The sequence below is a fragment of the Prunus mume genome, linkage group LG2 (assembly GCF_029339155.1).
Source record: "Prunus mume cultivar Tortuosa linkage group LG2, ASM2933915v1, whole genome shotgun sequence".
NCBI lineage: Eukaryota > Viridiplantae > Streptophyta > Magnoliopsida > Rosales > Rosaceae > Prunus > Prunus mume.
Window position 1 is genome coordinate 20,275,912 of NC_142699.1, and position 59,997 is coordinate 20,335,908.

Sequence of the window (59,997 nt, forward strand, 5' to 3'; positions counted from 1 at the left end):
ACTGTCTGGGCGGAAATTCATTTGGGCCTAACCATGGATTTTTGGACCTCAACAATACTTACACTGTGTTACAAGTCCATTCAAATGATAACACGTATTTGTATTGTTTATAAAGTTCATTATTAATTTAGAATTTAGAAATTAGATTGTATTTTCCACATTCTTGTACTTTTTTCTGTTGGACCACATTCATGTACTTGTTGGACCACATTCACGGAGGTTAACTTTGCTGTTGATTCTCTGGTCAAGATGGGGCATGAGATGGAAATGGGTATTCATTGCTTTGTTTTGCCTCCTGGTGGTATTACTGGTGTCCTCCTAAGGTCTAGATTGATTTATATTTAGTTGTTGTCTGGGCTTAGCCCCCTTTGTTACCAAAAAAAAAAAAAAAAAAAAAAGAATATATGCAAATCCTGTTAAGTAAGGTAACTTAATAAATATGCAATCCTGCTGCTCTGCCTCTGCTCCTCTGAGTCTGGTTGCATTTGTAGTTTACGTCACACTTTGTCATCATCAACTTTGATTTTCTTTGAGCTGATTTGTGGGCATCTTCTCATTTGTTTCTTTTTGTTTCTGGATCAAGGTCATCATTAACTGTCACTTTTCTTCAATTTTATATGCATAAGTTGCAATCCCATGGCTTTCATCTTACTCAAACATTCTCCAAACCCCACCAAGCACGTCCTTTCTGCACTTTGAAACTTCCTTTTCACTAGCTATGGTAAAACTCAGTTATGCCATGGAAAAGTACCAACTAAGACATGCTGTTTGTGTAGTGGCACATGAACCAAAAATGCGTTATGTCCAGCTTTTACTCATTTTGATCAGCCATTTGTTGTAATGTGATCTATGGATTTGGTCAGACTCAGACCCTTGATATTGATATAAAACTTTGTTTTTATGCAAAACCGATTTTTCTTCTTCTGTTTTCTGTGTATTTTAGATTTAGTGAGATGGGTAGTCTTGGAAATTTGACTTTGATAAGTGGTTTTCGTTCTTTGGAAGAGAAAATAGCGGGTGGCAGAAAATAGTTGAATGCTCCAGTCCAGCTTTCTTTTAATCTATCTGACTTTGCTTTGGTGTGTGAAAGTACATAGATAGATGTAGATCTTATAAGTTACAAGTGGCTTTTGGGTAATATTTAAAGAAGGTCTTTGGTTTCTTACTTTCCTGTACTAGTTGTAGTTGTAGTTGTGGTCTCTCTCTCTCCTATTCTCTCTGTAGTTGTGGTGGCCTCTCTGTAGATATGAATAAAGTCCTTCATGCAAGAGACTTCCTACTTAAGCTGTTGACATCAGTTATGTTGTTGCAATTGTTATATACCTGCAGTTCATGAATATAGTCCTTTATGCAAGAGAATGTGGATTTTCCTTGGCAAGTTCCACTTGAAGTAGATGGTGTTGAGATAGAGGTCCCGAGGTGAGTACGTATGAAAAGATTTTAACCATAAAGACACAACACTTCAGTTGCTGATTCAGAAATCATCACCGTATTGCTTGAGCTTTGGCTGTCTGGATATATCATGATTGACTAACTTTGAGATTATCAGTGCTGGACTTTTAGACACATTTTCAGGATGCCGAAGGTGTACTTGTTGCAAATATTGGAAGCTACATGGGCGGTGTAGATTTGTGGCACAATGAAGATGAAACTTACGATAACTTTGATCCACAATCTATGCATGATAAAATACTTGAGGTTGTGAGGGGCGGAGCCACACTGTGTGGTCACATATTTTTATATTTTAAAAGTAATATCTTGTTATGTATTTATGTTTGTATATTATTTCAAATCTTTACGTTTTGATATGTCGCATGTGTTGTAGTGGACCTATTACGGCTGAGTACTTCAAATTGCCATTGTTCGGTTGTTGGTTATGCACTCAGGATATCTGATTACCTTATTTTCATTTTGGCATTTAAGTAAATGTCTTTGTCCTTTTACTTTTATTTATTTTTATTTTACTCCATTTACTTAAGTTTACAATGTAAATAAGGAAGTACCCCCTATTTGGATTCAAATAAAAATACTAAAAAATCAAATTCCCACCAAATCAAAATATGAAAAATCAGTTTTAGGGCAAAATATGATTTAGGCTAAAAATGATGGCTCATTAAGTCAATATATACTTCATACTAAAATCCCATAAAATCAAGTTTTCTTATTTGATGTATAAGGAATAAAAGCCGCCAAAAATTATATTGAGAAAATGATTCTTCCGAAAAACCATTTTTCATACTTAGTCAATATTTTTACATAAAACATTTTTTCATGTAGGATATGAATGCATAAAGGGATCCAAGGTTTTTTTTTAGTTTCTGAAATTTTGATTTTTTCTTTCTATTGTGTTTAATGGGGAAAAAGCTTGAAAGATATTTGCTAAATCGCTACTCTTTGTCTATCTCTTGCAATTTTTCTTGCTTAGAATGTATTTGTCTATCCCTTTGTCGAGGACAATTATGATTGCAACCAATAAGCAATATAATTCTTGACATATGTGATATACTATTTTTCGTATGTATTGTGAGTTTGAATTTTTTATTTTTATAATTTGTAAGATCTTGCTGTAAATCACCTTTCTAGAACATGGCATAAGGAAGCTTGCGATATATCGAAGTATAGCAGCGGCTATACTCTTTAAATATCTGAAATTCTTAAGGCTCATAGCGGTCTTGTGTGCTATTTAAATATTCAAAAATAATTAAAAAGTATAGCCGTCTTTGTTATATCATTTAAATATTGAATATATTTGAGCATATAGACATTAGACTATTTAAATATATGGATATATTTAAATAATTAATAAGTATAGCCGCGCCGTATCATTTAAATATTCTAATATATTTGAGCAGCATAGCCGCACGGCAAGACTATTTAAATATGTGGATATATTTAAGAAGTTTAGTGGGTATACTTTCTAAATATACGCATATATTCAACAAGTATAGCCGCGGGGCTATACTCTTCAAATATATTTACATACTATAATACACTTAGGAAGTAAAACGAGATTTAAATTTTTAATTTTTTAAAAAAAAAATCTAATTTAGGAATTTCAAGAACTCAAAGAACAAGAGTTTCCACTGAAGAAAAAAAAAAACCAGTGCATACCCAAATCCTTAAACTCCCTAATCCGAGGAGCTTATCTGCCTGCCTCAAATAACCCAAAATGCAAAAAAAGTTACACACCAAGAAATTTAATTTATCTAAGAACTTCAAAATGTGCAGTTAATCTGTTCACCAAAGATTCGATATAATTTTATATAGCACTGTGCATAAACTGATTGGTTGAAACTAACCTTTGGCCTGTGCACCTTCGGGATGAGAGTCAGGAGTGTGTGGTTCACTTCCTTCACACTGGCTCCCCAATTTAGAATAGTTAGATAGAAAGCCACTACATCATCACCCAATATATCCCAGTAATTATGATAAAACAAAGCATGCATTCCATCTACTCCCGGCGAATTGGTAAGGAACATTTGATTCAAGGCACCTTCAACCTCATCCCTCCCTAGAAAAGGGGCTGTTTAGACTCTTATTATGCTTCAACGTTACAGCTAGCCGTACCACCTCAATGATGTGAGAGTTGTCAGTCGTGCCATTTGTCTGAAATACTGGTACAATCAATATAGATTTGTGTTTCCTCATGATCAGTTCTCCTGTGTACTTTCTTAGGCCATGTAAATCAAGTATGCATCATCTTCTATACATTGGAATCACATGTGGTAATTATTCATTGGTGATGCTTATTTTTCCAAAGTGTTCTTCGGTATCCCCCTCACAAAAGCTAATATTATCACCGGCTTCTTCCATCATTTCACCAAATCAATCAAACGTGTTTTAACGTTTGTCAAACACCATCCCACAATATTTTAGGGGATTCAATCAAATTTCTTGCCTTTTCGAACATCTTTCCTATCCACCAATTCAGATCCAATCTCTATAAATTAGGAAGGTGTGCGAGCAAGTATGACATGAACAACCAACCAGAAGAATATGCTATAAGCTGCTAAAAAAAGGGACTAAAAATTCAACTGCATCTTCATAAGCTACAACTTGATAGAGGACAAGAAGTGTTACCTTGCTGCTGGAAACCTCTATGAAGTTGAAATCGATGCCCCACAACTAGATGTTCTTGATATAGAAGAATCGGTTTTTGCGAAGTTTAAGATTGGAAACTTTAAGCATCTCCGAGAAGTAAGGCTTCAAAGTGGCTTCTACGAAGCGAAGAAGCAACTAGGAGAAGTGGGAGAACCTCTAGTTCTTTTGCGAGAAGTATTTTCTACGATTAACAAAGAGTCAATATCTACTAGCTGCTTGGTTGTCGGAGATGGTGCTTTCGGGGTATGATTTGGTTTTGATTTTGTATTTTCTGTTTTGAATGAAATGTTTGCGTTGTTATTAATTAGTGTTCTGAATGGTAACAACACATTCTTAAACTTCTCGGAAATGCTTGAAGTGTCATTTACCATTCAGCACACTAATTAATAACAACGCATACATTTCATTCAAAATAGAAAATACAAAATAGAAACTAAATCATACCCCGAAAGCACCATCTTCGACAACCAAGCAGCTAGTAGATATTGACGCTTTGTTAATTGTAGAAAATACTTCTCGCAAAAGCGAGAGGTTCTCCCACTTCTCATAGTTGCCTCTTCGCGTAGAAGCCACTTTGGCCTTACTTCTCGGAGATGCTTGAAGTTTCAATCTTAAACTTCGCAAAAACCGATTCTTTTATATCAAGAACATCTAGTTGTGGGGCATCATTTCAACTTCATAGAAGTTTCCAGCAGTAAGGTAACACTTCTTGTCTCTATCAAGCTGTAGCTTATGAAGATGCAGTTGAATTTTTAGTCACTTTTTTTAGCAGCTTTTAGCATATTCTTCTGGTTGGTTGTTCATGCCATACTTGCTCGCACACCTTCCTAATTTATAGAGATTGGATCTCGAATTGGTAGATAGGGAAGATATTCGAAAGGGCAAGAAATTTGATTGAATCCTAAAATATTATGTGGGATGGTGTTTGACAAGCGTTAAACACGTTTGATTGGATTTGGTGAAATGATGGAAGAAGCCGGTATAATATTAGCTTTTGTGAGGGGGACTGCTACCGAAGAACACTTTGGAAAAATAACCATCACCAATGAATAATTACCACATGCGATTCCAATGTATAGAAGATGATGCAGACTTGATTTACACAGCCTAAGAAAATACACAGGAGAACTGATCATGAGCCTTAGCTGCCTCTTCGCTTCGTAGAAAACGGTGTTAGACCTAGATTTGGAGGACACCAGACACTTGAGGAAAGAGAGCAATCCTTCTGTGCTAAAAATCAAACTCTACATTGTGGATTTATCAAAGGACCCACAGGATTCTCAAGCTTGGACTGGATTTAGATGTGAAAGATAAGGCATACGTAAACGAATTGGCTTGTGGAGGATTTTTGTAATCAAGAAACAGATCAAACAGAAAGAGTGCATACAAACAGAAAGAATGCATACAGATCAAGACCAGGATTTTTGTCCGGATGTCTCATGATACACCTTACAAACAGAAAGAGTGCATACAGATCAAGAACCTATACAGATCTCAACTTACAAACAGAAATAGTGCATACAGATCAAGAACCCCGATACAGATTTCAACAGAAAAGAGGGAAGCCCTAAATTCTTCAAATAAGCAAAGAAATAATCTTTTTAAAGAAAACAGAGTCTTTTTCAAGAATCAAATTATATGAAAAAGCAGTCAAATTGGTATCGAGAGATGTGGAAGAATACCTTGGAAGAGATGGCGACCTGGAGGAGATGGTCTTCAGATGATGCTATGGTTTGGGAGGCCTCAGGGTGCGTTTGGGATGGTGGTGATTAAAAAATAAGCAGCGTTAAAAATAACAAGAGCTGCAAAAAAAATTGAATTTGATCGGAAAACCCTAGATTTGGGATCTAAGAAAACTTCAATTCTTCTCTCTTCTTCTTCCTCACTCCACAAATGCATAGAAGAAAACGTGAACAAGGGTGGTGGTTGGGTTGGGTGGGGTTCGTCGTGTGGGCCTGGCGTGGAGGAAGGGGTTGGGTGTGGTGATATCGGGGTAGGGTGGGGTTTTTCTTCCTTTCTCTCTCTGCATATCAATTCTTCTTCTTCCTCACTCCAACCACAAAAAATTCAATCCCCAGCTTCCCCACCTCGTCATCTCCAGCCAATGAAAATCCAACCCCCATCTTCCTCAGCAAAACAAAATCCAATCTTCACATTATTCACATACACAGGGCAAAGAGAGAGTTGATTCATAAACTTCATTAAATTGAATTAAAATAGAAGAAAAACCCCCCAAGATTCGTATTTGTAGTGGGCATGGCTTGGTGGATCTGGGCAGTGCGTATGTCGGATTTGGGCGGCGTGGGGATCAAATAGAGAGACGGCGGCGGCATGGGAGAATGGGAGAGAGAGAGAGAGAGAGAGAGAGAGAGAGAGAGAGAGGAAAGCTACAAAATGAAACCCATCTGCTACCACCAGCAAGCAGACTCCAGAAAAACAAAGGTAAAAACAAAAACAAAGAGTGAAAAAGCAACAAAGACGTATGAATGAGGTCTGAAAAAGGTTAAATTAATTTGAACCCATTTGATGGATACACACCTCAACTTTCTCTCTCTCTAACTTAGATAAGGAGAAATTTTTAATTGAAAACTCCAACTTAGAAAATGAATAAATGAAAATTGGACACTGTCAAAACTGTCAAATGGGTGTTTAATGAAGTGTTAAATGATATTGGTGTTTGGTGATTGGCATCATCCATCCACGTACATACATGTAATTAAAAATAGGATGTGAGATGACGTGCTACAATAGTAATTTATAATTTATGGTAAAATATGTTTGCTAATTGTATATTACAATTTTTTATTTAAAAAAAAGGTGTAAATTAAAAAAAGAAAAAAATTTATGCAGTGAAGTTTGTTTGTTTGTTTTTTTAAAGTAGAAAAAAGAAAAAAAGAAAAAACAAACAGTTTCATCATCATGCCCTTTTCGGTTATTATATATGCTAAAAGCACTTCTGATAAAAATTTACTAAAATACTTTGACTACTCACAGTAGTTTTTCAAATACAATTTACCAAACACCTGCTTTTTTTACAGTGATTATTTTCAATGAAGCAGTTTTTCAAAAGCACAGCGACGCCAAACTAGCCCTCATTAAACTGGACTATGTTTTTTTTTTTTTTTATAAGGATTAAACTGGACTATGTTAAATAACACTTGAAACCTATATTTGGTAAGGGAGGGGTCTAACTTAAATAAGATTACGTAGTCCACCAACAAAAGAAATTGCCTCACTCGCTCTTCTAATTTAGCGAGCTTGAAACAGGGCTCGCAAAATAGTGAGCTCGCAAAACAGAACACTCGAGTCCAACGCGATACCAGTTTCTTCTTCTTCACCTAGACATGAGTCTAGGCAATGGACGTCGAGTCCTTCACTTTCGAGCTCAAGTTCATCGAAAAGGCTTGAAACCCAGTAATCGCCTTGAGATCTTGATGCTGCTGATGGTCGTTGAAATAGTCCGAGGTCTGGTCTTACAAGTGCGTTAGGGATGACGAGTCTTGGGGTCTCTGTTTGGCTATCAAAATAGTGCACGGTGTCGGCCCTGAGCTCAAAAGGCGACGACCATGGGCCTCAACTTTGGGGGCCCTCAAATAGAAGCCATGATTTATTGAATTGGTGCAAGGGTCGAAGCAGCCATGGCAGACTCAGAGAGTGGAGAAGATGATGGTGAGGCGTGAGATTGGATTGAATCGTTCATCGTATGAACAAATTGAGTAAATGAAAAGTGATTAGGAAGAAAATTAGAGAAAGAATTGATGAAATTTGTGAGAGAATCACAACTGAAGAGTGTTTGGCAGGGAAGAAAATTTGAGAAAAAGCTAAAAAGAGGAAGGATCAAAGTCGTGACTTGTTCAATGAGAAGTTTGATCGGAAAGTTTGCACGCCTTTTTTTTTGGAGACTTTGGAAAAATCCAAAGAGAGAGAGAAATTTTTTAAAAGAAGTCAAAATGGACAAAATGCTCTTATTTATTTTTGGATTTCTAAGGAATCTTTTACATTTAATGTCTTTGATTTGAAAGTTAAAAGATTTTTCATCTTTTTGAAAAAACTTTGGCTTTTTCTAAAAGTGAAAGTTTTTTTATGGCTAAAACCTAAATTTACTTCTTTTTTTTTTTTAAGTACAAAGAACATCCGAAGTTAGATCTGAGAAGTTTGCATATCTTGTGTTGGGACTTTGGGTTTGTCAGCCTTTGAGAAATAGGAGAAAAGAAAAAAGAAAGAAATTAAAAACAAAAACTTTGATTATTCGCACATGCAGTTGAGATCAAGCAAAATACCATAATTTTTTATTTAATAAATTATATATTTTTCATTATTTATGATAATTTTAGCCTTTAAAAAATATCAAGTTTTATTTGTTTTAAATCTTTTTTTAGAACAAAATTAGCAAAAATACACTTGAAAAATATGTAAATAATTATTTTTTAGTCTGACATAGCACCAAACATAGGTCTTCACTATTTTTACAATCCAACTTCGTAGTCCGACGTAGCACCAAACGTAGGTCAAGATCTTAATCAAGTATAGGTCAATCCGAGCTAATTCGAGATAGTCCTAGGATTTAGTCTAGTCCATAACAGTCCGCCGTATCAAACGACCCTTAGTGTCCTTAAACTCGAAGCTGCTAAATCCTAAATCCTAGTTGTAACTTTATTTGAGGCTCTTTTGCTTTTATGAACATATTTTTAGTTATTCACTACATTTTTAGTATTCAAACAAACATTGTAAACCGTGTATCCTTAACATTGTAAACCGTGTATCCTTCTCTTATAGTGTACAGCCTGAATCTGGATCAAGGTCAGGGCCTATACCTGGTCTCTAGGTCGTAATGCTTTCTGGAGGAGACATGCACACTTCGAACAATTATCAGAATAGGAACAAATTGGAGTTTTTACCAGTTGAACTCCCTCCGATGTAGCTTTGAGATGGAGAAAATGTATGTAGCGTTTGCAAAGTGGAATATTTATTACCTTCGTCCTGATGTAGGTGAAGGGTATTTATAGAGGGAAGATGAGAGACAGATATCTAAAGGGGAAGATATTTATCTTCCTTCCCCCTAGTGGGACTGGGTTACATTAAATGACATGTTTTGATCACCATACTTTCTGACAAGGATTGTGTGATAAAGCGACATGTGGCTTTGGATGGGAAGCATATTAAATGATTCACTCGGAAATCAAAGGGTAAGACGACACCTGATTTTGGATGGGAAGTACATTAACTGATTTATCTTAATTGCCATGTTGTTTATCAAACGAGTGGAGTGATTGACTTGACAAGGGTCTGATCATGCTTGTTTGGTCATCAATGCGCCTCTGGTCATACACGGCACCATAGTGGTTAGGTCGGTATCTGAATGCCCGAACACTGATTCACCTTTTGTTTTGTCAGGTTTCGACTAGGAGGCCTTTGACTGATAGCCAAGGCATTATGTATGATCAGGTCAGTGTACATTTAATGCAACCATCCATGGCCACGTGGTGATTTGCAATAGGCTCGGCTTACAGTGATGGTATGAGCCATTAACAAACATAAATAATAATAAACAAAAAACAAAAAAACAAAAAAAAGCTTTTCAATCGAGGAAACCTTTTTGCCAACTTATCTTGTATGTATTCTACAAATAAAAGGAGTAATAAAAAATCGTACGTACAACAACCAATAAAGAGCAAGGTTTGATTTTAACTCACTTTGGTTGTTTGAAAGGTTTGATGTTAGCAAGCAGTTGAGATGAGAACCACATGAGTTTTCATAGATATTTGGATGAATGTCACATATTAATGAATTTCTACGAAGCACAGAATGGCTATCATCCCTTCATGTGTTGGAGGTGAGCTCAATTCTTCTACATTGAAAATGTATAGGACTATATAAACGAATATTACGACCTGTTAGTTTCTAAACTACCCTTCTTTCAGGAAAATCAGAAAGTCGGGTATGGAATTGAATATTACAGTAGAGGAAAATAAGTCCCTTCCCTGCCAATGTCCTCAACAACATTGCTTGGTCTGCCTTTCCCAGTTTGAAACAGCAGTTGAGACTTGTGGCTGTCCGATCTTTGGATCATTTTGTAATGCTAAATTAAATTCCTCTCTGTATCCTATATGGTCAGGTGCAAGTTGCAACAACAACAAAAACCACCAGCTATTCAGGCTCAGCAGCAGCTACAAGCCTACAACGAGTTAACCCATTCAATCTCGCCAGACAAGCAGCTGACATTAGCTTGGTTTTCACTTCAGTCTCCATCCCTGCATAAACCGCATAAGGTCTTTCATAAACTTTGATGAATTTGGTAAATAGAACCAGAGGCTTTTTACCAAACTAATGTCCAGTCAGAAAGTGTTAGGAATCTGAACACTGAACATCAAATCAACCTTACCAGAACAACTGCAAATAATAATTACTGATCAAGTAACAGGTGGAGGTCCTGGAGGAGATGGCTCTTCCCTATGCCGGAATAGCTTTACTAGTGCTCTGCGCTCACAGTCCTGAAAATTTTTAACAAAGATAAATATTTCAATTAATAATTTGTCTCACTAAAAAACATTCAATTGTATGTTCTGCATTATGCAGCCAGGACACCGTTCAACTTGACAAACTCAAAATACATTATTAGAATGCCCAACAAATGCATGCAAATTGCTAAAAAAGAATGAACTTATAAAATAATCTAGTTGTTCCTTGTGCAAGAAAAGTATGCTGAGTTATGCTTTTTATGAATCTACAATCAATATGATGATTGAGAATAAAAGTAGGTCATGGGAAAAATAAGACATCATCTACACAACCTTCAACATCCCAGCAGGTATCTCAGCCATTAATCAGATCATACTTTAAACTCATCCGCAGCCATACAATAGATAGCACCAAAGCTCTCCATGAATAACAACTTCACTTAATTGCTTTTTTATCTCCATACTTCATGAGAAGCCCTCTAATGCCTCGTCATCACACTGCCTTTATGTAAAATTAAACTCATGAAAAGAGCTATCTGAAAGAAAACTTTACATCTTCTGAGGACTTGGTTCGTCATCTTCAACTCTACACCTATTAATTTTCTTCTGACTTGGTTCTTCTCATGTTATCATATTAAATTTAAACAAAAAAATTATAATATGTGCATACCTTTCTTATATGTAATATGAGACTAAAAATTGAAAATTTAATATGGGACAAAAAAAATTGAGGATTTATTTAATATGAAAATTTATGATTTGTTGGAAGAAGAAGCCACCAAATCAAAGTCCTTATATGTAGATATCGAAAGGGGAACAAAGCTAAGAGATGATTTATGTAAAGTGGTCATTGACAAAAATAAATTAATTAAGTGAGGTATGCTTGGAGCAGGTTTAGGCCAAGCACGGGCCATGTTGGGCGCTGGTTCGCCAAGCGCAGCCCATGTCCATGCTTTCATGCTGTGTCTAGCACAGCCCGCCAATAATCGTATTTAGACCATGTCATGCCCCATTTAAATGGGCTCAGCTAGTGTCATTGAACATTATTCAATGTTATCGCCTTTGTGAACATTAAATTTAACCGGTTTGGAACTTTGAATTTTCGTCTCTTCCATTCAACATTATTCAATGTTATCTCCTTTCTTTTCTTTTTTTTCTTGGGAAACTCTTCTCTGAAGAACCACTAGTTAGTAAAATACGGAAATGAAAAAGTATGAATAAAATATGCACGTGTTTTATTCGGCAAAATTTTTACAAAATTCAAACGAAAAGCTTGGCCACTATATAATATTGATTCTTTTTTTCTTTTTTCTTTTTTTGAATTTGTAAAATTTTGTTTATTACAAAAATCATCTAAAATTTTAATTTTTTGAGCTTAAAAATTCACAAATGACCAAATTTCATGCAAATGAGAGATGAAACTTCTGTAAATAAACACGTGTATTAAACGTGAAGAATACGTACGCATGTCTATAATACGTGTATTCGTTGTCTTTAAAATAAATAAAAAATTATTGAGAAAAGAAAATGGTAGACAAGAAAGCCAAAACAAAATAGCTAGAAACATATGGCTAGAGTCTTTGGCCAAGGCATGATAATGCCAAAATACAGTTTGTAGTTTTCCTTCATCGTTACCAAGATACGGCAACGGCCAAAACCATTTATGGCCTTGGTCTATAAACTAAATTTTTTGTTTCAATAGTCCTTCAAACGTCTATTTAGTATCAAATTGGTCCTATCGTCAAAGTCTGTCAATTTTACCGTTAAATATAAGTGTAAAACCGTCCAAATGAATTAAAATATTAATAAATAATAGAAATATCAAATTGGTCACAAACCTAAACCCTAAATTAAAGGAAACTATTATAAAACTTAGAAATTTTTTAAAAAAATTGAAAAAATTGATTCTTACCAGCAACCTACTGTAGTCCACTCACCAGCCACAGCCCCCACCCCATAACAACTTACATCATCTGATACCAGATCCAAACCCATATGGCCAAACTACCCACACCTTTGAATCAACACACATCTCCCAAATATCCAATCCACATACCCATCAATCTCTCCGTCTCTTTCTTTGAGATTTGGGTTTTTTTTTCAATTTTTTGATTGATTTTGATTAGTTATCACAGTGGGGGTTTGGGTGGGGAGATTAATCTTGGGTGGATTTGGGGTGATTTGGATTGGGGATTAATCTTGGGTGGATTTAGGGTGATGGGGTGGCTTCGATGGTGGTTGGGAAGGATGTTGCGGTTGAACTGGGGGTGGGTGGGGGCTACGGTGAAGCTGATGTTCGGTGTGTAGAGGAAGTTGGGTGGCTGAAGCATGGTTGGGTTTTATTTGGTTTGGTGGTGGGTTGGTTTTTGATGTGATTCTTTTGATTGATTACTTGATTTGGTTTTCTGATTTTATTTCTTGGATGTTGATTTTCTTAATTTGATTTGATCTATTGGGCGAAGAACCAGAAGAAGGCAGGGAGTGAGGTGGTTTTGGGGGTGATGAGGTGAGGGATTATATGGACAGTTTTACCCTTCAATTTAACAACAAAATGAACAAAATTGATAGACTTCGACGGTATGACCAATTTGATACTAAATGGAGAATTGAAGGACGATTGAAATGAAATTTTAGTTCATGGATCAAAATGAGATTTGAGTAAAAGTTGGGAACCATTTCGGTCAATAACCCTTTTCTATGCCAAAGGGAGCCAACTTGTGGCATATACATGGTTAAGAGAATTAGAACATTCCAGATTTATCGAGGGCTATAATTTTCACAAATTTTGCCCAAATTCATGAAAACTGGGGGGCTTATGTTTGGACCAAAAACCGCATTTTTGCCCTAGAATTGGAGATATTGCTCTTTGAACAAGAATATGGCCAAAACCATGGCCAAGCATGATCAAGTATAAACTGCAGGCAGTTGCAGGACTTACAGACGCTTGTAACTTCTAGGGACCCCTTAGAAAATACTCTCTATCATCAATGAAAAAGAAACTCAACTCCTATCAGGTTGTCTGCAGCAATTCCTTGATATCATACCCTTGTAGCTGTCACACAAACAAGCAAGATCGGTTTTAGTAATCCACATTGAAAATAAATCATTGTTGAGAAAGATTATACAGGGTCATAACTTCAAAACTTGGTAATCATCATGTTTACCTGAAGGAAGGTCAAAAGCAATATCACTCCTGAGTTCCAGAGAGCATGTATTGTGATGGGGGTTAAAAGGTTGCGAGTTTGAGCATATGACAATCCCAGAGCAGAGCCTATATAGATCACACAGTACATGAGATAAATTGTGCTCGGGGATACCTAAACCACATTAATGTATGTTGAAGGTGATGTAGAATTTTGTTTTTAAATTTTTTTAAGTAAACATGTTACCTAGCACAAACAGCTGTGGAAACTCTCCAGGAGTGAGATGTGCAAGTGCAAATACAGCTGCACTTATTCCAATAGCAACTGGTGTAGGTACCCTGCAAAAAAGAAATTGTAAGGGCTAGATACTCGAGAATGAACAGTTGACACCAATAACGTATCTAACTATATTAAAACTAGCTAAAACCAAGGAATTTTAATCCCATCCTAAGCCAACTCAACAAAACCTTATATCATATATTTGGATGATTCTGCTATTTTTACTACATAAGTGCTACAAAAGCAGTTTCTTCTACCATATATTTCTCAGCCTTAACACTTCTTCAGGCTTCACTCTTGTTTGTAGAATTTTGTGAATCTGGCTAATTAATTAAGCAAAGCAGTTTTAGGAGTGAACCAAACAATATCGCCTGGATGACAGATTACTAGTTAATCCAGCCTCTACTTTCTTATTTTTTTGGGTCAATCCAGCCTTTACTTTCCAACACACTAGTTTAAACTTCTGAAAATTGATAACAAAATCTATGGACAGAAATTATTGAGAAAACTTTCGAAATAATTGTAAGGAAGTTTAGGGGAGCTACCATGCATGTTTAGAGCAATGTAGAGAGAAATAATCAATCATTGTAGGCATATTATGCAACTCTATAAAAGGGAAAACAAGGAAAAATACCACTTCGTCATGGAAACCATAAAAAAACCTCGAAATACAGTTTCCTCAAGAATTGGAGCCAAAACTCCAGTGATGCCTAGCAAGCAAGCAGTGCTGCAATGAAGATTAACAACAGCTGAATCAACTTGCTGAATCCTCAAGTCCTAGTGCTGAAAATTTTCAACACCTAAGCCTATGAATACTATAATTCCCAGAACATGCACAAAAATGAAAAAACCATGTAAAGTACCTGACACTTGAAGATCCAATCAGTGGAAGCAAGCTAACTAAAGCGTCCTTCTGAAACCAAGTAAAAATTAATAAAAATCACATATATGATTCCTTACATGGTGGAATTGATTCTGAGGAATCATAGAATTTGTGTCCACTGCACTTTATAACAAGAGAGAAATCATAGGGTAGGAATCAATTCAAACCTCTCTCTCTGGGCTCTCCCCTCTGAACAAGGACGCGGCAGCCCCTGTCACTGCGATGGCAGCTATTGCACCAGCAAGACCAATCCCTGCCCACAAAAGCCACCCCTTTTGTAGACTGAAAGGGTCCTTCAAATCTGAAACAGCAATAGCTAATATTAGCTCGATGGGTCACAGTCTAGATATAGGCTTAAACAAACCAGAATCTGGCAATGATGAGCTTTCAAATATAAATGTTGCAACTATATGGTAAAAGTCTGTCTCTACTTAATGACAAAGCATGTATTACAATGACCTACTAGCCAAATTCAAATACCCCTAATTTAGTATTGTGCATCAATCGCAGTCCATACATAAGCTACAACAAGTGTTATCTCATTGAGACAACTACAAGAAAATGGGATAACGTGAACCCTTTCTCACCTCTCTGTGTGTGCGTGTGTTTGTGTCTTTGTTGTCTTACTATAAAGTAAAAAGGAGTTGGAAAAATCAGTACCATAGCGATAAACGTCTTGTGGCAGCGGTTGGAAAGTGCGGGCAACAGTATACAGAACTGCAAGTACAGCTGCAGTTGTAATACTAGCAAAACAATAACTGAACCAATTAGACCCTCATAAAATTCTCAATCCAACACACAACATTACAAGTAAAACTACAATGTAATAATACATACCTTTGATCAAGGAACAGTATCTCTGCCTTTTCATCTATACTCAAATCTTGAACTCGAAGTCCTAAATACGGTATAGCCGCTGTCTCTACCAAACCTGTCAAAACAAAACTGCCTGGGAAAAAAATTAATCCAGCATTAAACATAGTTATATGACCATTGACAGACTAAATACTAAGAACCCACCTCAGTCCACAAGCAAGTGATGTTAAGGAGACTGTTTGCCATTCCCAGGGCACCTCCCATCGCTTCAAAATCTGCCACTGCTTTCCAGTTTCCTGCGAATTTCACCCAAAAAAATGTTTACTTTTGTCCTTTTTTTATCAGAGTCGTTTTGTTTGAGTCAACTGAGAGTTAGTAGCTGAAAAGTGATAACCTTTTCTTGTAAATCGCCTTTGGGCGTTCCTCCGCCATTGAAAAAGCAAATGTAAGGCGACCTTCTGACATTTCTGAGCCTTGTAAGCTGGGTTGATTGGCGTGGAGAAAATTTGGCGTTAAAGCTTTTGTGGGAGTTGACAAAAAGGCCATGGCTTTGGTATTTGGAGGAACTTAGCTTGGGTGAGTCTGAGAAACTTGAAAATGAAGATTGAGCTAGAGATGTGAACAGAGCGTAAACCATTGCTGGTTTTAGTAATGTATTCGAATTTGATGTGTGAAATTTGGGTGCTTTTAATGCTTCTCTTCTCTTTTAGCATGCAGACTATAGATAGAGGGAGATAGAGAGGGATAAGGCTGTACCAGGATGAGGTTTGAGCCCCAGTGAAAAAACTTGTGTCGGGCTTTCTAAGATTTAATATCCCCTTTGCTTCTTCGTATTTTGGGCCTTTAGGCCCCATTATACCAATTACAAACTAAGGCCTGATGTGGTTATATTGCTAAGAAGTTTGTGTGTGTGATTAATTGTTGTTACTTTAGCTGCCTCGGCAGTTTTCCATATAGCCTTTTGTTTTCTTTGTTGTCCTGACCTCAGGGTCGAACTGTAACACATCGCCAAACCAAAGGTACATCCAACTCCAAGGCAACTTCCCCGGGTTGTACTTTTATTAATGCAATTGTTTTGATGAGATTCCTTTGACTTTATCCATATGGGAAGCTGACTTTTTTTGTTGACTATGTTATTTGGAAGGTGCTAAGTAGGATCTTGTGATCATAATTTAAATTGAGTTCATGTGGAAGCAGTCAGCGGCTGGATCAGATCTAAATCCGGCAAACTCTTCTATGCCTAATTACAAAACCACGGGGAACAAACAAAATTCTGCAACCTTAATTTTATAATACAAAGCAGATGCCAATAATAATAATAATAAGTGATGCCAAGTGAGTTGCATTACATTTCAAGTTTGTGTTGACAATACATAATTACATAAAGTCGTATTGCAATTTAAATAATAATAATGAGATTATTCTTTGTATTGTCGTGAGTTGTATGGGACAGCGCGGTCACCCATACAATTTTTTATCTAAGCAGATAGCGAAAGTTGATCCAACATTATCAATTTTTATATTTTAATTTCAAATTTTGAATTTAATTAAAGATCTTGCCTATTGCCGCCCTGTCGGTGTTGAGATCGTTTTGCTTCAACAGCTTTTGCGTTTGTAACCATCCAATTGCCTTGTTGCCCGCCCTCCTCACCCTACTCATCTTAAAACATGCCATTTGTACATACCCTACATCATATGGTCTCGTAAATTAACACCACATAAATATACGAGTGTTGTTATTTGTACTATACTTACTGATTATATTGTTAATTACCTCTTTAATATAAATGAGCTTTATGTTTATTAGAGAGATGACCAGTATATGTGGTACAAATAGTATTATGGTGCGTGTATGTTGTAATTTTATATATGATCCCTTCTATTACTTTTGCATCAAAGAAACACAACATTTGACTTTTTGAAGAAGTGAAAAACTTCGGTGACATGACAAGTTTTAGAAAAATGCCAAAATGCATACATCATGTCGGTGGTCCTCGAATTAAAGGCATACGTTTCTCTCTTGCTTGGCTTGCTTCCTCCCCTTGACAATTCATTGCAAATATCTTTTATTGGGGCCAGTCTAGTTCTTGGCATTAACTCTCGCATCATCCCTATCTATCATTTTGCCAACTAGTCAACCATTATAATTTTTTTTGTATTTTTAAATTCAATAATTCCTAAATTTATATTCAACTAAAATGAAATTCTGGGTATAAATTCATGAGCCACTACGATTCAAATTCTTCTTATGAACATCAAATTTTGAAAATTACAAAAATTATAGTGAAAAACAAATTCATGCTATTTAAAAGTAGTGAAATGACGCATCTTTTTGCGGAAATGAAACTTAGGAATCTTGACCCCTAATTTTCTCAAATGTTTTCGCGCATCATTTTATAATTTCCATGCTTAAGTTGTCAAAACAATTCTCATTTTTTAGCTAAATCTCAAGTTATTTCCCTCATTCAAACGGAAAGTTATTTTTCTCAATAATACTCAAAGCTTATCAAGTTTTATGGGTTGCAAGTCCACTCCATCACATTGTCAATATTGGATCCTAATTAAATCCACTTTTATGATGCGCTTCTGCAAATGGTATTTGATCGAACTTGGAAGGATGTAATAATGTGGTAGAGAATAGTGGACTATGCTAGTTATGCATTTGTTGGGTTTGGAGTAATCATTTTGATTGTTTTTTTAATCGTTTGTAAGTCAAATTTACTATATATAAAAAATGTAAGAAACTGATGGAAGTTGATAATTAAAATTGTTCCCACATATAATTATGAAATTTTCACATCGCCGTACCATAATTTCCACTCCATCAAACGACCAATGTGGATCCTCCAAGATGAACTCCGGGAGATGATTTCTGACCCAACCAAATAAACAAGTGTCCTGATGATCCGGTGATCCACCAATACCCAGTATTGATATATTATGGGCACGGGTCCCACATACCCCGCCAACTGTATTTTTACCATCTCCTATAGGAATCCAACCTTAATTTGCGTGTGGGTCCCGTAAGACATCCGCGTTTGTTTAACAAACCGATAAAGCAAGTGAACACTTGTCAAAGTGTCAAGCTCCAAACACTTACTAATCAAAGTAATAACAAAGGCTTATTCGGTGGAAAAGTATAATTTCTATATAATAAAAAAACCAATCGTTTATTATTATATATATATATATATATATAACAAAAGGGTAAAACATTTAAAATATTAAAAAATATTCTTAATTAATGCAAACATTAAAAATTAAAATTATTAATTAAATAAGAATAATATAGTAAATTTATACTTTTTTATATTAAAAAATTAAAATTAAAAGAAAATCAGATAATGAATTCTATTTTTATAAAACACAACTACCTATTATCTTTTTTAATTATAAAAATAAAATAAAAAATAAAAATAAAACCAATTGGCACATGCGTAAGAACTAGTAAAAAGAAATACAGAAAATATTAAACATTCAAAATAATAAAAAATGTCCTTATAACGACTTAGAACGTTTCTTATTAAAATGACTAATGTGATAATTACATGTAAAAAGTGGTCTCATTGCGGAGGCATAATGGCACGTAACATGATTAGATCTGTTTATCTTCATCACATAGATGCATGACGGTGCATGCACATTTAAAAGTTAATTTTCATTTTTATTTATTTTAAAGAAAAATATTAACTCTATATATTTTTATGAAATATCACCAAAATTGTTATTTTAGATTGTCTGGTTCATGCTGTCCTTGATATATTAATACTTTCAATTAATAGCGAGAGAGACCGTGATCTCATGTCGTACTATATTTTATCATTTTTATTTTCTTTTGTTTGCGCATCAACAGAGTAAAAAAAACCAATTCCCCACAGGAATGTCACAAGTTCACAAAACAACTGATAATCCCATTTAAAGCGTTCTGAGATTTTTTCAGAGACTTATCGACACGTCTCACCGCCATTAGACTGAGCAGTGAATCTACCACCTCCTCTCCACTCTCTCTCTCTCTCTCTCTCTCTCTCACCATCATTTCACACATCAAAAAGAGTTGAGATTTCCCCTTTTTCTTTTGCTTTTTATTGCCTCCTCTGTTTCCTATTTCTCTGCTACGTCTGATAGATAGATCTCGACCCTCTGTGTCCGCTTTTCCTTATGCGATTGGTAAGCGATCCCAGTCATCCCGCCCCATTTCTTTTCTTTTTGTACGCAATTTGCTCTCTCCTTTTTTCTTTTCTTTTCTTAACCAATCTGTGTTTAATCAGCTGCTTCATTTAGTGTCGTCTTTGAGTAATTAGAGTTGGATCCACATACGCCATTTTTGTCCATTTTTGTTAGGGTAGTGCTGAATTGAATCAAAACTCAGCGCAGTGAAGCTCTTTTCTCTGTTGGATCTCATTTGGGAAACAAAAACTATACAGTTTTAATCGAAGCTCCCATCTTTGTTTCACTTACCTACTATTTCTAAACAAGCAGAGCATTACCCAGTATGGATTGCTTATACAAGTTTTCTGCTTTTTATAGTTATTAAACGGTATGCTTGCTTTGAACGGATGCTTAGTTACTTTTTGGACATATCAAGTTTGGTAACAGGAAATATTTATATATCGCACTAGGTTTGATAACTCTAAATGCTCTGTTGGTTTGGTGATTGATTTGTCAATTTATCCATTAGTCATTTATGTTCTGAACCCATCTGAATCCATGCAGTGCTTTTTCTTGTAATTGTAATAGTGTTTATATGATGTTAAGTTAAGCAAATTTAATGCTGATTTTGTGGTTCTTGATACACAGATTTGTGATGAAATGTGTTTGTATGTGAGATTGCTGATTTCGAATTTGCATTTTTCAGATTGCGTTTTCTGTTGTAATAAATTACTTTGGTAATTATTTCAGGCGCTATGGCTCTGAAAACGAACGCAGATGGTCGGACTAGGAGCTCAGTACAAATATTTATTGTAGCTGGTTTGTGCTGTTTTTTCTATATATTGGGTGCTTGGCAGAGAAGTGGGTTTGGGAAGGGAGATAGTATAGCTTTAGAGATTACTAAGAATGGGGCTGACTGCAATATCATTCCAAGTTTAAGTTTTGAATCCCACCATGCTGGTGAAGCTGGGAAAATCGATGAATCTGAATCGAAGCCCAAAGTTTTCAAACCATGTCATCCTCGTTACACTGATTACACCCCATGCCAAGATCAGAAGCGTGCAATGACATTCCCAAGGGACGATATGAATTATCGAGAGAGACATTGCCCTCCGGAGGAAGAGAAGTTACATTGCCTTATTCCAGCACCAAAGGGATATGTAACTCCATTCCCCTGGCCAAAGAGCCGTGACTATGTACCATATGCGAATGCACCCTATAAGAGCTTGACTGTTGAAAAGGCTGTCCAGAACTGGATCCAATATGAGGGTAAAGTGTTTAGGTTCCCTGGTGGAGGAACACAGTTTCCTCAAGGGGCAGATAAGTATATTGATCAGCTTGCTTCTGTGATACCAATAAAGAATGGGACAGTTAGAACTGCACTGGACACTGGTTGTGGGGTATGTTGTGTTCCACCAGTTCACCTGTTTCCATCTGTTTTTATTTTCACTTTCTTTTCTTGAGAGGAAATTTAACACGTTCTTCTATATGTGTGATCCATATGATGTAACAATGGTATATTTTGCTCAGGTTGCCAGTTGGGGTGCGTACTTGTTGAGTAGAAATGTTCTTGCCATGTCGTTTGCACCCAGAGATTCCCATGAGGCACAGGTCCAATTTGCTCTTGAAAGGGGTGTACCTGCAGTTATTGGTGTTCTGGGAACAATAAAGCTGCCATATCCATCCAGAGCGTTTGACATGGCTCACTGTTCTCGTTGTTTGATTCCTTGGGGAGTAAATGGTAAGAATTAGATACACCAAACTCAAAACACTTCTACTTGGTATGAATTGTTGATGTCTAATAAACAGTAGTCATTTGTGACATTAAATTTTTATCTTTTTATGCACAGATGGAAAATATCTCATGGAAGTTGACCGAGTTCTTAGGCCTGGGGGTTATTGGGTGCTTTCGGGTCCTCCAATCAATTGGAGGAATAATTACAAATCATGGCAGCGTCCGAGGGAGGAGCTTGAGGAGGAACAGAGAAAGATCGAAGAAGTTGCTAAACTTCTTTGCTGGGAGAAGAAGTCTGAGAAGGGTGAAACTGCCATTTGGCAGAAGAGGGTAAATACTGATTCATGTGGAGACAGAAAAGATGGCTCCCATGCTACCTTTTGCAAATCTGATGAAGCAGATGCCGTCTGGTATTTTCCTGTACTTTACATTGTGTTTGTCGTTCTTTTTAAATGGCAGGCCTTCATTCAGTTATTTATTGACAAAAGAAATTGATCAATAGTTTCTCCCTTTATAACTTTACAGGCATCCAATTTGTGTTCTCAATTTGCGACCACTTTTGAATCAATGTTAATGGTATTCAGATATTAGTACATTAAAACTTTAGTAGTAGCACAAGGTTCGTTATCATCTGCATTAAAAAAACCTTGCTATATAAATTTTAGTTTTAAATTTTGCATCAAAAGGGCCAGACTCTCAGTTTTGAGCTTTGCTTATCCGCTTAACATAGATATACGTTTATTTTCTTAATTTGTCTTCATTGTGATGGGTATCAGGTATAAGAAAATGGAGGCATGCATAACTCCATATCCTGACAGCAACAATGCAGATGGAGCTGCTGGTGGGGAGCTGGAGCCATTTCCAAAAAGGCTTTATGCTGTACCTCCTAGAATCGCTAGTGGGTCTGTTCCTGGAGTTTCTGTTGAGGCCTACGAGGAGGATAACAACAAATGGAAGAAGCATGTAAATGCATATAGGAGAATCAATAAACTAATTGACTCAGGAAGGTATCGTAACATTATGGATATGAATGCTGGTTTGGGTGGTTTTGCTGCAGCACTTGAATCTCCAAAATTGTGGGTCATGAATGTTGTGCCCACAATAGCTGAGAAAAATACGCTGGGTGTTATATATGAGCGAGGATTGATTGGAATATATCATGACTGGTACCCTATTCTGAACTTCTCCCACCTATCTGATAATTGTTTCTCTAAAGCGTCCTTTTAGCAAATTATGTGGAAATTCCTTCATTTACCATTCAATTATATTACATGCTTTCTGGAGTATGTGCTTTCAAGATACCTATTAGTAATTCCTTTACTGCTAAAAATGTCTTTTGGTAGCTGAAGATTTGTGTTAAACTTCAAAAAAGTGTCACAGAAGTAGTCTGTCTAAATAGGTTGACGTAAAAGAAATGTTGCCTCCATTTTATGTCAGGTTCTGTGTACTATTATGTGCTAAATAAGCCCTGGAGCATTGCCCATCTGTCACTAATGTTGGTCATTTGTAAATCATTTATTCTTTTCTGGTGATGCTATTTCAGGTGTGAAGGTTTCTCTACTTACCCAAGGACATATGACCTCATTCATGCCCATGGTATTTTCAGTTTGTACGATGGCAAGTAAGTAGTATATCTTCATTAATCATTTATTCCTAGGCTTTCTTAAGTGTGCTTTTAATCTTCACGGGAGGGTTCAGATGTTGGTATGAACACAGTTTACAAGAAGAGCGCATTGATCTTTGTACTCTATTGAAGAAAGCCTTGGCTCAATCCACAAATGCCTTTCTGTAATCAGTATCCAATGAGATATTTGGTTACAGTTTCTTATAAATAATATAAAAAGAAAAAAAACAGTACTTGGGCTCAATACATAGACAGAGGTGTTAAGCTGATTATCTGGCTGTTTCAGTAAGCATGGATTGACCTTGATAATGTTAAGCTCATTTAGCTCAATCCCAGTGACATTCTAAACCTGTTTAGCTTCTTTCAATCTTGGGCCTCTAACTTTATGCATTTTTCTGGATCCAATGTGGTCTTCATATGGTACAAAGTTGAGTCGTTCCCCTGAGCGCTTTGCTTAAAGACAAAACTGCATAAAGCCTTTTAGTTTGAGGTGTAATGACTCTTTTGGTTATGATAGTATATGTACATCTAATACCAACTATTTATTAACTAGTCATAATAAGAATCCGACTGCAATGATGAGCAATAGTGTATGTATGTCTAAGATGAGTGGTAGCCGTTAAGTAGTGATTGGGATGGCCATACTTGCAATAGTAGACGTAGAATCACCCACTTCCATTCCAGATTGTTTCTTATGCTAAATCAATTCAATGCTTTGTTTCTTCTTTCCTTCTACTCACAAGCTGTATCTAAATATATTGCAGATGTGATTGGGAAGACATTCTTATTGAGATGGACCGAATTTTGCGGCCAGAAGGTGCCGTCGTATTCCGTGATGAAGTGGATGTGTTGATTAAGGTGAAGAAGATAGTTGGAGGGATGAGATGGGATACTAAAATGGTGGACCACGAGGATGGTCCCCTTGTTCCAGAGAAGGTATTGGTTGCTGTCAAGCAGTACTGGGTTGCAGGTGGGAACTCCACCTCCACACAATGAATGCCGTAAAGAAAAGCTTCGAGGCCTTCGCGTGGATCTAAGCTGGCAATGTTCTCTGTTACAAGTCCTAACACGGATGTGTATTTTTCCAGTGAGCACTTTTGCTGCCCGAGTACTTCATATACTTCATAGGGAGGAGGGCTTACACAACCTATGTTTGCTATCTGTCTTTGGCCATTCTCCTTCGTAGTGATTTACAAGTAGACAGAGCTACAAAGATATGCTTGTATGGTTTACAGTATCATTCATTTTACTAAAATCCCTTTATTGTCTTGTACGCCGCTGAGGCCAAACATTTGAGCAAATACTAGCCTCCTTAGTTGACTCTCAAAATTCTCAGTATGATTTGCAGCCTGCAGAGTTTAATGATAGTTTATTTATTCGTTTCATTCAGTTTCCTTCCTCTCAAAACTCAACACGCTCTTGGGTTTTGTTTTGTTTTGTTTTGTTTTTTAAATTATAGATTAGCTAATACTTTAGTTATAGCATTTCGAAGCCACTAGGATTTAGTTTTCCCGTGGTTTGTATATGATAATGAATGCTTGTCATATCAATATGAAGTGCATGAATGAATCGATGCAAAATCGGCATGGAAGAAAGCTGCTTAAATCTGACCACTTGGTGTCGAGAAGGAGGTCTTGGACTTAAATGGTAAAGTTTTGTGTGGACTTAAAATCAAAGACACAAGCCAACAAGGAGGCAATTTATGGTATAGATTGTGATGGGATGGAACGAATGAGATGTGTTGGTTAGAAATTCAAGCATGAAGGCAATAAATGCGTGTAGTGTTCATATCCTTTCATATGTTCTTCAATTCTTATAAATGATTTAGAAATTCAAGAATTAGGATGCTAGTCTGGTCTGGTTAACTTACCTGAGTCCATAACCATAAATAACCAAACCGGCACTGTTTGCAACTTTTCATTGTATGCCTCAATTATTGATGCATAATTCTCTAACTCATCAGAAAAACTTGACAGATCACTGGTGTTCAGACTTCAGAAGACACTGCAATCTGTCTCTAGATATTGAGACGACAAAGAATTTGTGTCTTAAACTATTATAACAAAGGAAGGAGGATGGGTTCTATTTTCTTTTCTTTTAAATGGCTTTACTTTTTTTTTACTTGTATGACAGATCAATTTTAGGTGCTGTAAAATAATTATTTTTCTCATATTTGGGTCATGGCCCTCCTCATAGGTCAAGTTGGTAGTCATATCTCATCTCTCCTTTTAGAGAGAAAATCAGAAGTTGAAAATTTCTTTGGTATTATTGGATTGGATCCCATCAAGTTGATGTAAACTTGTATCTATATAAGATAATTTTGTTCACACCTAATCTAAGATGTTTAAATGAAATTTAAAGCACCTTGTTATCACATCCACAAATATGAAAACGAACCAACATTTACGTACTATTTGACAGACTTGATGGAAATGTGAGTCGGATAATGTTAAGAAAATCTTATCAATGAAAATTTCCTCGTGATAAAAAATGACAATATGTCAATTAGGCCCAAGGCACATTGGCCCTACCCTCTTAATGAACAACTTTGCACGTTCCATGATGAGCCTGCATATAGAACTAGAATTCTCAACTAGCAAATCAAGCCTTATCTTATCTAAGCCTCTCTGAATTCATCAACCTCATTTTTTTTGCTTCAATCCAATTCCTCTTTTTTTGTAGCAGACAATAATCAAAGCTCCTCCATGTTGAGTTTCTTTCACCTTAGTACCTGAGGGGATCTTAGCAGACTACTTTTTTGAATTTGAATAGTTGTTCTTATCTCTGCAGCTAGAGTCTAGAGATCTTGTTATTCCATATACATCATCAAAACTTGTGTACCATTCTTCTCTTTGATATTTCCAAAATTTTCTATTGTTGGGTCTTTTTCCTTTTCTTTTTGTAGTTTTGTGTGCTTCCTATCTAATTTCTCCCTAGCCTCTAGACACAAATTCATTTTTCTCTTCTTTTTGTTGCATAAAGTTTCTTTGGAAAATTTGAGGTCTCTATGGCTATGGTTACCTTCAAATCAACTAGCAAGGCCAACCTCTCACAAACGTTTCCCTGTGACAATAACAAGAACCGTGATGCCTCCTTTTCTTCATACTTGAGTAGCAATGAGGAAACCCTTGTACGTAAACTTGTTGATCAGTCAAGTGAGGAACATAACAATCACTTGGGAACAAAGAAGGAAGAAGATGAAGAAATTGGAGTATTTGGAGCTGAAAAGTACTTCAATGGAGTAATGGACGAGGAGACTAGCCCAAAAAGCGGCAGCAGCTCAAAGAATTACCATCATAACAAAGAGAAACGAGTTCAACCTGGAACTCCAAGTGTTCGTTCTGAAACAAGTTGGAACAGCCAAACTTCTCTATTGCAAAGCCGGTTGAGAAATCCTTATCAGAGTAATACAAGCAGGGCACAGAGACAGAAGAAGAATTTTTTTGCGAGCCTTGGTTGCAAATGCTCTTGTTCGGATAAGAATTCGGTTGATGTCGATGAACATGTTGGTGAAATCAGTTTCAAGAAGAATAATGGTGCTGCTAACAGTGGAACATTAGTCCATGGCAAAGCAAGCACAACAAGCCCCATTAACAATAAACCTGCAGCTGTAGTAGACCTTGTTGGTGAAGCTCTTGTTGAGATGAACAACAGCCAAAAGCTTGATAAGTTGGGAGTTGGGTTGAGCAGAGAAAACTGTTTTACTTTCCCATCTTCAAAACCTGGGATGGGGAGTTTGCCAGTGAAGATGCCTTTTCAAGAAGAAGAAGAAGCAGAGAAAGTGAGGAAATCTCTGGAGGTGTTTGGTTCTCCTGTGTTTGAGAAAAGGAACAGGTCTCTAGGCCTTGACAAAAGGCTAACAATGTTGCCTTGGGATGAGTTTCCTGCAAACTCTGGTGGAGTGATATACAATAATGAGTCAGATAGTGATGCAAGTTCAGATCTTTTTGAGATAGAGAGCCTCACAGGCAAAGCCAACCCATGCATGACCCCAACAACTTGTTATGCCCCAAGTGAGGCAAGCATAGAGTGGAGTGTGGCCACTGCCAGTGTTGCTGATTTCTCTGTGACGTCAGACTCTGAAGATCTGCAAAGGCTAAGTCCAATGAAAATGGTTCCAAACAACACCAGAAATGCCAAAACAAGAATGAACAAAGAGATTCCAAGGCATCGTCCCGCGGCTCTATTGGGTTGTAAGAGCCAAAAAGCTGTCAAAATTGCAGGAGATGCCCACAAAACATATCATCATGAGAAGACCAACTTTGACCAACAGATGATGCGCCGCAACAGGCCAGAATCATTCGTGCCAGCGACAAGGTTTCAAGCTGAGACGTCCCCTAATAAGTTGACGGGCTTTGACTCAAGAGTACAAGGGCAGCATGTTCTTGCAGCACGGTCTCGTTCGCATTCACCACATGCCTCACATCTTTTGTTCATGTAGTGAATTAAATCTAATAGTTATTAAGGTAGTACATATAGTGTGTGATCATAATATTCTCTAGAATCTCTAGTACCATGTATGATTAAATATTTTTTCCTGATCTGTAGTAGTGATTAATTCCAAAAGTTGATCTAGTTGCTTCTTTAATAGGGTTCATAAGTCAAATCTTTTCATGTGTTTTCAAGTATGATTAAGAGTGAGAGCAGCCTGGCATTAAAACCACCTTCCTGGACAATGTATATACATTCTAACTAGTTTTCATACTAGTTTCTAACAGTATTGTTTTTTTTTTTTGGCAAAAAGTGTAAGTTGCTGGGCTGCTGTTGCAAACAAATTGGTCTGCAGTGTGCAGAGAGGCAGGGGCACCTTTCTTCAGGCGTGCATAGGAAAGTTACTTTTCAGTTTTCAAATGCTTCCTCTGCCATGACATCCTTAGAAGGCTACAAATCTAGCTTTCTTTTTCTTGTATATTTGTGATTTAAACCTGAGGCCCTTAACACTCCACTTTCAATGCGCTTCACAAAGAAGCAACTCAAAACTGGAGCCTAACATGACTGAGTTGTCAAACATCTTGTCCATATTTCCTCTTGAGGACCACATCTGAGGTGATATATACCAAATTTAGAAAGCTCTAGACACTTAATTACCATAATCCTTTTTTATTGTCGGCTGTGTAAGCGGTAAAAAAGGAAAGCCTTCAACTAATTAAACTACCATGTAAGAGTTAAACAGTTAACAACTTTTTTACACCTGTTAAACTACCATAGAAAAAAAATGGAGCAGAGAAATTGTATGAACAGAAAGCTCCCCATCAGGGATGGATTTGGTTTTCCTTTTTGTATTAGAAGAAACAACATTATAATCACACATAAAGTGCGTTACTTTAGGGATCCTCACCCTCAGGGGCTAGAAAGATTCCATAAGTTCCAAAAAAAAAGTTTAACCATGAAGGGGCCAGAAGCCAGAAAGGTTCCCATGTGTCTCTGAGTATAAGGTTCCAAAGTCTTGCTAATAATTCAATCAATTTAGTCATTTATATCTGTAGCTGCATCTTATTCTTTTCCATTATCCAGCTATTTAATGTCTAGCTTTCAATTTTAAAGCAAAGGAATGTCGTCCAAAATTGACACTCTCCCGGTGAAACACTCATTATAATTAGATTAGAACATAATTGGATGTGCAATCAAAATCTGCAACTACCTTACAAATACAGTGGACCATTTTGTTTCAAAACCCTGGACCAGTCTTTTTGGATGTGGAAAAATACCATGCCGACTTGAAGAAGAGTCATTTTTAGCGGGAATGTTTAACCATTTCATTGCTAGAACTAATCCCAAATGAACAATCAGAGAAAGTTTCTAACTTTATGGGTGTGTTGTAGTTGGGCAGAGAGTAGATTTTAGTCTTAGAAACATTCCAATTGTCTTGTCATGATTTAAATAATAAGTTACAAAACACACAACACAATGGCATGAGAAGGCAGAGTAGAGAGGTAAGGAGACCAGCATGTGCAATTGTTCATGTCGATGAGGTGAAGATGTAATTCAAGATCAAGACAGAGAAGGTTGTTGGGCCATAAATGCTTGAGAACACATGCATGACAAATCTTAAACACACAACACAAGTGAGTCGAATTGGGTTCGGTCGAATTTGTAGCTGGAGGAAGCTTTCTGTGGTTAGAATAGCAGATCAAGTGTACGCTTCAAATGGCAAACTCAACTCTCTTGTTAGGTAGGGCATATACACATGCATTATAATTCAAGTATCACACACATGTTGACGATAATGATTGGGAACCACTCAGAAATCGTGCCGAGAGGTGTCGGTTCTTGTAAGAATAATGGTAAAAAAAAGTGAAGTCCCTTTTGGATCCATAATATCAGCAAGAATTTTCAACTAACAATCAAACTTTAAAAGGTATGTATGGTGGTGAAAATTTTCTAGAGAGCGAGCTTTTCACACAAAATCTCTAGTTGATTAAGCTGATAATTCTAGTTTATCCGTAAACAAAATAACCATTTCCCTAGTAAATTATCGAGCTTTAAACCAAAAAACCAGAGAGTTTATTAACAGAGATCGAATAATACGACACCACCAGAATGTTGATCATTGCAGCATGAACAGGAATTGGAAAACAATCTAGTGAAAATGAGACTAAATGAGCAAGCAAGCCCCCATAACAGTTGCTCCATATCAGATGCTCAAACCAAATTGAAGCTGCTGTCAGATTTTATCTCGATACATGAATTCTCAATTCCACAACTAAGTTTTAAAACTCATTCGAAGAAGAAAACAAAAGAATAAGGCACAACAATATATATGTATATACAACAAACTATGCAAGCAGTGAGGTTCCCTAATACTGGTACAATCAATATAGATTCGTGTTTCCTCAAGCAAGAATCAATTCTCCTTGTCTACTTTCTTAGGCTGCACTTCAAATCCCCCACCTGCTCTCTTCTCTAATGAGTAAGGCATATGGGTACCAAGTATCCTATCCCACATAACAAAGAACGGCTGGGAGAAGTTGTACTTGCTTCCATAGAGCTGGTGGTGGACATCATGGTAAGCAGTATTATTACTGAAAAATACATGGAACAGGTTCCCCGGAAGCCATAATCCACAATGGTCGTCTACGGTTTTGATGGTGGCAAAGGAGAAGAAGAATATGGAGGCTCTAGGAGACATGCCAGAGAGGAGAAAAGATAAGGCTCCACCAATTGTGTCAAGAAGAAGTCCCTCCACAGGGTGATTGTACAGAGCTCCAAATGCATAGGGCACAACAAGCCGGTGATGTTGGGAATGGATGTGTTTGTATAAGAACTTGTTGTGATGCATGTATCTGTGCATAAAGTATTGCCAGGTATCCAAAACAATCATTGCAGTAACAAACTGTCTTGCTAGATCAATGAAAGAAGGCTTTACACCTGAATCCCCATCATCATTTCCCGTCACCTATACAATAACAAAGTACATTAAAAAGAAGTCATAAGACACATATGTCAAAACCATCAAGCATGCATAAGCATATCATAGATGATGCATCAGGTCTGAATTTTCTCAACCAATGTAACAATCAGAACACTCGAGTAGGGGGCTGGAAATGAAAAACAGCTGATGGCAGGGTGCGGCGAATGAAAACAAAATTGCCATGACATTATCCCCAAATCAATGAGACAATTACAGTAACGACTCGCCTTCATATATCAATTGGGGCTTAAATAAAATGAAAGTTCACCTAAGCCTTTCTGAACAAAGCTACATCCAAGGTAGAATCAAAAGCAAGTGAAGAAAAAATGCAGAATCCATTGCAAATATTTTCCTTTCATTGCCTGAAGGTGGACACAGCTTGAGTACTTCTGGTTGACCTGTCCTCTAACTGACTTAAGCAGCCCAATTTTCTATAATCATGTAACAGTTTCCTCATATGGAAACAAAAAAATGAAAGAAGCTCAGAATTAACGAGCAAGTCGCTCACTTGAAAATTCAAACGACTTCGACAGTAAAGCTTAGGTATTTAGATAAATTTAGGATCAGGATCACTAAAGGATTAGGATAAATACAATGGACCACTAAAAGCTGAAACTTAGTTAATTAGATAAGTTATGGATCACCCAATAACATATAACAAGAAGAGGATAAGAATTATGAAGGTGATAATATATTAATCACACAACATCCAAAAACCGCAGGAACTCCTGTAATCATCAAATTGCCAACCATTGTTCTAACCATATATGAAAATTCAAGATGTTATACAAGTAGGCAGAAGGTTTAGTAGCCTGCATACTACAATTATCATGCCACAGAAATAACACACTGAAAACACAAATTCATTTCACGGAGAAATTTATATGCAAAATCAACAGAATTTTAGCCCCAATTTTCTTCATCGGAATTCACTACCACAAACAGTAATAATTACCCACAAAACAACTAATCTTGCACAATTCATAAATCAATATGTTAGCTGAAGCTAAGAAGATTCTCGATCATTGACCAAATTTTAATCTTCATGTGAAATGAAAGAGAAAAAAAATGAAGTGATACCGTAAACAGGAGGATAGCAACAATAGCCTGAATGGTTTGCTGAAGAAGAACCCCTTTGACCACCGTTCTCTTGGACACCAAATTCTTCTCATCTTCGTCTTTCCTCGTGTGAAGCCGGTAGTTCTCAAACGAATCCAGAGCCACATAAATCCCCGAGTATGCCCAATATATCAAAACTGGGACGAAAGTTCCCAATAGCTCATCAGAAACCTCAAATCCCATCTTTGAAAAAGGAAAAACGATGATCAAAAAGGGAACCCAAGAATCGAAATTTGCATGAGATAGGATGATTTTCCCCAAGTAACCCAAAATCCTAAATAGGAGAAGAGAAACCTAACCCTAACTAAAATAGGCCTTTCCCACTATTATTGACGTTGGTTGGAATATAGAGTTTTAAAAATGAAATTTTGAGATAATATTTATCAATCGTTGAAGAAGAAGTGGGTCAAGTTTGGATTTTTAAAATGGGAGCAGGCTCGTTATACTCGTTGAAATCAATGTGCGAGAGAGAGAGAGAGAGAGAGAGAATATTCAAACTCTCGTATCGTTTGTGGAGGTTTATTTTGGTGTTTGTGATTTCACATTTGTGGACGTGAACTTGCTACGTGGCCTCTTTGCGGAAAGAACTGGCGTCGGTCCCCTATTTCGTAGGAGTTTTTACAACGTTAAAGCAGCCCATTTGGAAAGGATGCGTGGCAGGTTGTGTCCGCACGGGAATAAAACTGGGGACCTACTTTTTTGTTTCAGGGTTTGCCTTTCTGTGGGACGGACAAAAAAGGACACCGGGTTTGACTGGAAAATTTTTCTACCGTTTCAAAGCCGACAATTCGACCCGAAGCGTAAAAAGTCCAAAGTGCCCTCCGCACGTGTCAATAAGAAGACTTGCGCAATAGCCGGTGAGGACTACAAGTTTTTTATTTAAAAATTCATCTTTTTTTGGGGGTATTTTCATAAAAGAACGTTGCAAACAAGCAATTGAGATCCAGTTAAGAACATATCAGCCCAGCCCAAAACACAGCACCTCATCATATATTCATGGCTGAAGTTTTGGTACTTTTAATACATTTCACTCAAAGTTTGCATATGATTTCTTTGGATATTGATAAGTTTAGTTTCAGATGTCGTCCTATACAGCCTTCAAGTTCTGGGTATCGGGTACGTCCTTGAGAAAGTCTAGCCGAGTTTGTCTGGTGGGCTTGCAAAGAACTGAGAAAAAGCAAACACACATGGTTAGGTTCTTCTATCTCAATGTGCATTGGTGCAGTGTGAAAAAGATAAAGGAATTGCCTTCAAAACCTTTTGCCTTGGTTTGGTTATTTGATGCAATGACACTGGTTTTCCAACCCTCATAGGCGTGCTTTTCCATCTTTTTGTGCTTCTTGTAACTTGAAGGCTGCAAGTGCATCAAACAGTTACAATGTTACATTTCACTATATCCAAATCTTTGAATTTATGTTTTGCCAACAAACGTAATGAGTTTTAAGGAACAAATAGAATCAGAATTAGCTTTTAGTACCTCAGCTCCTTCATCAGATGAATAACCACCATCCTCAAGTTTTCTTTTCTCTGGCAAAACATCTAGAAGTTCTGCACGCAAATAATAAACACATATAACGTTGGAAGTTGTCTGAAAAACCAAAATTCTAAGGGCTGAAAAAATCTCAAAAGTTCTGCTCCATGGCAAAGTTAAAACATAAAATCAGCAGCAGACACCAACCTCGATTTCCCTTGACATCCTTGGGATCTTTCTTTTCCTTTTCAATCCCACAAATATCAAAGCACAAGTCCTTCATGGAAGTAGAAACCTGCGAAAGAAGTTGTCAAATAAGATAGAAATATACAATGAAAGATAGAAAGAAATTATGATTGGCAACAGGAGGGACTATTGCATAGTAAGAAAGTTTGTATCTTACCGAAGAGAATTCAGATTCAGATGCACCACAGAGCTCAATCAACTTAAGTTTGTCTACCTTTAGCTGCAAACATACAGGATATGACAATGTAATTAGTGAAAACTAAGGGATGGAAGCCTCTGTTTTTTTGTCCCTGAATCAAGTGAGAGGGATCAATCATGGGATACCTTGTGTTTTTTGGCACACAAGTAGAATGCCACGGCAATGAAGACAGGTCGAGTGAAGTCAGCACTTGCCCGCCGAGACGCTGGCAGTGATGCAAGAAACCGACTCCTGTAACTGAAATATAAGAGTACAAGAAATTCATACTCAGAATCAAGCCATTTACCAAACAACATCCCTAACCACTAAAATATCAGGCAAAGAAATTTGTCTTGTCCAAAGGGTCTCTACTTAAAATTGTTTAATCCTCTGGGACCAGACAGCATCCATAATAACTAAATTATCCAAAGGCATGCTAAGCCAACAAAACTTGATGTTAAGAAGCATTTTGTCGAACATCTAACATGTAATATGGCAGTCCCATGCAGAAAAACAAAAGAGATTGAATTTGCATCGTGGAAAGGAAATTGAATCTTACAGAGACAAACCCTTCTGCACAAAGGGGATGATCCTAACGCACCCAAACTGAATTGCCAGTTCTCTAACATCCAGCTTGTTCCTACACCACCACAATATACAATCCAATCGAACAATCAGAATCCACTAAACCAAAAATGGCATAAAAATTGGAACAAAGCAAATGAGAAAACGAAAACCCACTTGACCCCAAGACCGTTCTGCATGGAATTGTAGGATCTGGTGTAAGCCTTTTCAGACATCCCACTCAACCTTATCGCTTTTTGCCGATCGAACAGAAGCCCCGATCTATAACCCATTCAACCCAAAAGAATTACAACCACAAAGACCCAATATGAATCTTAAAACGCACGCAAGAGACTATGCAAAAAGAAATTTTTTTTGTTTTCGTTTACCTTGTTGCGGCGATTTCTAAGCAAATCACAGCTTTGCATACCTCACCCTGCAAATCATAAGCAACTTGATAAATACCCAATTCGATAAATCAATCAAACAAGGATTTGGGGTTCGAATGAAACTTACGACGCCGATTATAGAAGAGTCAAACTGGATGTCACAGAGACGGCGGAGCTCGGCGGCTCTGCGGATGACGTGCTTGGAGTCGGAGAGGTCAAGCTTCCTTGCTATGTCTGAGAGATCCATCTTTCTTGAGATGGGCACTCACTGTTTGTCGGGTTTTGGAGGAAAGAGAGAGTGTGAGTGAGAGAGGAGTGGGTTTGGCATTGGCGTTGTCATTTGAGCACTTGAAATGGCGGGAGATGAAATCGGTAGTTTTCGCGCTTAAAAGATTACACTGGATTTCCCGGGTAGTTTTTGGCGCCGCTGCGAAATTAAAGATCACGTGCCCGCTGATTTTGTAAATTGCTAAACGAGATTTCCCGGGTAGGGGTACATTAATATTCGTAAATTTTGTATAAAATGATATTTTGTAGGGTGATCCATAAATAGCAATTTCATTTTAGAGTATAGTTTATATATGTATATATATTCCATTTTTATTAAAGGATTCCTCAAATAATTTTATTTAAAAAACACCCTTTAGATCCTCTACCAAAATAAATAAATAAATAACGATCCAAACAATCTATTTTCACATATTGATTCAAATATCATCCTTGCAAAAAATTGTGCAAATTGAAATTTATTAAGGCATTTAATTGAGACCAACAAAATCAATGAACACAGTGCTTTAAGAAAGTACTTGAATTTCAATAATATAATTGAGTGGTCAAATGATATCGTATTCAAGTGATTTTTTATAGAAATATTTCTGAATGAATATCTACAAAATAGACAGTTTAGATTAGTGAAATACAATGCGAAACAGGCCTTACAAAAGTATCTCTCAAATAAGTTATTTGAAAAATCCCTAAATGAAGTTCTTTATATATATATATATATTATTGCAGGAAGTGATAAATATTTTTTGGTGGCATAATCAGTTGGTGGGTGAAGCTAATCATAGCTGGACCAAATCTTTATGGCGTGTTTGGTCAAATTTATTCAGTGAAAAAAAAAAAATTAATTGATTAAATGCCATTTGATAAGCCTGGCAGGCAGTGGCACGAAACGAATTGTGGATTCAAGATTTAAATTGTTGGCCACCTTGAGCCGGTGACTAATCTATGTAAAAGTAAAAGATTTGATTTGCCAACTTGAGAGATTCGGAAAAAAAGCAGAGGGTTTACATAACAACAAATGAAACTACCATGTAAATCTATTTCAATATCCCTAACCAGTGCCATCTCTTTCCCTCCTCTTTTTCTCCAAGACTAACAACAATTCAGATTTCAATCCCTCAATCACATGCTCCATTCCAAACCAGCTGAAAATTGCTTGTGGAAGATCTGCTTGATCAAATGAATGAACATCGGTGTTGCTAATTCGATGTCTCTGTTGTTGGTTCCTCCGTCCCGCTGCTATTAATCAACTGGTAAAACAGTGATGGCAGTAATATTAGTTGTCACAGGAAAAAGCACATGATATATGATAGAATATGAAGTAGAGGAAGAAGAAGCCGCAATGAGAAAAAAATGTCTATGTCTATGTGTGAGGGTAGAAATTTTAACATACCATGGAGCCAAGTTGCTCATATGCTCCCATTACTTTAGGATCTTCCTCATCTTCATAACCGACTTGTATTATTCTCGGCCCATTGACAGACCAAAAGGCTCTTATACCTGCCTCCTGGAAGGCGATAGAACCATACATGTGGTTAAAGGTTGTGAAGAAACTATAAATATTGCCAATAAGAGAATAAAACTACAACAAAGATAAAGAGAAAGGAGGACAAATAAAATAGTGAACCCATAAAGAAAAAAAGTTACTCATTTGACCTGTAACGAGATTAAGTATATTGCCTCCAGTGCTTGAACACGAATTTCAGGATCATCAACTGGTTCACGCTCAATTGAGAGAGCACTCCCAAGCTCAAGTGGCATTTTAGATCTATCCTGTTCACTATAAATCTGGGCAAAACTTACCAGATCAATACAAAATGAATCCAAAAAAAAAGTGTAGGATAGTAGAGAGACAAACATATGAAAGTCTCAAAAGTCAAGAAGATGCTGAATGTTTACCTTGTTACCAGCAACTGGCAGAAGCAGAGCTGGCCAGAGAAACTCTGAAATCAAAAGCAAATTCTGAAGCTGACTCTCAGCTTCAAAACAACAGTTGCGAATAGTTCCAGAAACCTAAAAGCAAACAAATATCTCATTAACATAAGTAAGCAGTGACTAACTAAGCTTCCCTTGGTTAGATTGGCCCCAGCTTTGCTGCTCAACCTTGACCAGAGTAAGCTGTGCTTGATAGCTGGAAGACTGAAAACTCATCCAGAAAATCTAACTGATAGCTCATAAATGTCCAGATTGTAAAGCTTTTTTTTTAAGGTCCAGACTGTAAAGCATGATTACATAAAATTAGTAAATTAACATTTTGTTTAAGGACCTTCTCAAATAATTATCCTCTAATTTGTATGAGACCTAGTTCATCTTTTGCTTGGCTGCTAACAACTTAAGCCAAAGCATTGGTTACCTACTTTTGTTACTAACTGATGACAATCAAAGGTGAAATATAGAATAAACAACAAAGAAGAGCCCTTATCTTGCTCCTTTGTGGTGATTTATTGTACATACCCCCTTCCTTCTTAAAGGACTAGAAGAGTCGAACTGCCTAATAATCTGCTTTAAAAGCCCTCGCCTAGGGTCCAGTAAAAGCTTCCTGCCTGCTTCCTGCTTTGAGATGTTTACAAGTACGGAACCAACATGTTCAAATGGATCTTCTGATACATGTGCAACAAAAAAATGTAGTGAGCAAAGCATGCTAATATTGGAGACTGCAAACAAGAATCAACATGAAAATTATACGTTTATAGAGCTAGAACTTGTGTATTTCTGAACTCTGTCAAGAACAATCATAGTAATCATGTGATCTTGGATCACCAAAGAGACATTTGGCCAACTAAAGGCACTTATGTCACCAGAAAAAAGAAATAAATGTCACAATCAAGGATTTTACAAGAAACTCAGAGATTAGTTGGCTGAAACCACCCATTGATGGTGACCTCGGGGAACCTAAAATGATCTAGAGGAACAACAATGCAAACTTAACTTTTATGCTTCTCCACCATGTACTGAGTAGAAGAATTACCAGTTTTCAAAATTAGGCATTAAGATTACATCTTTGTGTAAGTCAAAACAAATCAATTTCAAAATTGAAAACACACCTCTAGCTTCATCAGAGGATCTACAAAATGATCTCACAAGCTTCATAACATAGAGCCCTTGCATCTTCTCTTCTCCAGTCTAGCAAATATATATAATTCAAACTGTTACTAACTAATCTTTCAAGGACAAAGCACAAAAAAAGTACAATCGTCATGTGACCAAAACATGAAAAAATATTTTATTTCTTTATTGATGGATGTACATAGATAAATAAACAAAACTCTGCCTTTTTTCAAAAAACCAAAAAAAAAAAAACGAAAATGCTTGTTAAGAGTGCAATTTCTCCAACAATGTTTCCAGGGGATTTGATAATCATAAGATGAAGTAAGAAAAATGTCACACCTGCAGTATAGAAGCAACACCAACATCCAACTGTGTGAGATTAACTAAAAGCATAGCCAACAATCGGCCAATACTAGAATCTGGCTTATATAAAATGTCCATAGCTGCGTTAATCATTCCCATTTCAACCATCTTTGCTGCTAGACCTGAATTTTGTGAAAGATTAACAAGAGCTTCTGCTGCAGGTTCTGAGACCTCCTGAGACATGATGTAAAACCAATTTTTATATTTCCAAATAAATACCCATCAGACCAGAGAATCGTGAGAACCCGTTAGCCTGCTGCACAGTGCTTATAGAATCAAAAACGTAAACTCAGTTGCTCTATTTGCATTACTTTGTAAACATCAAATTGAAGAATTTTATAAACGAGCACAGGAAATAAATAAATAAATAAAAGTTGTCAAGAGGAACTTCCATGCTAATTAAGCACCTTCTTTCCAGCTAAGAGGCGAGCCAATGAAGGCAGCAGAATCTTTGCATAATTGGCAAGAGACTGCAAGCCATCTTCAGACCCGGTTAGTCCCCGAACGATATCAACAGCTGCCTTCGTCACCTTAATTATAATAAATACAAAATAAACAGTTACCATCAAATCAAAGAGACGACAAGTACGTTACATGTAATTCCCTTAAACTAATTAAAATTCTAAAAATAAAAACCAGCTTTTTTTATTTTAATTACTAAGCAAGTAGGATTAGTAAACTGGGTTGGGTTTGATCAAGTGTGAAGATTACTTACTGTTGGAGATGGAGAAGATAGAAATCCCACTAGTTCTTCCAGCTCCGTCGCCATTGTTATTCTTGTCTTTCGCAGCTCGCGCAGCGCAGCCACAAATCACTTTTTCAGAGAGCAGTCTCCGTGCCGAAGAAACTCATTTTGCAGTTACGACGTCGTATCCCCGTCCTACGTTTTGACCAACCAAAACGCAGCGTCTCGATTCTACTATCCGCTCCGCGGAGGGAATAATTTTCACCAACGACCCAGCCACAGTTCGGTTTGGCCCAATCCACAGATGGGTTTTTTTTATACATAATTTATTAATCAAAACGAATTTCACGTCTTTAAATCACATATATATTTTTCACTATTTTTGTTCTCGAAAATTGTTTTCCACTTGAAAATACAAATTAATATATATATTAAATAAATAGGCTAAAATTATTTGTTGTTATTTCACAACTATTTTTTTGGTTGTTGTTCTGGTTTGTCACATGCAAGCAATTACCACATGTCACATACATATATTTTCCATGTTGGGTTGGGTGTTCAACTATTGATAAAATTAACGTTTATAGCATTTTCACTCATTTACTATGGCAAAGGACAAAGTCAAGTAAGAATTGTTACTATTCATGTGAATAGTGTGAATAGTATATGCTCTATTAATTATTTTTGGCTAAACCCATTGCCATATCAACTTAATGGCACTTACTATTCACATAAGATTAATTTTATTTATATGTATGAGATTAATAAATATAAAACTGCTATGTTTTTTTTTTTAAATCTGAATTTTTTTCAATTTTGTTATTCACTAGCGTCATCACCCTCGAGGCAGGAGGTTGAGCTGATCTTGCATTGGACCTTGTCCGGTTGGTGGACCCCATGTGTTGCCATGGTAGGAATTCACCGTTGGAGCTAGTTTTGGAAGCCTAGAGGGCCTTTTGCATGGGTTGAACTCACCGCTGGAAATGCTCTTACAAGATATATTCTTTAATGTTTATGTCATAAAATGTTTTACGCATGCACAACACAATGTATCTTGGTTTTTCTCCCTTCAAATTTTTGTTTTAGCGATTATTTTCTTTTAATATTGTTTAATTAATTGTATCTTAAAGCAAGTGCATAAAAAAAGTACTCAAGTATTTAAATGGATATGAATAGGATATGTTATTTATATTTGCATACATAATTTGTCTTGTATTTGGAGTTACACTTTTTACAATGAGTTAGAGTAGTTACAATGGGCTCCCTAAACCATCTCTTTAGACTAGGAATTGGAAAAATGCAACTCCAACCATGCCTCCTATCCACATCATAAAATAGAGAGAGACCTCTAAAAACTCCTAAATATAAGGAGATAGAAAGGACTCCTAGTGGCTACCTATAATTTAATACTACTTTATTTTATGCATATTTTAAACTTTTAATTAATGCTGACTATTTTTTAATATATATATATATATATTTATAGAGATTGACCAATTATATTGAATTAAAAATAATTATAATATTTATGACTCCCTAAACTATAGAGTATGATTGGAGTTCAAATTTTATGGAGAGCTTCTAAAATAGTTTTGGTGTGTTTTTAGTTAAACTTTAACTAAAAAATATGGAGCATAATTGTAAATGCTTTTAAAATTGGAAAAAGAAAATAAAGTAATAAAGTTGGGTGCAAACAAAAGAAAAACATAATATATATCATCATTTTATATATCATCATTAATATGTGACATTGATCCAAATATCCATGAAAACTCTGCTGCTTGCTAAAATCCAATCTTTCAAGCAGTCAGTGAGTTAAAATAAAACCTTGCTAATTATGCTCTTTATTGGTTGTTGTACGATTTTCATTACTTTTTTATTTGTAGAATACAAAATAATTTGGCGAAAAGGTTTCCTCAATTGAAAAACATTTTTGTTTGTTTATCTATATATATAAAGCAAAAGGCAGAGAATGATGAAACATTCAAAATACCAGAAAATGCACATGGTTAATGCAAACATTAAGAATTGAAATTATTAATTAAATAAAGATAATATGGTAAATTCACAACTACCCATTATTTTTTTTTAAAAATTAATATTAAAAGAAAAATAAGATAATGGATCCTATTTTTATGAAACACAACTACCCATTATCTTTTTTAATTATAAAATAAATATATATTTTTTAAAAACCTCTTATAGGCACGGAAGCGCATGCAGAGAGGCTAGTTATTATTATTTATGTTTGTTTGAATATTTAAAATGTGGTGAATAACTAAAAACATGTCCAGTGAGGAAAAAAAGCCATGCGAACTTTTGACGATAAAGTAGCTTTTAATTATAGAATTGCATATTACGACCCAAAAAAAATTTGAATTGCATATAAATGATTTAAGGTTTTAAAAACATTTTGCAAAACACACCGTGACCCACTTGCCTTTCGTTAACTCCAAATTAGTGGAGTGAAGAAACTCATGATATGTTGATTTTTTTTATTTATGGCATGACTTGAATAACAAATTTCATTTGCAATGGATGACTAACTGACTTTAATTGAGTGGTCAAATAATTTTGGGTCCAAGTGATTTTTTGCATAGATAATATATGAGGGAATATCTAAAAACTAGAAGGTTCGGATCATTTAAATACAATGTGGGGACTTTGAAATGATGATATTTCAAAATAATGGGATTTTGAAGTGAGGGAATTTCAAAGTGATGAGATTTTGAAATGAGAGGTCTTCAAGTGATGGGATTTATAAAGTTATTTGTTTGGCAAAATATTTAGTTTATAATATGTACCATGAGATCTGTTCTTGGTTATTAGACGTTGTTTACATGTGGTCTATATTCTTGATAGACATTGTTTCTGTATGAAGTTTCTTTTATTTATGTTTTTGTTTTTTGAATTTATAAATTTATACATATTAGCAATTCTCCTTAGTTGGCTTCAATTTTTGCACTTTTATTGCATTTTGAACCTAAACCAAGATCTTCAAATAGAATGAAAAATTATGGGACTTCCTGAGAGAGGGCATAATTTCCTAATAAGGTCTTAGAGTCTTGAGAGGCTAAAGTTTAAACTGCAGCTTTATAGCAGATGGGAAGTGTACATTTATGCATAAAATCTCTACAAATTTCAAATTGATGTGCTGCAACTGCAAGTGCTTGATATCAGCAAGTCAATTTTTGCGAAGTTAAATATCGACAGTTTCAATTCTCTTCAAGAAGTAGGTCTGCAAAGTAGTTTTTATGAAGGAATGGGAGATCTAGTAGAAGTTGGAGAACTTTAAGTTCTTTCCCAAGAAGCCTTTTCCACGATTAGTATAGCGAAATTATTTGTTAGCTCGATGCATCTTGGAGATGGTGCTTTTGGGTTAAGAATTCAAAACTAAATCTTACCCCAGAAGCACCATATATGAAAAGCAGCGAACTAGCAGCTGATGCCGCTATGCTAATTGTAGAAAATACTTCTTAAGAAAGAACTTAAAGTTCTCTAACTTCGACTAGCTGTCCCTTTCCTTCGTAGAAGCTGCTTTGCAGCCTTACTTATTAGAGAGAATTGAAATTATAATATTAAACTTCGCAAAATCGATTCGCCAATATCAAGAACTTGCAGTTGTAGCGCATCAATCTGAAATTCGTAGAGTTTTCTAGTGTACACTTCTCATCTTTTATGAGGTTGCAATTTATGAAGCTACAGTTATCTAAGTTTGATGCGAAGAACAAGATTTGAAAATTAAACTGACCCAAAAGGCTTAATTACACTAATACTCCTTGAAACTTTAGTCAAATCTCACTTTACCCCTCCAAAACTCAAAATGACCTACTTTCATATCTTGACCGAAGTTTGTTGACCTACTTTATCCTTCAACTTCATCTAAAAGGTCTGTTAACTTTGATGACGTGACATTAGTGTTTTTGTAATTTATACATATAACTCATTATCCACCAATTGAGTGGGTGATGTGGCAAGTGGTACCCACCTCTACGCAAATAAAATAAAAATATAATTAAATATTACATAAAAAAATAGAAATAAAATTACAATCCTTCGCCACCAGCCCGCCCTTGATTCTCCCATCTCCCCACATCCATATCCAACGCCTCCCCTCCCTCTTTCCCCATCCCGCTGCAAGAGTAGCGGCGACCCGTAATAAACCAAAAAAGAAATCAACTTTATCAATTTTGACGAAAATCCATCTCAAATCCAGTTCTGCTTTCCACTATTTGCACATAATTGAAGCCAAATTTTCACCAATATCCTTTACTCTTAAGTCTTAACCTTCGAGCCACTAATGAAGTGGCTCCATTTCTCAAGGTCGACGCCTGCAACACAGCAATCTCAGCTATCGGGGATTTGGGGCTTCCTCTGATAACGCTCTTTTGTTGAGGCACGTATTGGGGTTGTCTCTGACACCAAATCTTCCACCATATTCACTGTTGACTCGGGGATAAAGGATATCGAGATCGAACCAGTCACCGGCAGCGGAGGAGGTAGATATGATTCTGGCAGTAGAGGCGGAGGTGGCGGAAACGGTGGAGGTGAAAATAGTGACGATAAAGGCGAGGGAGAGGAGGGACCGAAAAAGAAGAGAGAAGAAAGGGATGTCAATGTCTTAGAAACTAACCCTTGGATATGCATATGCTTGCTCTTGTTGGAGGTAATCAAATTACTTTGCGTTTTTTGCTTCTTTTTTTCGGTCTAGCTTGTAAAAATTTCATCTTGTAATTGTATAAGGGAAGGCCATCCAGCTATATTGTTACATTAAAGCTACAATAGTTAGAAATTTGCCTATGGGGTTACAAATTTGTTGTTCTTGTTATTGTGGCTAATTTATGTTTTGGTTCTTTGGATAGGGGTGTTGGCAGCGGTAAAGGGCGCGAGACATGGATGTGGGGAGAGTGGGGAATCGAGGAAGGGCTAGTGGTGGAGGGTTGTAATTTTAGTTTTTTTTTCAAAACGTAATTTTTTCAGTTAGTTTAATTTTTAATTGTTAGAATATTTAATTATACTTTTATCTATGTGAATGTGGGCTCCACTTGCAACTGTCACCCATTCAATTGGTGAATAATGAGTCATGTGTACGAAATTATAAAAACATCCATACCACGTGAGATTGAAAAGTAAAATGAGATTTGATTGAAGTTTCAGAGAACATTGGTGTAATTAAACCTACCAAAAATCACAACCTTAGCTTTGAATTACCACCAACCCATCAGTTTATGTTTGCAACGAAGGATATTATATGATAGATGCACAACAACTATATAATATTCGAGATAGGGTTGGTTGTTGGTTTCAAAATTGTTTGATGAGGAGGAGGTGGAGGAAGCATTGAATGTGTTTGAGTTTGAGAGAGAGCCTTTAGTTTTAAGCAATCTGGGTATCCGTTTGAATATTGGGTATTTGGTTGTTGACCCTAAAATAAATTAAATGACCAATAAAGCCCAAGAGAAGCTCAGACTCAGACAGTGAAAAGAAGCAGACAGTGAAAAGAAGCAGGCTTGACATGATATGGAAATCTTGTACAAAGAAGGCCTAAAGACTACTTAACTACTGAGCCCAATAAGTATCGAAATGGGTTAGCTTTGTCCAGAGCCCAATAAAACTGGAAACTAGAAACTAGACTTTGATACCAACTCACTGAGTCACTGAGACAGAGAGAGAGCTTGAAAATCGGATTTAGAAATGAAACCTGAGATAGTAATTAGAAATCATAATGCAAAACCTGTATTAAAAATCAAATTTCTACCGCCGCCAGAACCCAGCCCTGTTTGATTTGAAGCTCTGCAGGCAGGCAGATGAGGGAGGTTGAGGTTGGGTACGGACGGATCCAATCAGTCTACCGGTAGCGGAGCAACAAGACCCGCTGCTGCTCCATTCGATTTCATGGAGGCTCAGGTAAGGTAAGTTAGTTTTCATTTTCCTCGCTAGCATCTAGTTTAGTGTAGACACTAGAGCAAGGGATTTCCTAATTAAATAAAGGAGATTTGTTGTCAATGCCTTGTCTATTTTCGTAGTAAGTTAAAATTGTATTTTGGGAAAAAAAAAAAAAAAAAAAGAGTATAAAAAGGATAAAATGGGGGGTGAAAAATCACTCCTTATCTTCTTACCATTTGGGTCGGTAAAAATATTGGTAGCTGGTAATTTCCAGACAGCCTGAGATGGGTGAAAATTGCAGGGGACAGAAAAGAAAAATGTTACGCTCATTATTGAACTCCCATGGACACTCGGGGCTCTATCAACGATGATAGATCTTCATCTTCCCATCGCTTTCCCACTTCACCACTCCCTTACCGTTAGATCTTCGATCAGGTAAACCCGCCACGCCATGGAAGCAGTTCTCTTATGTTGTTAGTTTCCTGTTTGAGAAAATGCATGTAAGATTATGATGATGGGTCTCTACAGACGACGGTAGAGATAGAATTGTGGTTACCGGAGATGGGGACTAGAGGTATAATAGGGGCGTTGTTGAAATCTTTTGGTCCAAGTGAGCATGGCACTCGCCTTGTTCGTAAAGGAAGAAGGTTGGGTCGATTTGTCAGACACAAATTCTGGCTCTGGATGTTTCTCTTTGCAACCATCTTTTTGATTTACTTGCTACTCTTCGGCCTCAATATGCATTTTCCTGGTATGTTCAAAACTTGAACTTTCGTTTATTTTCTTATTTAATCATCTTGGTATTATAATGGAATATTTACAGATGTAGTTTATTACTCATTGCAGCTAAAATAGAAGGTAGTGGTACTAGTATCCGTATTTCAGCACGGCAAGAAATTTTGCCATTTCATGTTGTTGGAAGACCACCCAGAAGCAAGCATCGTAAGCAGTGTAAGTGTGAAGTGTTATATTTTCAATGTTTCATATCACAACCTTTGAGTTTTTGGTTTTGAGTTTATTATTGATTTAGTGCTTATGCATATGAAGATATGATGTCTTTGTCTTTCTTGTTCGTTGGATTGTACAAAGATACAAAATTTGCAAACCAGTTTATCCGTATGGCCTCATCCCTTTTGCTTCCTCCCATATAATGATTTTTCAGATTTGCCTTGCGAGGTTGGGTTTCTGGAATCAGTTGAGTATCTTGTTGAACCAAAGGAAGTCATGAACTTCACACAGTTTTCACTAGAGTTCATGGACCAAGAGGGAATACCTTCCCATAGTAATATATATGAACCTAGATTTGGAGGACATCAGACACTTGAGGAAAGAGAGCAATCTTTCTTTGCCAAAAATCAAACTCTACATTGTGGATTTATCAAAGGACCACCTGGATTCTCAAGCACTGGATTTGATATAGATGCGAAGGACAAGGCATACATGAACGAGTGTAAGATTGCAGTATCTTCATGCATTTTTGGAAGCTCTGACTTTCTTAGGAGGCCTACAAGCAAAAAGGTTAATGAGCTAAGTCCTTATTGAACTTATTTGTCGTCTCTTATTCATATAAAGCATATAATCAAATGTTTTTGGTTAAATAGTTATTTTCCTCTTTCTGTTGGTTCTGTATGAAATGGGATGATGCTAAAAGAACTTGCCTTCATCCTGATATTTTGTTTGGCTGATAAATATTTGAGTTAGTAATTAGACCCCTTTGTGTCGGACAAGAAAATTAATAGGTGTAGAGTTGAAGATGACGAACCAAGTCAGAAGATGTAAAGTTTTCTTTCAGATAGCTCCTTTCATTAGTTTAATTTTACATAAAGGCAGTGTGATGAGGCATTAGAGGGCTTCTCAAGTATGGAGATAAAAAAGCAATTAAGTGAAGTTGTTATTTCATGGAGAGCTTTGGTGCTTTCTATGGTATGACTGCGGATGAGTTTAAAGTATGATCTGATTAATGGCTGAGATACCTGCTGGGATGTTGAAGGTTGTGTAGATGATGTCTTATTTTTCCCATGACCTACTTTTGTTCTCAATCATTATGTTGATTGTAGATTGATAAGAAACATAACAATTTTTTGCGATCTGGAAAACTATACGTCCTGAGGAATACTGAAGTGTGAATATTTATGCAAACATTAGAATATTTTTGCGAGCTTTCTTTCTTTTAAGTGATGATAATGTATCCTCCTTTAATACAGATAAGTGAATATTCCAAGAAAAACGTTTGTTTTGTAATGTTTGTGGATGAGCAAACATTGGGAAAATTATCATCCGAGGGACATGTTCCTGATGTTACAGGACAAATTGGCTTGTGGAGGATAGTCATAGTGAAGAATTTACCATATGAAGATATGCGCAGAACTGGAAAGGTGCCAAAATTTTTATCACATCGCCTTTTCCCCCATTCATGGTAATTCTTACACCATGTTCTAGCCATACAGTTTCTGGGGCGATTTGGGTCCATTCAATTCTGATTGGGTTTTCACCATGTATCAGGTATTCAATTTGGCTTGACAGCAAGATGCGACTTAATACTGATCCAATGCTGATTATTGAATACTTTTTGTGGCGAACAAAATCAGAATACGCCATTTCCAACCATTATGAGCGACATTGTGTCTCGGAGGAGGTACTCCAAAATAAGCGTCTTGATAAGTTCAATCACACAGCCATTGATGAACAGTTTGCATTTTACCAGTCTGATGGCCTCACCAAGTTTGACCCTTCAGACCCAAATACCCCTCTTCCCAGTTGTGCGTGTTATTACACTTTTTTTAATTAATAAAGATTGTATTATCCTTTGTCTGGAATCAGTAATACTCTATGCTGATTTCATGTGCCATTTACCTTGCAGATGTTCCTGAAGGTTCATTTATAGTCCGGGCACATACACCAATTTCAAATTTATTTTCATGCCTTTGGTTTAATGAAGTTGACAGGTTTACCTCCCGTGATCAACTAAGCTTTGCATATACGTACTTAAAATTGAGGAGAATGAACCCAGATAGACCATTCTACCTAAGTATGTTCAAGGTATTGGAAATTCTTAAAAAATTATGACATATATTTCTGTTAGTGGTTACGTCATATTATTCTTAGAAACTTATGGAAAAAGCAATTCAAGCTGTATGTGTGCAAATATTACTCTTAGCATGTAGTGCTTCTTTGAAATTTATGGGAGAATAGTGTTACTGCTTCTTTAGGAATCACCTTTACTAAGATATCTTTGCAGAACTGTTGTATTTTTTGCGATAATTCCTTTGTAAAAAGCTTTGTGCTTGTGAAACAGCTTAAAGAGATACAAAAGATAATTATATGTCAATCATGATACTTCTCAATCTATGATATAGCCTGTGTAGTAGTATGTGGTCTTAGAACTTTGCAGGTGAAAATTAAAAGATGGGTAGCAGCGAATTTGCATGCATTTGTTGGGCATTCTTTTCTTGCACAAGGAACAACTAGATTATTTTATAAGTTCGTTTTTTTTTTTAGCAATTTGCATGCATTTGTTGGGCATTCTAATCATGTATTTTGAGTTTGTCGAGTTGAACCGTGTCCTGGCTGCATAATGTAGAACATATAATTGAGTGTTATCTAGTGAGACAAATTATTAATTGAACTATTTCTCTTTGTTAAAATTTGTCAGGACTGTGAGCGCAGAGCACTAGTAAAGCTATTCCGGCATAGGGAAGAGCTATCTCCTCCAGGACCTCCACCTGTTATTTGATCAGTAATTATTATTTGCAGTTATTCTGGTAAGGTTAATCTGACTGGACATTAGTTTCGTAAAAAGCCTTTGGTTCTATTTACTAAATTCATTAAAGTTTATGAAAGACCTTATGTTGTTTATGCAGGGATGGAGACTGAAGTGAAAACCGAGCTAATGTCAGCTGCTCGTTTAGCGAGATTGAACGGTTCAACTTGTTGTAGGCTTGTAGCTGATGCTGAGCCTGAATGGCTGGTAGGTTTTGTTGTTGTTGCACCTGACCATATAGCACACAGAGAGGAATTTAATTTGGCATTACAAAAAGATCCAAAGATCGAACGGCCACAAGTCTCAACTGCTGTTTCAAACAGGGAAGGGCAGACCAAGCAATGTTGTTAAGGACATTCGTTGGGAAGGGATTTATTTTCCTCCTTGTTATTTTCAGTTCCAAACCCGACTTTCTAATTTTCTTGAAAGAAGGGTAGTTTAGAAACTAACAGGTTGTAATATTCGTTTGTATTAGTTTTTTTGGTCAAATGTAATATTCGTTTGTATAGCCTATACATTTTTTATGTAGAAATTCTTTTAGCTCATCCCAAGCCCAACACATGAAGGGATGATAGTCGTTTTGTACTTCGTTTGTAGGCATGAAGATTTCAGCCCCTAATAGTATATGTATAAATGTATTTGCCAAGTTGTGATCCAAAATTGTAAGATCGTGTTAGCTCATGAAATTCCAACACGACGTCGTATCTTCCAATGCTTGAAATGAACAAAACAAAGTGATCTTAGGGAAACCGCTGCTCAACTCCGCGGTTTCAGTCTTTCTGCAAACAAAAGAGTTATAAAAAAAAACAGAAGGAAAAAATCATTTCCAGCCATGGAATTGGGCTGAAACTTTTCACTTTATGAAGGAAAGAAATGGAGGGTTGCTTGATGAGATGCTCTCATGGCAGCGCTCTATGGAAAACCCTCAAACCACTCCATCTGAAGCTTCCTAGGAACTCCATTCGTTGCTCTCCCATGCCCATACACTCTGTTAGAGGAGGAGGAAGAAGATCTGCTCTCAATCGCAAGGCCTATGACGCATTGTTGTTAGACGCTGGAGGCACTCTGCTGCAATTGGCAAAGCCAGTCGAAGAGGTTTACGCTTCAATTGGAACCCAATACGGTTCGTCTCCGAATTCAGATCCTCAATTTCCCATTAAACCTTGAATTTTTTTTAATCCAAATACAAACAACCCCATTTTTGCTTTTCCACAGGAGTGACTGCAACTCCACCTGAAATCAAGCAAGGTTTCAAAAGAGCCTTTTCTGCTCCTTGGCCTCAAAATCTTCGTTACCAGGTCTTAAATTGATTGTATTTCTGCAATTAGCTCAATATATCAATGCTAATTATCTGGGTATTGATAATGCCAAAATCAATAATGGTAGGGAGATGGGAGACCATTTTGGAAACTTGTTGTTTCTGAAGCCACTGGTTGTGCTGATCTCGATTATTTCGAGCAAGTCTATGAGGTAATTTCAATAATTATATTCCCAAGTTTGAAGCTTTGAAGAGAATTGTTGCAATTGGTCTCAATATCGGTAATGGGTTTGGTTGGTTTTATCAGTACTATGCCAAAGGTGACTCTTGGCGTCTTCCAGCGGGAGCTTATGAAACAATGGTCCTTCTCAAGGATGCTGGAGGTCCAATTTTGTTTACCCAAATATTCTTCTTCTTTATCTTGCTTGCTAGTTCCTACTATTTTAACATTGCCAGCAGTGACATGCAGTTAAGCTGGGTGTTGTATCCAATTTCGACTCCCGCTTAAGGAAGCTACTCGAAGACCTTAATGTTTTACATCTGTGAGCAACTGGACATCATTCCTTGTTCTTCTGTTTGTTGCTAAATTGTCATATTCATGTCACATGGGTGTGGGGTTTTTGTTTTTTTTGTTTTTTTTTAATGTATTAAGAAACGAAGCATTGCTCTTGATTCTCGTTGCAGGTTTGATGCTGTTATCATATCTTCAGAGGTTGGGTATGAAAAACCAGATGCAAACATATTTAAATCTGCTTTAGGTACGTTACATATGATGAGTTTATAACAATGCTGTCGTAGAGATCGAGATTTATTATAGTGTTGAGACAACATTTTCTTGCTTAATGTTAAAAGTACACATTGAAGCTGCTCTCACAAGTTCTTCGATCGTTGCAGATCAAGTTCATGTGGATGCTGGAAAAGCAGTGCATGTTGGCGATGATAAAATCGCAGATAAAGTTGGGGCCAATGCCGTTGGAATTGATTGCTGGTAAGAGTTCTTTGCAGTATAAATACAAATTTGTTCCTTGTCTGGTGATCTCTGATTTTCTCGTTGACCATGATACGGAACATTCATATTAAGTAGTAGATTAGGACTTTTCATGAATGTCACAGAAGATTGTTGATACTTACACTTGATTTGAATGAGCAGGTTATGGGGCCTGGATGTAAAGACATTTGCCGACATTCGAAATCGCATTCTCATCTCAGAGTCATAGCTTCCATAGAAGTAGGTATACCGTATACCACACTCCTGGGGACCTAACATCCCGAATCTATATTGCAAGAATTTAGTGGTACAATAACCTTGATTGCTTCCAAAAGTTTACCTTGTATTGTAAGATAACATACAATATCACCCCAAAAAAATTGTTCAAGTCAATTTATAAGATTTTGTTTTATTAATTTCATATATTAATTAAAGCCATCGCAATTCCTTTGGGAAGAGTCATGACTGAATCAGCATGAGCTCTCTCTCTACTGGGAGAAATTCTTGGGTAATTTGATCTGATAATTATTACATAAAGGCGTACCATATACAGCACAATGGGCCGACGAGCTCAACTTTGTACCAAATGATAAAAAGGGAAAAAGAAACATGACCTCAAACTGTGCTTTAGCAACAATTAGCGCACAAAAAAAAAATGTCATCCGATCCACTCAAACGGTGAACAGTAAAAGTGGAAATAAATCGATATTCATTGATAACCAATGGAGCTTGCAGAGATCAGACCAATATTACATCACCTAGTCTGAGGTACAATTTCAGTTGTCAATGCTAAGACAAGCAGAACAATCTTTAGGCAAGATACCGGTACAATTTTCTGTCTATACTATCTCGTTCCAAAAAGTCCCGCTCGATAAGGGACTCGATGCGTTTCTTAATCTCTGTTGGATTGGCCAGGAATCGTGATTGCAACTGCTTCGTGACCTCAGAAATTATATTGTTATGATCCAGAGCCCTCCGTGATTTCATGATCCTCACTATGGCAGCTTCAATCTGGGGCTTCCTGTCCTCCTCCACTCTCTGACGAGTCTCTTGTTTTTCAGGTTCTGATTCCTTCTGTGCAACCACAGTTCCTATCTTCACCTTATATAACTTACTCGTGAACTTGTCATTAACGAAAAAGGCATCGTCCTCACCAATGTCCTTACTCATAGGCTCTTTCCGAAGAACATTCTTTCCCTTCACGCACGCCATGGATTGCAGACACCTCTTCAAATCTACAGCAGGAATCTCTGTGGCTTGCTCAATCTCCTTATAGCTAAGTCGCTCAGCATTATTAAATAGCATTAGGACACACATTTGGTAAGTGGAGACATTCAACTCATGCTTCTGGCCCTTCCCAAAGCTAGCCTTTATATCTGCTGTACCCATGTTAGTCTGCCAGGACAATCTTCGACCTGTATGCGTTCCAAGGTAATACGAACGGAACTTCTCACATAGTGCTGACATTTCTGATGGAAGGTTGCATGTCACACTGGGTTGAGTGGGCCAGGACCCTGTTGTCAGAACCTGGACAGTCAATGTAGGGCCATCCCCTAGCTCAGGATGGCTTGCATAAAACCCTTGCATTGTATCCTGGGACGTTTTCATATCTGTAAACATGCCCTCTAATTTTGAAGTAAATTGGTACCCGCATTCTGTCTTGAGCTTAACTATCAAACTCCTCTCTGCATCATCTGAGACAGTTTTACCAGACAAAAGCCGCTTTGCCAAATGCTGTTTATAATATTTCTCAAACACATCTTTCTCCTGCAAGTAACGGAACAACATCATCACCTTGTCAAGAATAATTTCTACATCCTCCTCACTGACCCCCTTCAAACCTTTGCGGAGTTTGTCATCAACAAACAGTGAAATGAACTCAGGTGAACGGTTGTTCAGATTAATGAAGAATTCGAAAGAGGAATTCAAAGCATTTAGGAATGTCTTGTCATTGCTGAAAGACAGTCTAATGATGCTGTCATACTTATCCTTCTCATCCAAGAGCCTCTGAACAAATTCCACTGGATCCTTCAACCTTTCTGGATCAGTAACCAGCTGTTTACCAGTTTCCCTGAGGTGAGAAGTCATCACTTCTCGTATTGTTGATAGACCATTGGAAACCCGACGGAACAAGTTGTACATTCTTCCAAGGTCTTCGTACTTATCATCAAGAAGCATGTTCACCAAACCTGAATTGTCCATGTGGACTAGTCTCAGCATGTGGTTTGCAATCATCTCCTTCTCCACCACATTAGTTATTTTGGCTTCACTCCTGGCATCCAAGTAATGTGTCACCCTATCCAGTTCCTCGTTCAGGCGCCTCTCAGCCTTCTTCAGATAATCCCCACAATCACAGCACTCAATAAACTTTTGAGACTCACCCCTGTAAAATTCAGCTGAAACCTCAAGAAAAGGATTCTCAAAGTCTTCCTGGTAAACTGAAGGACCTAAATCCATTAGCATCTTAATAATATTCCTCATCAACCCCCGGTCGATAACCTCACCAGTCCGTTCTCTAAGTACTAGTTCAAGAAGTGTGTTTAAAAGCCTCGTCTGAATCTTGCTAGAGCGGATAATATTGTCTCTCCAAAGGTTCAATCCAAGCTCGTGAACAGGGGTTTTCTGGGTGCTTGGAATGTAAGTCCTATCCATGTACATCAGTATGTCTCGAATCATTTGCAACGCCTTGTTGTGGTCGGTCCACTTCCTATTCATTTCTTCAAGAAACATTCCTCCCTGAGCAGCTTCAATAGATTTTGATATTTCTTTGAGATGAGAAGTCATAGTCGTAACCAGCCCCGAGTAAAGCTTCTCCCCAAATTTGTGAAGCACCATATTGTAGGCATTTCTAAATCCATAAAACAACAACACTAGAGCATTAGTAATGTGAGAAGCCATTCTCACAAAATCCTAAACGTAATTTAGCTAGTGTAATGGTTCACTCACATGAACATATTCCTCCCAATTATAACTCGTTCTACAGGCATATTGGTTCATGTGTACCCAAATTTGTTTGCATTCGAACAAATTTGACATCTAAAATACTTGGAAAATAATTTACTTCTTCCTTCACCATTTCCTAATTCTAAGAATTATATCACATCATCATCTGATATTTCCATATATATTTTTTGTAAAGACTCTGCGAGCCATAAAAACGATGAAGTTAAAATAAAAGGCAAACCATCGCATCAAGCCTCTTACTATTCTAAGCAGTCTACATAAGCACGCAACAGAAGCAAGTCAAATTGAAAATATTAATAAACGAAGAAGAAGAAACAAAAACGTGAAATACAGAGAAATTAGAGAACAGAAAGAAGAAGAAAAAAAGCGAGGGAGGGAGGGAACGAACCTATAAAGCTCTTCGAAGCTGAGGCCACTAGCATTGTGATTGTAAATCTCGTGGATTGCATGCTCCAATACCTTCCAGGTCTTGTCTGCGTATTTCGGATCCACCACCACTCTGTGCTTGAACGCCTCTATCTGGAAATTCCTCTTCTTCTGGTTACTCATCGGTTCTTTTTTTCTCTTTCCTTTTTCTAATTCCTTAATTTTCCGATTCCGATATACCGGAAAAGACTCCGAATCGCTACGCCGAAACGGGTGATGAGCTTGGCGTTTGGTTTGATGGAGGCGGAGGGAGGGAGACCGGTGATAAAGAGATTGATTTACCGCGTGACAGTTGTTGAAAATAATTGAAACGAAATTGATTGGGGGAGAGAAGGTTTTAAGCCAAAGCCAAATTGTGATTAAAAAAATATATAATTATAAAATATTATACCAGAAATGAAGGGTAAGAAAGAGGACAAGCCAAGGTATGGCTTTGGCTTGTGCTGGGGGTTTTGGATGCCACTTTAGTTTCGGGCTTTTCTTTTCTTTCTTTCATTCAGTCACTTCGTTTCTCGTTGAAATCACGAAACGTTTCGTCCCGTTGGTTGGTCTTTTGTACGTTTCGCGGTCAAAACTTGGGCCTTGCTCTTTGGGCTTTCGGACTTCGGCCTTAGCCTAACGAAGACATTAGGCAGACTTCGTCTTCTTCGCCTTCTTCTATCGCCGTTTTGGCGTATAAATTAGGCAGTCGTCAAATTGACGCAACTGCATACTTATAAATACACAACGGTCAAGCAGAAGCAGAAAGAGCCCACGAACTCGAGAAAGTTTCCATAGAACAAACCAGAAACCTCTCTCTCTCTCAACTCTGAATTGCCTTGTTACTGTTAGAGGTATAATAATTCCTTTCCACCATTAACAAACTTGTTCTATTTTGCATTCCTGCATTCAGTTTCGTTCTCTGTTTTTCTTTTTTTTCTTTCTTTTTTTGGGTTCTCTCAAATTAATAATGGAGATTATTTTAGGAAAAGCGACGTCGTTTGTCTCTGTTTCCTATATTGGCTGACAACATGTCCCAAGACATCTACTCTGAGCGCCCCTTGTTTGGCGGTGCCATTACTAGCACCTTCCCTCTTAGGTTCCAGGTTGGTTTTTTTTCTTCTTTAATTTTATTTTCGTATTTGTGTTTCAAGTTTTTTGTTTTTTCTTTCTGTTAAATGACTTATGGAAGAGTATCAAAATTGTAGGATGTGAGCGACATTCGGCAAGTTCCTGATCACCAGGTTGGTTAATATGGTTAATTGGTTATGTCTCGTACTTCATTCAAGCTGTCAAGTTTTGGGTAGTAGTGGTTTTCATTTCATTTTATTGATTGTTCGTTTTTCTGGGTGGGTTTCTAAAGGAGGCATTTGTGGACCCTGCCCGGGACGAAAGCTTGATCTTTGAGCTCTTGGAATTGAAGCATGAAGTTGGCGATGATGGAAGTGCTACCTGGTTTCTCCAAGACCTCGCCACTGAACAAGATGCTGACGGCAGCATGGTAATTCCCATCTTCTGTATTGTCTTATTATTCATACTATACTATCCCCAATTATCTCATTCATCAATTCCTTAAGCACACTCAGTGTCAGTTCCAAATGTAATGCGATATCTGTCAGTTTTTCGGTATTCTATGAGTACCCATTGTCCCGAATTAGCTATTGGAGGAGGGATATTTGTATTTGACATTTTCTTTTGCCAATCACCTTCAGGTGATTGAACAGTCAGGAGTAGTTGAGGCCCCTGGATTATGTTATAGAAACACACCTGCTATTGTTACAACTGCTGTTGGCCAAATGGTATGTGCAATCAGTTCCATGTTGTTGCCAAATTTTTTCTCTGGCTTACTGGTTTTTGCTTTTGACTCTTGCCATCTGTTTTGCATCATATTTCACATATTTTTCTTTTTGAAACTAGTCCATTTCCAAGGGGCGGCAGGGAAGGGAGGCACAAAATATTGTGAGGGTATGTTTGTTTGTTGTGTTCAGAGTGTTTGAAGCCGTTTCAGGATGCTATTCCAGGTTCATTTTTGCAAGTATGCTAACTGGGGTTTATTGTTTTGAGTCCTGTCTGCAGGTCTATGTGGCAAATCTGCGACTTAAGGAAGTTAATACTGATGTGCTAGTTACTGCATATGAACCCGTTCATATAAAGTAAGTTTTAGGAGTGAGTTGCCACAAAAATAATATTTTTGTTATTGACTGAAATTTATTCTGATCCTTTCACCTGGATACAATAGAACATTTTCTTTTAGAAATAAGATAGTCATGGATTCTCTGCGCTTGCTAGCACAGAGATTTACCAGCTTATCCTCATTGAGATTTTCACACAAGTATTTATGGATTCTCTGCGCTTCCTGATTGCACCAGACCTAATTTAGTGTATGCCTTCTTACATGTAGCTTGCAATATTCTTTAATCTGATGTTTTCTTTTTAAAATTTAAGCAACTAAAAAGGAAAAAAGAAAGAAAGAACTATAGAACAATGTCTCTAGCTTATGTTCTATACATTCCACCTTGTTAATCCCTTAAACACCTTAAGAAATTCAGGTCTCTCCCAAAGAGCCTTCCCTGGGCTTTCATTTGATACTTTATTGTGTTCTTTGTGTTATGCGAATTTGCTTATATGTAAGGCTTGAAAGCACTTTGGCTGAATTCGATCTCTTTCAAAATCTGCCAAAAGCAAATAATTAGTGTGTGGTTTCTCTCTTTGTTTCTTATCCTGATCATATATGATGTTGAAAAAGAATATTGATGCTATGGCAATTAGTTATGGAAAGATCTAGTCGGACTTACTGAATGTCTTCTTGACTATGTGGGGGTGTTATCATCAAAGATCGGGACTTCCTGATTGCACCATACATAGTAGGATGTAGCGTATGCCTTATTACATGTACTTGCAATATTCTTTAATCTAGGATGATGTCCTTAGCTTATGTCATAATACATCCCACCTTGTAATCCCTTAAACACCTTAAGGAATTCAGGTCCCTCCCAAAGACCTTTCCCTGGGCTTCCATTAATACTTCCTTTTATTCTTTGTGTTATGCGAATTTGCTTAGATGTATGCAGTTTGGCTGAATTTAATCTCTTCGAAATTCTGCCAAAAGGAAATAATTAGTCCATGGATATCTCTCTTTTTTGTTGTTGTTATCTTTATCATATATGATGCTGAAAAACAATGTGGTTGCTATGGCAATGATTTATATCCATTCTGGTTGAGTTCATTCACGTCAGAAAGAGAAAATATACGCATGTTAGATAGTCTATTTTATAGATCAATTGTCACTTGTGCATTATATGGTCATTTTGGTTGCAGTCCTCTGAGCGAAAGTGCAAGCACAGTGGGGGCTGGTCTTGCTGTTCCTGCAGTACAATCCGGATATATGCCAGTGGCCGAGGTCTTTAAACTCGCCGTCTCTAGCTTCAAAGTCAATGACTGGAATCTTTTCGGCTCTGTGGCCTGAGATGAATTTGACAGATATGAAGAACGCCACATTGTTAGGTAGTATTAAATCAATTGTGTATTCATATCTGCAAGGGTTTTCTTAAGAAAGTGAAATTCTAAGTGAACCATTTGCCTCACTTCATTCAGGGATTTGAAGTTTGCAAATTGTTGGCTTATGTTATAGGATTGTACCACTTGTTGGATGAAGCGGTCTTTTAGACATCGCAAATAGGGAAGACTAGGTTTAAGAAAAGGCATGGTCCTAGATCTCTGTAGTTCTCTGTCCTGACTGGCCCTTTGGGTCTTGTTTGTAATCTTTACCCTTTTGGGCTTTCATAAATGCAAGTTTCTTCCCTTCAAGTAAAAAAGAAAAGACATGGGCCACGAATTGTAGAGGCGTTTCTTTTTGGGTGGTTGTATGTCTCTCGGGTGTCGAGAGTCAATTTTCAGGGACGCGTAGAATTATATCCTTCTTTTAGTTTTTTTCCTTTTAATAAAGTGATATTCTAAATTAGCTTACATTACTCTAAAGTACAAGAAAGGGGATCGAACTTGGGTGCAGGGGCGAACTCAATATCCTTCTTTTTCGGTTGAAAGAAGTTGTTTTCTTCTGGATGAGGCCTCGGATCATGATTTACCATGTTCTATGGGGATGACGATTTACCATGGGGTTCCTTTTTCAATTCTTGGATTGATTTTGGGCAAAGTCTCAATCAGTCGTCGTTTTCATCCAAATCCAACGAATACTTAATCGTACGATTGGTTTCATATATAGACACATAATCGATCACATCCATACACTTTGATCATGAATAAGCTAGCTTCAAAATAATTGCTTTAAAGAAAAATCTAGAAAGACCAGCAAGAGCAACCAAACGAAAAGTAAAAACCTAGATAAGTACTAAGACTTCCAGGTGGCATCACAATGACCCGTAAATCATACTAGAGTCAATCACGTGGCAGGCAGCTAGTTTGAATTATGAATCGAGTGGGCCCACGGACATATAATATGGTTGCCCTCTCGCACTATATGTTTTCATACTTTAGACGATGACTATTCGTTGAAACTATTGGTTGGCAAATTCCCATCGAATCATACCCAAATCTAGATATTACAAGTGTGACAATGACATTAAAAAATAAATAATACTTATTATATTGTAGGTTCCACATTGCATTATCCGAGTTAAGCAAGAAACGAACCGCAATAATATTTTTTGAAAATTAAACTAAAACCAATTATGGTTGTTACTGTCAAGGGGGCAGGAAAATCAAAGCCCGGGTCGCTTGATAAACATAAGCTAATAATTTTTTTGGGTCCAAAAGACTTAGTAGTGGATAAAAATCATACATGATTAATAGAGTGTTAGTTGAATTAGCCTAGATATTTGATATTTGGTGTACTCTCAAATGATTCTGGTTCAAGTCCTCGTAGTATACCGGTAGGGTGTGTTTGAGTTTCCCTCTTTCATCTTCCTGACTTTGTCAGCTAAAAAAGACAAAAATCATGCATCGATGTGACCCAACTGCCGCTACTTTAAAATTAAAAAAAATAATCTTATGTTAATTGATATTTAATGCAGCAGTTTTGATGTCAGTCCAAAATAATGCAGATGGAGATAAGCTTTCCTAAATTTTGGGAGGAAAGTAATAGGGGTGGGAAAATGCTTACAAATAATGCAAAAAGTTGACAGTAAAATAAATTTGAATATTCAAATATAATGCTGATTTTTATTTCAAAAGATAAAGAAGAAGAAAAATTATAAACTCGGAGGACAAGTAGATTCCAACTGTCCGAGCCTCTGATGTGGCGCTGTCAGCCCACCCACCAGCTCCGCCAGAAAGACTCGAGAAGGACATTCCATTTACTGAGCTGGAATGTGAGCCCCCGGCCCTCCTTCTACTATTCCTCCTATTCCATCGGTGCGTGCCAATTCACTGTGTAATTGTGTTTGCAAGTAAATTGATTGGGACTCAAATGCAGGGGTAAATACTTCTTAATAATTAATTATGAAATTATTAATAGTATAATCACAGTTTTAAGTGCTAACCCAATTACCTCATTTTTAATATTGTTGTCAATTTTTTATTTTGCTTACTTCAAAAAAAAAAAAAAAAAGAAAAGGGGAATTAAATAATTATTGGACCCATACCTAAAGGTGATGCGCACATATAGACTTTACCGACAGGCATAGGTGTGATATATGGTCCTCTCCTCTCTCCAGTATTATTGTCAATTCCTCATGCAAACATATGAACACTTGCCACAACAGTCAAAATATACAGGAGACAGAGACTAAATTATATATATGTGAATTTTTTTGTTGTTGCTTATTTGGTAA

The 59,997-nt window shown here is 36.8% G+C and overlaps 10 protein-coding genes and 1 long non-coding RNA gene across 16 annotated transcripts; 5 read left to right on the forward strand and 6 right to left on the reverse strand.

Annotated features, from left to right (window-relative positions):
* Window positions 1–3,063: 3,063 nt before the first annotated feature.
* On the reverse strand, window positions 3,064–6,766 carry LOC103321583 (uncharacterized). Its single transcript, XR_016124659.1, has 2 exons — window positions 5,784–6,766; window positions 3,064–3,570 (listed from the first exon to the last, which is right to left on the reverse strand). It is a non-coding gene; the product is annotated as an uncharacterized LOC103321583 (long non-coding RNA).
* Window positions 6,767–13,234: 6,468 nt separating this feature from the next.
* On the reverse strand, window positions 13,235–16,459 carry LOC103321584 (CAAX amino terminal protease family protein). Of its 2 annotated transcripts, none has more exons than XM_016792337.2 (10): window positions 16,075–16,459; window positions 15,885–15,976; window positions 15,702–15,809; window positions 15,525–15,607; window positions 15,032–15,165; window positions 14,845–14,891; window positions 14,616–14,708; window positions 13,949–14,040; window positions 13,724–13,830; window positions 13,235–13,611 (listed from the first exon to the last, which is right to left on the reverse strand). In XM_016792337.2, the coding sequence occupies exons 1-10, from the start codon at window positions 16,315–16,317 to the stop codon at window positions 13,570–13,572; spliced, it is 1,041 nt and encodes a 346-aa protein (XP_016647823.2). In that variant the 5' UTR covers window positions 16,318–16,459; the 3' UTR covers window positions 13,235–13,569. The 2 variants fall into 2 exon arrangements, with proteins under 2 accessions (XP_016647823.2, XP_008221625.2); XM_008223403.3 differs by having other exon boundaries at window positions 14,845–14,894.
* Window positions 16,460–19,467: 3,008 nt separating this feature from the next.
* LOC103321585 (S-adenosyl-L-methionine-dependent methyltransferases superfamily protein) lies at window positions 19,468–24,573 on the forward strand. Of its 2 annotated transcripts, none has more exons than XM_089045563.1 (7): window positions 19,468–19,847; window positions 20,580–21,229; window positions 21,360–21,570; window positions 21,680–21,974; window positions 22,341–22,730; window positions 23,108–23,185; window positions 23,953–24,573. In XM_089045563.1, exons 2-7 carry the CDS (start codon window positions 20,585–20,587, stop codon window positions 24,182–24,184), a joined length of 1,851 nt encoding a protein of 616 aa, XP_088901689.1. In that variant the 5' UTR covers window positions 19,468–19,847; window positions 20,580–20,584; the 3' UTR covers window positions 24,185–24,573. The 2 variants fall into 2 exon arrangements, with proteins under 2 accessions (XP_088901689.1, XP_088901690.1); XM_089045564.1 differs by having other exon boundaries at window positions 19,630–19,847; window positions 20,536–21,229.
* A 1,222-nt stretch (window positions 24,574–25,795) lies between these two features.
* LOC103321586 (protein PHYTOCHROME KINASE SUBSTRATE 1) lies at window positions 25,796–27,776 on the forward strand. Its single transcript, XM_008223406.3, has one exon. It carries the CDS (start codon window positions 26,196–26,198, stop codon window positions 27,627–27,629), a length of 1,434 nt encoding a protein of 477 aa, XP_008221628.2. The 5' UTR covers window positions 25,796–26,195; the 3' UTR covers window positions 27,630–27,776.
* A 1,893-nt stretch (window positions 27,777–29,669) lies between these two features.
* LOC103321587 (sphinganine C4-monooxygenase 1-like) lies at window positions 29,670–32,673 on the reverse strand. The gene is made up of 2 exons (XM_008223407.3): window positions 31,680–32,673; window positions 29,670–30,584 (listed from the first exon to the last, which is right to left on the reverse strand). Exons 1-2 carry the CDS (start codon window positions 31,899–31,901, stop codon window positions 30,033–30,035), a joined length of 774 nt encoding a protein of 257 aa, XP_008221629.1. The 5' UTR covers window positions 31,902–32,673; the 3' UTR covers window positions 29,670–30,032.
* On the reverse strand, window positions 32,666–34,952 carry ORC6 (origin recognition complex protein 6). Of its 2 annotated transcripts, none has more exons than XM_089046251.1 (10): window positions 34,694–34,952; window positions 34,567–34,613; window positions 34,355–34,459; window positions 34,173–34,253; window positions 33,760–33,871; window positions 33,593–33,655; window positions 33,397–33,484; window positions 33,196–33,266; window positions 32,967–33,072; window positions 32,666–32,885 (listed from the first exon to the last, which is right to left on the reverse strand). In XM_089046251.1, exons 1-10 carry the CDS (start codon window positions 34,811–34,813, stop codon window positions 32,806–32,808), a joined length of 873 nt encoding a protein of 290 aa, XP_088902377.1. In that variant the 5' UTR covers window positions 34,814–34,952; the 3' UTR covers window positions 32,666–32,805. The 2 variants fall into 2 exon arrangements, with proteins under 2 accessions (XP_088902377.1, XP_008221630.1); XM_008223408.2 differs by having other exon boundaries at window positions 32,976–33,072; window positions 34,694–34,951.
* Window positions 34,953–35,799: 847 nt separating this feature from the next.
* Window positions 35,800–39,138, reverse strand: LOC103321589 (ARM repeat superfamily protein). The gene is made up of 9 exons (XM_008223409.2): window positions 38,978–39,138; window positions 38,670–38,792; window positions 38,239–38,436; window positions 37,896–37,974; window positions 37,306–37,451; window positions 36,751–36,864; window positions 36,508–36,639; window positions 36,245–36,358; window positions 35,800–36,101 (listed from the first exon to the last, which is right to left on the reverse strand). The coding sequence occupies exons 1-9, from the start codon at window positions 39,029–39,031 to the stop codon at window positions 36,051–36,053; spliced, it is 1,011 nt and encodes a 336-aa protein (XP_008221631.2). The 5' UTR covers window positions 39,032–39,138; the 3' UTR covers window positions 35,800–36,050.
* Window positions 39,139–45,127: 5,989 nt separating this feature from the next.
* On the forward strand, window positions 45,128–49,253 carry LOC103321591 (transmembrane protein (DUF616)). 2 transcript variants are annotated; one of them, XM_016792052.2, is made up of 9 exons: window positions 45,128–45,268; window positions 45,362–45,584; window positions 45,680–45,784; window positions 45,996–46,351; window positions 47,038–47,249; window positions 47,336–47,592; window positions 47,694–47,872; window positions 48,486–48,594; window positions 48,694–49,253. In XM_016792052.2, the coding sequence occupies exons 2-8, from the start codon at window positions 45,395–45,397 to the stop codon at window positions 48,564–48,566; spliced, it is 1,380 nt and encodes a 459-aa protein (XP_016647538.2). In that variant the 5' UTR covers window positions 45,128–45,268; window positions 45,362–45,394; the 3' UTR covers window positions 48,567–48,594; window positions 48,694–49,253. The 2 variants fall into 2 exon arrangements, with proteins under 2 accessions (XP_016647538.2, XP_008221632.2); XM_008223410.3 differs by having other exon boundaries at window positions 45,131–45,584.
* Window positions 49,254–49,340: 87 nt separating this feature from the next.
* On the forward strand, window positions 49,341–51,255 carry LOC103321592 (Haloacid dehalogenase-like hydrolase (HAD) superfamily protein). The gene is made up of 8 exons (XM_008223413.3): window positions 49,341–49,716; window positions 49,809–49,891; window positions 49,980–50,063; window positions 50,159–50,234; window positions 50,321–50,393; window positions 50,536–50,609; window positions 50,746–50,839; window positions 51,002–51,255. Exons 1-8 carry the CDS (start codon window positions 49,467–49,469, stop codon window positions 51,066–51,068), a joined length of 801 nt encoding a protein of 266 aa, XP_008221635.2. The 5' UTR covers window positions 49,341–49,466; the 3' UTR covers window positions 51,069–51,255.
* A 276-nt stretch (window positions 51,256–51,531) lies between these two features.
* Window positions 51,532–54,352, reverse strand: CUL3 (cullin 3). Its single transcript, XM_089045005.1, has 2 exons — window positions 54,192–54,352; window positions 51,532–53,687 (listed from the first exon to the last, which is right to left on the reverse strand). The coding sequence occupies exons 1-2, from the start codon at window positions 54,350–54,352 to the stop codon at window positions 51,650–51,652; spliced, it is 2,199 nt and encodes a 732-aa protein (XP_088901131.1). The 3' UTR covers window positions 51,532–51,649.
* Window positions 54,353–54,721: 369 nt separating this feature from the next.
* Window positions 54,722–58,028, forward strand: LOC103321594 (ran guanine nucleotide release factor, putative (Mog1/PsbP/DUF1795-like photosystem II reaction center PsbP family protein)). Of its 2 annotated transcripts, XM_089045007.1 has the most exons (9): window positions 54,722–55,062; window positions 55,195–55,314; window positions 55,417–55,452; window positions 55,572–55,709; window positions 55,921–56,007; window positions 56,126–56,173; window positions 56,285–56,361; window positions 57,527–57,712; window positions 57,803–58,028. In XM_089045007.1, exons 2-8 carry the CDS (start codon window positions 55,240–55,242, stop codon window positions 57,672–57,674), a joined length of 609 nt encoding a protein of 202 aa, XP_088901133.1. In that variant the 5' UTR covers window positions 54,722–55,062; window positions 55,195–55,239; the 3' UTR covers window positions 57,675–57,712; window positions 57,803–58,028. The 2 variants fall into 2 exon arrangements, with proteins under 2 accessions (XP_088901133.1, XP_088901132.1); XM_089045006.1 differs by having other exon boundaries at window positions 57,527–58,028.
* The last annotated feature ends 1,969 nt before the right edge of the window (window positions 58,029–59,997 follow it).

Bases quoted from the DNA above. Each gene is read 5' to 3' on its own strand.
- LOC103321592 (XM_008223413.3), top strand. From the start codon at position 49,467: ATGGAGGGTTGCTTGATGAGATGCTCTCATGGCAGCGCTCTATGGAAA. The intron at 49,892-49,979 runs GTCTTAAATTGA...CAATAATGGTAG, and splicing joins CTCAAAATCTTCGTTACCAG to GGAGATGGGAGACCATTTTG. The intron at 50,235-50,320 runs GTCCAATTTTGT...AGTGACATGCAG, and splicing joins CCTTCTCAAGGATGCTGGAG to TTAAGCTGGGTGTTGTATCC.
- LOC103321584 (XM_008223403.3), bottom strand. From the start codon at position 16,317: ATGGTTTACGCTCTGTTCACATCTCTAGCTCAATCTTCATTTTCAAGT. The intron at 14,895-15,031 runs GTTTGAATTGAT...ACTTGGTTTCAG, and splicing joins GGGAGAGCCCAGAGAGAGAG to AAGGACGCTTTAGTTAGCTT. The intron at 14,709-14,844 runs GTACTTTACATG...TCTTCATTGCAG, and splicing joins ATTGGATCTTCAAGTGTCAG to CACTGCTTGCTTGCTAGGCA.
- LOC103321589 (XM_008223409.2), bottom strand. From the start codon at position 39,031: ATGGCGACGGAGCTGGAAGAACTAGTGGGATTTCTATCTTCTCCATCT. The intron at 37,452-37,895 runs GTGTGTTTTCAA...CACATGTATCAG, and splicing joins ATCCTCTGATGAAGCTAGAG to AAGATCCATTTGAACATGTT. The intron at 36,865-37,305 runs GTATGTACAATA...GTTTGCTTTTAG, and splicing joins GTCCTTTAAGAAGGAAGGGG to GTTTCTGGAACTATTCGCAA.
- CUL3 (XM_089045005.1), bottom strand. From the start codon at position 54,352: ATGAGTAACCAGAAGAAGAGGAATTTCCAGATAGAGGCGTTCAAGCAC. The intron at 53,688-54,191 runs GTTCGTTCCCTC...TTATGGATTTAG, and splicing joins AGCTTCGAAGAGCTTTATAG to AAATGCCTACAATATGGTGC.
- LOC103321587 (XM_008223407.3), bottom strand. From the start codon at position 31,901: ATGGGATTTGAGGTTTCTGATGAGCTATTGGGAACTTTCGTCCCAGTT. The intron at 30,585-31,679 runs GTATCACTTCAT...GTTATTGTATAG, and splicing joins TTGCTATCCTCCTGTTTACG to GTGACGGGAAATGATGATGG.
- LOC103321591 (XM_016792052.2), top strand. From the start codon at position 45,395: ATGGGGACTAGAGGTATAATAGGGGCGTTGTTGAAATCTTTTGGTCCA. The intron at 45,785-45,995 runs GTAAGTGTGAAG...ATGATTTTTCAG, and splicing joins AAGCAAGCATCGTAAGCAGT to ATTTGCCTTGCGAGGTTGGG. The intron at 46,352-47,037 runs GTTAATGAGCTA...CCTTTAATACAG, and splicing joins GGAGGCCTACAAGCAAAAAG to ATAAGTGAATATTCCAAGAA.
- LOC103321586 (XM_008223406.3), top strand. From the start codon at position 26,196: ATGGCTATGGTTACCTTCAAATCAACTAGCAAGGCCAACCTCTCACAA.
- ORC6 (XM_089046251.1), bottom strand. From the start codon at position 34,813: ATGGATCTCTCAGACATAGCAAGGAAGCTTGACCTCTCCGACTCCAAG. The intron at 33,267-33,396 runs GTTGGTGTCTGC...ATTTGCGTGCAG, and splicing joins GGATGTCAAGGGAAATCGAG to AACTTCTAGATGTTTTGCCA. The intron at 32,886-32,966 runs GCAATTCCTTTA...GCTTTTTCTCAG, and splicing joins CAAGGCAAAAGGTTTTGAAG to TTCTTTGCAAGCCCACCAGA.
- LOC103321585 (XM_089045563.1), top strand. From the start codon at position 20,585: ATGGCTCTGAAAACGAACGCAGATGGTCGGACTAGGAGCTCAGTACAA. The intron at 21,571-21,679 runs GTAAGAATTAGA...TTTTATGCACAG, and splicing joins GATTCCTTGGGGAGTAAATG to ATGGAAAATATCTCATGGAA. The intron at 21,975-22,340 runs GTATTTTCCTGT...GATGGGTATCAG, and splicing joins GATGAAGCAGATGCCGTCTG to GTATAAGAAAATGGAGGCAT.
- LOC103321594 (XM_089045006.1), top strand. From the start codon at position 55,240: ATGTCCCAAGACATCTACTCTGAGCGCCCCTTGTTTGGCGGTGCCATT. The intron at 55,710-55,920 runs GTAATTCCCATC...AATCACCTTCAG, and splicing joins AAGATGCTGACGGCAGCATG to GTGATTGAACAGTCAGGAGT. The intron at 56,174-56,284 runs GTATGTTTGTTT...TCCTGTCTGCAG, and splicing joins AGGCACAAAATATTGTGAGG to GTCTATGTGGCAAATCTGCG.